This window comes from Empidonax traillii, unplaced genomic scaffold, assembly GCF_003031625.1.
Source record: "Empidonax traillii isolate 1590-97213 ecotype Southwest subspecies unplaced genomic scaffold, ASM303162v1 scaffold1097:size207311, whole genome shotgun sequence".
Lineage (NCBI taxonomy): Eukaryota > Metazoa > Chordata > Aves > Passeriformes > Tyrannidae > Empidonax > Empidonax traillii.
This window is the reverse complement of record NW_020956290.1, coordinates 1-70,251: the sequence shown is the minus strand read 5'-3', so window position 1 is coordinate 70,251 and position 70,251 is coordinate 1. Positions and strand designations below refer to the sequence as shown.

The following is a 70,251-nucleotide window of genomic DNA, read 5'->3' as shown; positions in this document are numbered from 1 at the left end:
TCCCTCCTCATGGGGGGCAAGGTGAGCAGCAGGACAGGCTCTCATGCATTTCGTGTGTCAGTTGTGGTGCAGGGCATGAACACTGAGCAGCAGGGCAGGCAGCTGGAGCTTCCCTCCCAAACTCTCTGCTTGTTGGGCCATCTTTATTTGGCATCCTCTGCTGGGTGCAGGAACTCACATCAGGGTTATGCACCCCCCTTACGAGTACCAGTTACCTTATCCACTGCTTTAATGAGGCAGAGACTGGGACTGAAGTATTTGGGCAGTAGTTCTATTACTTTTTCAGCTTTGAAACAAAGCTGCCCTGCTGGTAAATCCTTCACTGTCTTCTTCCATCCCCCAGTGTGTTCCCATCTCCCATGAGTTCTCAGTGTTAACTGCTGATGGTTCAGGGTCTGAGTCACCGGGTTGCTCTGCACCCTGAGGGGCAGTGACAAATCATCCTGCTCAGCAAGAGCTCTCCTGCCTGTTCCTTCCTTCTCCAAAGTGTCCTCCTGATTCCCATCACTAGCAGTGACAGCCAACAGGTGGATCCCAACAGTCACTTTCTCATCCAGATAATGGTCCCCCGTGCTGTCTGCTGGCAGGTTCCCTCTGTGAGGAACAGAGGAACAGCCTCTTCAAACTATTCCTATTTGGCTGATTTCCCAGCCATTGGGAACCAACCCTTGTTTTGGTTGCAAGTCCTACTGTACTTTGAATTTTCTAGTTCTCGGTCAACTCACTCGTAGTAGCTTCTTGTCATGACTTACCTTCTATTTTCTGTATTTTCCTTCCAGTTTTTGAAGAATTCATGTGGCCATGGTGATCCCATTCCATCTCCACAGTGGGATGGGTTGCCACGGTCATCTTCTTCTACCTCATTCTTTAAAGAACTGACAGTTCTCTTTAAAGTTCTTTTCTTTTTTCAAAACACCTCCTTGGAGACTTTACCTTGCAGGCCTTTGGTTTATTTTTATTTTTAAAAAGTCGTAGTGTTATTCCTGGCATGTTTCATACCCATCACTTGCATCCTGGGCTGTGTGTGCAGGAGTTCTGCCAGCCAGGAACGGGAAGGGATCCTTTGCAACACACATTTTTCTCTGATTTTGTCTTGGCACCCCTGGGATGTAACATGTACATGCTCAGGATACCTTCTCCCTTACCTGGCAGTGTGTCCTTCCTGAAAAGATTTGTACTTTTTCACATTGTTCTGCCATTCACGTGGAGTCACTCTTGCTGATTGAAGGATGACTTGACTCAGTCTCTGCTCTTGTTTATGTGCTTTTTTTCCTGGCACATTTGCTTCAGACAGCACATGCCTGTTCCTCCACTGACACTGAGAGTTTATGCCCTTTCAGCCCTTCCTTTCTGTGAATGGCAGGTGAGATGGGAGGTACCTGGGTGGGGATTGTCTTCATAGTTATTAAAGTTTGATTTTAGCTGCCATGGTGGGCTGAGGGCTGTTAAAGACAAAGGTCCAGAAGCATCTCCCCCCAGGTGGCCACAGATGCTCAGTAACTCAGGAGGTTTGAATGCTTAGCTCATAGTTTAGGCACAATTCACTTGGGCATGAGATATCAACAGTCTCTTGTGTTGTTTTTTTTCCCCATGCCTCTTTTCTCCTGGCCAGGTGATAGCAATTGTGATGGATCTGTTTACAGACATGGAAATCCTGTGTGACCTTCTGGAGGCCTCGAGCCGGCGGCACGTCCCTGTTTACCTGATCCTGGATGAGGAGTACTTGAAGCATTTCGTGGAGATGTGCAATAAAATGGCTCTGACTCAGGACAGCTTCCCAGTAAGTTTTCAGTTACACGCTGGGGATGATAACGAGGTCTTGGAACTGATAAAAACCACGTACCCTCTGTCCTGTCCCCTGTCCCTGCTCCCTGGAACCTCTCCCTTCTCTCACTGTCCCAGGCTAAGGGACCAGGGCTGTTTGGTCTTGGAGATCAAGATCTGTCTGGATGCACAGGGGAAGATGTGGAGGAGCCTCCTAGTCCTTTATCTTGATGTCCCCTGGTCCTCATTTCACTCTGACACGCAGGGAGTGGGAACCCGAGGCCAGTGAGATGCAGTGAGCTGGTGAACACTTTGCTGGGCTGGGGCAGAGGGAGACCAGGAAACTTAGTTCATGTGGACCTGGATCTCCTGGACAAGGGGCAAGGTGATACAACCCCTGCTGGAGGGCACAGAATTGCAAGACTTCAACTTCTCATAGTTCAGATCCCTGAGCTCAGCTGAGGTTCCAGAGCTGCTGCAGGGTGGGAGGGGAAGGGGAGCAGTGAGTCCCCTCAGATGTCCTGCTGCAAACCCCACCACTTCCTTCTGCTGCACCCACAGGTTAAAAAAATCTCATGTTAACATCTGCTTTTAGGCTTTGGGATTCAGGGCTGAGGCCAAGAGGGATTTGTGAAAAGCCCAATTCCTGCTCAGTGGGGAATCACCAAAGGCTTGGCTGATAAAACACTACAAATTAATGTGGCAGCGCCACAGGCTCTCTTGGGAACTTGCAGCCTCAGAGCCCAGTATCCTGCTGTTCCCTATTTCTGGCTACCACCTATCAATGGAAATTCAGTTGGAATTCCATATTCAGCTTCCACATCAAATGGAAAATCAGTGGAAACCGATTTTTTGTTGTCATTTGTTAGTCCTGCAAGACCAGCAGTGCTGGCTGTTCTCCTTCCCTGGGTGCACAGGATTCCCTGGAGCACTGATTCTCCTCCATCACTTTCATAGGTTTTCCCTATGAACAGGCCAGGGAAAATGCAAAAATAGCATTTTACAGCATTCAAAATAGATGCAGTTACAAATGTCTGAATTTTCCCTCCTTTTTAACCTGCCAAGACAAAGGTTAATTTTAAAGGTTGATTTAGAGAGGCTTCTTTAGAGAAACACTTTGTGCTCTGGTCTGGTTGGCAAGGGGCTGATTGGTCAAAGGATGGACTCAATGACCATGAATGTCTCCTCCAACCTCAATGATTTTGTGGTTCTGTGATTCTTCCCACGTGCTGGAGAAGCTCTGTCCTTTCTTGCTTCTCACAGCCCAGACTCATTTCATCCTGCCTCTTGAGATGGCAACTGGCAGGGGAAACTGCTTCATGCTGGAGCATGTTTGCTGTCAAAAATAGCCTTCTCACTGAAGTCACCTGGTGGATCCGGATGAATTCCATCTCTCTGAGATTTATTTTATTGCTTCTTATCCAAGATGTGGCCGTTGTTTTTAATTAAAATTGGAGTGAGTTTGTATCCGTGGAGACGCCTACATCTCTTTGTTGGGCCTGATGTCATGTCTTGTGCTTGGATGGGGGATGAACTCACCTCCCCCTTCTGTGACTCAGCACAGCTCTCCATCTGAAGTGCCTCTTACCCTGATGCACCTCAAGCATCCCATAACCAACCACACAGGCTGGATCCTCACCTCTGGGTGGAATGAGGGCACAGATTTTATTCCTGCCTCTGAGCTGTGACAGGATGTGGTGGCAAATCTCCATTTGGAATAATTTGGGGTTTGATGGGGAATTTGGGGTAATTGCCCCTCCAGCATCTTTACTTCTGAGAACAATATGTGAGCCTGCTGGTGGCAAATCCTGGTGCTGAGCAAATCCCATGTGGAATGTTGGCAGTGGCGACAGCAGGAGACTCAGCCTGGAGTTTTCAAATGCCCATCTGCTGATCCTGGAACTACTGTCGGGATGGAGACTGGTACCTGGCAGTCTGGCTTTCCTGCAAGACTGCAGGATTCTCATCTTGTTGGGATGATTCAGGGCCTGGATTGCCAAAAGGAAGGAGAGGATGGAAAAAATTAACCAGATGTCAGCAACTCACCCAGCTTTGGAAAGGACAAAGGGAGTGAAGAAATACTGTGGTGACAAATTCATGGGATATTCCTTACCTGAATTTCCCCAGAGGTGGCAAGAAGAAGCTCCTCCCAGTGAGAATTAGTGTTACTAAAACCTTGGCACTGGAAAAAAAAAAAAAAAATCGCTGTGTTGACTGGCCACCTCCCCAAGCATCCAGGGTATCTTGGTCTGTATCAGCAACTTGTGGTGTCATTTCGGAGGATCACAGGCTAATGCAAGCTGGCAGGAACCCTGGGATGTCATCAAGTCCAACCTGCCTCTCAGAGCAGCATCACCTGTGGGGTCAGGGCCTTACCTGGTCCAGTCCTGCAAATCTCCAGGCGTGGGGACTGCACGGCCCCTCTGGGTGACTTGTTCCAATGCCCAACTGTCCTGCCAGGGAGAAGGTTTCTCCCTTCTCACAGGGGACAGAGGAGGACTCCCTCTGGAACACAAGAAGGCAACAAGTGAGAACCACTGTACAAAGATTGTGAAGCCTCAGCTCTGTCCCTCCTAAAAGTTTCCATGAACTCGAGAGAAGGCTGGAAGTACTTGGTGGGCTTCCCACTGAGACAAACCACAAGAGGATCAGGATATCCCCTGAGCAGAAAAGAGGGGCAGCAGCAATATTAGGGGCAGCAGCATATATGATTGCCCTCTTCCTGCTCTTCCCAGCTGTCATTGCCCACCACCAGAGAGAGCCTGTGGGGTTGGATGGACCCTGGTGGGAGGAGATTTGCTGCTGTTGTGGAGCCCTGGAGGAAATGGTGCTCCTGGGTGGGCTGGGAGACTCCCCCTGCCACGTGAGGGTCACGCCTTTCCCACCCTGCTGTGATGGGCTCCCCGCAGGTGTTTCCAGGAAGGAATCCCACCCCTGCCTGCAGGGACTCCGATGGAACAGGGAAGCCATCAGGGATGGACTCACCTGCCTCAGGTGGCTGGGATCCATCAGGGGTGGACTCACCTGCCTCAGGTGGCTGGGATCCATCAGGGATGGACTCACCTGCCTCAGGTGGCTGGGATCCATCAGGAATCGAATCACCTGCCTCAGGTGGCTGGGATCCATCAGGAATGGAATCACCTGCCTCAGGTGGCTGGGATCCATCAGGGATGGACTCACCTGCCTCAGGTGGCTGGGATCCATCAGGAATCGAATCACCTGCCTCAGGTGGCTGGGATCCATCAGGGATGGACTCACCTGCTCCTCACCCCCAAGGCACGACTTCCGCGCCGCGAGGTCCTGGACTGGGTGAGCCGGTCCTGGCTCTCCCCTGGAGTCCCGGGAAGCTCACACAGGCTCAGCTGCCAGGAGGAGGAGGGGGTGGAGGGGGCACAGGGATGCCCAGGGGCAGCTCTGGAGGGGTGGCAGGGGTGTTGGGGCTGTGCCCTGCGGAGAATGTCTTCAGGTAAATCCCAGCTGGTGGTGCTTGTGTTTTCCTGCAGCACTGTTAGAGAGGGGGCTGTGCCTGGCCAGGAATCTGCTGGGGGGCAGAAGGGAGGCTGCCACCTCCCCCTGAGCACCCACCTGGGCAGTGCCCACCTCTGCCAGGGGCAGATCAGCCCTGGCATCGCGTGTGGCCCAAAGCTGTGGGGCTGGAGTGGGGCTGATGCTCGGCAGGGATGAGCTGCCAGACACAGCTGGGGACAGCTTGGGACAGCTCCTGCTGTGCCAGAGGGGCTGCAGCTGGCAGGGGAGCTGGCCTGGAGGGCAGGAAGGAATGACCTGGACAGCGTGAAGGAATGACCTGGAGGGCAGGAAGCCTCAAGCGCAGGAAGGGATGAGCTGGCAGCCCCGAGTAGGTGCAGCCTTAGGGATGTTTATTGTCATGCAAGATGTTTTGTTTGGCACTGTATCACACAGACCAGGCCAGTAACTGTTTCCAGCCACTGTTCTGCTCTTCTGCCTTCCCTACTTGAGGTGCAAATCATTTTTTTTATTTCTGTTTGGTTTTACAGGCCAAAGTTGTATCAGACGAGTTGTTGCAGTTTGAAAGCAGAGGAGGATCAGGTCTGCTTCACTTGAGTACAGCAGCTGAAAATGTTAATAAAATTTTTGAATAAATTGATAAAAAGGCAGTTCTTACAATGTAGACGTTTCTCTCTGTAAATCTTTTTTTACTGAGTGATGTTTTGGTTTTAAGAAGCCTGTCATTGCACAAAACCAGAACATTTGATTGACTAGAAACTGGCTGGCAGTTACAGGTACCAAAATTTAGTTCCAATGCAGAGCCATTAGCTCTGGCAAGTTGAATATTATTAATAATCTGGAAGAAATTGGATAGTTTTACATACTTCAGAATGGGTCTGTAGGCTCATAGGATTCTCCAGGTTTTTTTCAAGCTAGAATTTACACCCAAGTGCAACTTGTTAATACCTGCTGGTGTTTTTATCTTAGAGAAGCAGACAGCGTGACAAAACACTGGGTGTGCAGGAGCCAAGAAATACTTGATGCCTTGCTGGGCTCCACCTCTGAGAGCAGAGCACAGGCTTGTGGGAGTCCAGCAGTGATTCATGAGGAACATCTCGGTTCAGTTCAGCCCCTTCACCAACTCTGCTTGCTTTGGTTTCAGAACATGCGCATCAGATGCCTGAGTGGAGACACGTACTACAGCAAAGCAGGCAAGAAATTTGCAGGCCAGGTTCTGGAGAAGTTTGTCCTGGTTGATTGTGACCAAGTTCTTGCTGGTACATACAGGTAAGAAAACGTAGCAGCCGCTGTGACAAAGACTGGTGGCACTGAGGAAATATTTGTCACTGAATGCCCTGCATTCGCCCCAGTCAGTGCTTACACAGCTTTCCAAGCCTTCATCTCACCCACCCTCCCTGCCCTTTTCTTCTCTGTAGTGAAGAGCTGGGACTTTTCAGTCTCTCCTTGTGCAGTGGCTGCTGCATCCCTCAGCCTTTTTAATTCTGTTTCTCTGCACCCCCTCTGACCTTACCACGTCCTTCTTGAGAAGCAGAGACCAGAACTGCCTGTGGCCCCCCCAGCATTGCACCAAGCTGTTGGAGAGGGGCACAAGATGCCCAGACTCTGGTTTGTTGTGGTGGCCTTGGCTGGCAGGGTCCAACACTCCCTGCGTGTTTTAGCTGCTGTTGCAAACCAAGCTGATACGTCAGAGAGATGATGACGATGACTCTGAGCTCCTTCCTCAGCTGTTCTAGGTTCAGCATCGTACAGGCCTGATACAGATCATTTTTCTCTGTGGATACACCACATTTTCCTACACTGAAGTTCATCAGGCACATTTTTGGTTTTTGTCCACTTGCTCAGCTCTGTGAGGTCCTTCTGGATTTCCTCACCTTCACTGAGGTATCCAACCACCTGAAGAAACTGAGGATCCTCTGCAAACCTGGGAATTTCCCTGCAGCCCCTCGAGCCCTGAGGTCACCCACAAGATGCAAACCAGTCCCAGCACCAGTCTCAGGTCTTGCTGCTGGCTCTTATCCAGGCTGGAAAGTGAAAGCAAACCCTGCCCTTTCCATCCTGTGCTTTCACCAGCTCTTGGTCCACAACAAGACCTTTCCTCCACGACCAGGGCAACTTCATTTCCTAATAGACTTTGGTGTAAAACCTTGCCAAAGGCTGTTTGAAAACCCAGATCCATGTAGCTGACTGATCCCTTTATCCATGAGCTCACTGGCTCCCTCCCCAGACTCCAGCAGGTTGGTGAGGCAGGGCTTGCCTTTGCTGTTGTCCTTTCCCAAGAGGCTGTGCTTCTCCATGCCATCAGCAATCTTGTTCTTCACAGCACACTCTGTCATGCCCCAGGGTGGAGGGCAGATCCAGTGGCCTCAAGGTTATATCCAGACCCTTCTGTGCAGGTGGGATCATACTGGAAACCTCCCAGCCCTCAGCCAAGAGCCTTTCCAGTGGTGCTGGTGCACGGGAGTGGAACACGTCTCGGTGTCACCAGCACTAGCAAGGGATGCAGGAAGTTCACTGAGGTTCTCAGCTACGGCCTGGACATCAAGGAGTGCCCCTTTTGACCCACAGGTCTCAGGTGGGATCCCCAGTTCCTTGTCTGCCAGTACAGCATTTGTGAACAACTTACCAGCCATCGTCATCCAGGGGTTCCTCCTTTTCAGCTCTCTTTGACCGATTGCTGCATTTTTACAGTTTTGAAATTAAATCCCCCCATGCTGCATTTATTTACATTGCTCTCTGCCACTAGAGAGTTAAAACTGTGTTGTGATCGTTCTTACAAACGGGCTCTTCCACTTCTACCCCTGGCTCTGAGTCCTCTGCATCACTCCAGACCACATCCTGAATTGCATCTTTTCTTGTGGGTCAAACAATTTAGACTAGTTAATTTTGGCATGTAATCGTTTATTGCTTCCAAGAAGTTTTTCTCCGTGGTTCATCCCAGTGAAGCATCAACCTGTATGTGTATGAGTGGATGAAATCTCCACTGTTACTGTCTGTCCTAATTTTGCAGCCTCTGTGATCTCAGTTAACCCTGCTCACCATCACACTTCTGATCAGAGGGTCAGGACTACTGTTCTTGCACTATATTTTTATTACTAGACACTGAGTTTTCCACCTACAGATCTTTCCCACGGTATTTCCACACTGTTTCACATCATCTTATCCTTCACTAACAGTGCAGCTCCCCAGGACAGATTGCTCTGATGTTTCTGTGAGTTTGATGCCCTGGTAGTACTTTATCCTCTTCCCACCAGGTCTCCTTGAACAATGCTCTCCCTGTCCCTCTCCCTTTCTCTCTCTTTCCATCTCCCTGTGAGCACGTGCTGGACCCTCAGGCTGCCAGTGTCCTCCTCAGTGCTGTAGCTCCAATTGCACCTTCTGCTCTGGTGCTGACTGCACCACCTGCAAGAGTGGAGCTCTCACCTCATCAGACTCTGGCAAAATGGTTGAGAAATGGAGGTACCTGGTTTCTGTACATAAACAACAGGGAGAACAGTGTCTGGTGGCATTTTGACCATCCTCAGATGTCTGAGAGCGATGGAGTGAATCGCTGCCTGGAAACACAGGATCCCAGAATCGTGGAATTACTTCGGTTGGAAAAGCCCTCTGAGATCCTCGAGCCCAACTGTTCCCCCAGCACTGCCAAGCCCAGCACTAAACCATGTCCCCAAGTGCCACATCCACACAGCTTTTAAATCCCTCTATCCATCTCCAGTGGTTGCAGGGGCAGGGATTAGATAACTGAGCCCACTCCTTTTGGAGTAGCTGTGTGAGCTGGATTGAACTGCACAGCTGGAGGAGCATCTTATTTCCCTGTGGCCCAGGGTATTGCTTAAAACACCAGTTCATTCCCTGGGTCTGTTCCTCCCTGTGCTGTTCTGGAGCAGGGACTGGGAACTGCCATGAGCTCTCTTTCTGCAGATCTCTGCAGAGCTGAAACTTCTGGAATTCTGGAAGACAATATTTCAGTTGAATAGGGTCTTATATCTGATTCTCTGCTGTCCCAGTAAGCACAGGATGTTTTGGACTAAAATAAACTAAATAAATTGAGGAATTTGTTCAACAGTGGTCAGAAACACTTCCACAGGAGAAAATCAGGGACTCTATTCCTGGGAATACTGCAGCCTGTATAGGAGATATTTAGATCACTGCTCCTGGAGATGGGAAAGCTAATTTCAAAGGATGGGAATAGTTACTTAGTAAAGCCAAAGATCCAGGGTGGATCCAGGAAGGACCTGCTGCTAGATAATTCTCTTTGATGCCCCCAGATTCCTACAGTCTGTGCACAGGAAATCACTGTTTCCTCTTTGCTTTCTTGACTGCATCCAGGATTTTTTCCTCCTCCATTATAATGCCTCACGTGAACCATCCCTTCTCCAGCTGCTGTCCTTCATATCCTTGGTTGTTCAGTCATTTTGTGTGTCCAGAGTTTGAATTTTTGGGCATTTAGTTGTCCATCATTTTGTCACGTTCCCCCATGACTATAAGATCCTCTTGCAGCTTCTGATTATCCAGTTTTCTTTTGACCACCCACAATAATTTTGTCGTGAGCTCTGACAGGGGGACAGGTTTTTTTTCTGGGCTTTTCTGATTATGTTGGACAGCAGCAATCTCAGCACAAAACTTGAGGCTTTTCTGTGGGCAAATTAAAACTGTTGGTAGGATTTGCACCTTTAAGCAACTTCTCAAGAAGACTGTCCCGTGTACTTCCCCATCACTTAATTTTTCCAAACCCAAAAAGGATCTTTGCTGAATGACCGCGTCAAAATCTCTTTGAGAGTTCAAGTTTGGTACATCAAGCAGAGCACACCCATCCCTGTGCTTGCTGCCTCCTTTAAAGATCTGCAAGAGGCTTTTGAGGCATGGCCTCCATCCACGAGAACATGCTGAGTCTTCAGCAGTGTGATTATAGTTATTAATGCATCTCATCATTTCACTCCCTGTTTGCTTCTACCAGTTTGTTCAGTATGGAAATAGGGCTGGCTGGTTTGTAGTTTTCCAGGAGCTCTTTAAAAAGGTTGACATTTATTGCTTTCCATTCCTCTGCTGCTAAGTTCAGTTTTAAATGATAGGTTATTCCCTGGTTAATCATTGGAAAATCGCTGACTTTCCGTTTTTGAGGGCTGTTTGCTGTAATATTTTTGGTTAATGCACCTTTTAACTATGGTGAGTTTTTGGATGGTTTAAAATGTCTCTATTTTGATAGGTACATTTTCCCTGACACTCTAATATAGCATCTTTAAACAATCTTCATGCCGCCTCAAGCATTTAACCTTTCTGATTACTCTTTTAAATTTCTTTTAAATAGCATTCCTCACTTTCTCTTTGAAGTTAAGCATTCCTGTTATGGATTATTTTGGTCCTGCAGGAGTATTTGATATGGGTAGGTCATAGTTATTTTTTGCTGAGAGGCCTTACCAAAGAAACCCTGTGAACTGGCGATGCTGTTTCTTCTTTGGTTGGTTTTCTGATTTAGTTTGTCAAAAAAGTGGTCATTTACAGTGTCTAAAATGCAGATCTGGTAACTCTCCTCGTAGTGGCCCCCATTCAGCCTGGCAGAATCTCCCTTTATTCCTCTGCTTTCTGCCTTCTCAGTCTCTCAGCACCTCCTCAACGTGGCATTTTTTTTTTTTTTAAATGTATTGAGCCCTTGCCCAGCAACCTAACCTCCACTTGTCCTTTCTGTATAATTTCTACCTTTGTAGTTCTACTGTTCCTTGATTTTCTTTGGCCCAGTAAGTTCCTGAGATGCGTCCTGTGTCAGTCATCGTTTCAGCTCAGGTATTTCCCATCATCTCTCTGTTCCTTTATCTCATAAAATTCATGTGTGTGTCCATGCTTGGATCTGCTCTGGTTTTTCACCACCAGGCACTTTTCTAAACACAGATTAAATTGTTCAGATGTTCTTACACATTCTTATGTCTTACCCAAGTGTCTCTGATTTCCATCCTGTCCTTTTATCAAATACAGTTTTCTTGCTTTTATTCCTGAGGTGAAGTGGGTGATCCCAAACTGTGTGGCCCTCTACACATCCCAGCTTTGCTTCAGGTTCTAATTTCAAGCCCCAGCTTCTGCCCCATATTGTGCAGGAGCCAGGTTGCAGTTAGGTTAAGATGGGATCCAGCATTCTTCATAGTCACTATGTTCCTGCAGTTTTCCATTTCCTTATGATTCTAACACCCTTTCCCTAACATAATTTCCATACCCATATCCTGAAATGCTCTTTTGCTTCTCTGTCCCATTCTAAGCACGGGAGAGGGAGCGTTTTATAAGGCTGCCAATAAAATACTGGTTTTTTTTTTTTTTTTTTGAGCTTCCTACCTGGATGTTTTTATTTTTCCCATGAGACTCACCGTATCTTTTTTATTTTAATGGCACCTGAACAGACACTGACCCAGTGGCCTCTCTGCAGAGCTCCAGAACAGATCCAAATGTCTCTAATGTCCTTCATCCCAGTGAGCACTCTTGTTATTTAGGCTGCTCATGAAGCACAAGTTGGTAGATCCCTCTAGACCTCCAATATGTCCTTCTACACTGACAGTGCATCCATCCACATGTCCAGGCTCTCTGCATCCTCTCTTGCAGAGTGGTATTTTCCTACTCTATCCTTGGCTATTCAGGTACTCAGTAGTTGTCTATTAATTCATCAGCTGTAAGGAGAGTCCCTTTTCCCCTCCAATACATGCTCAAATCACACCTGAAATCCAGTTTTAGTCTCTAATTACATCTGTAGCCATCAGAGTCTCTCTTCTACAAGCCCTCTATGCAGTATTACACATGCTGCAGGAGTGGGAGATGTCATCCCCATTTGGAACCCCAGGTGTTGGTGCTGTTGTTCTCTGTACTGACATTTTCCTTGGTAGTTTTGTAAAAGCCCTTCTTCTTTTCCAAAATACTCTTGGCGAGATGAATGAAGGGCAGATGCTGATCTCTTCTCTCCAGTGACCACCAGAAGGACCTGAGGGAATGGCTGGAGCTGTGTCAGGGCAGGCTCAGGTTGGATCTCAGGGAAAGGTTCTTCCCCCAGAGGGTGGTTGGCACTGAACAGGCTCCCCAGGGCAGTGGGCACAGCCCCAAGGCTGCCAGAGCTGCAGGAGGGTTTGGACAATCCTCTGAGGGACAGGGTGGGATTGTTGGGGTATCCTGGGCAGGGCCAGAGTTGGACTGGATGATCCTGTGGGTCCCTTCCAGCTCAGGATAGGGTTTTCCAAATATGGGAACCAAGCTCATGGCTCTTACTAAACAGCTGCAGGCAAATTAGTTTAGCCCCCTCAGCTCTTACATATTTATTGATTAGATGTTTCCTTGTGTTTTCCATCTTCAACATTATATTTCCTCTAAATGAAGGAAAAACCCTAAATTGAGGTATTTGGGTAAAGCAATAATCTAAAATCCTAACTGTAGTTCTGTATCTAGCTATTTAGGGTTATTCTGGGCACCAGAAGCAATAGTGTGTTTCCTTGAGCACTGATTGAGTGGCAGAGTGAAGGATATGGAGACATTTACTGGTGCAGCAGGGGAGAGGAGTCCAAGGGCAAATAGGGGCTAGAGCTAAACAGGATCTTGAACAGGAAAAGTAGAGCAAACATTTGCCAGACTAAGGCTAGAAAAAAGAGCTGGTACTGTCAGCCTGAAAGGGCTGTTTGAGTTGCCTTGGAGGAGACTGGATTTCTCAGCTCACAGTGACTGATGGTGACGGTTTCAGTGTGTCCTGCCACGGGCACAGAGAGGAAGGAGCTCAGTGTTTGCCACAGTGAAAGACTCAAGAGTTTGGGGTTGAAGCCGACACAGCAGCTGAGACTGAAAAACGAGAGGTGACAGTTTCCAGGATTGCAAAAGCTCTGCACGTGACTGCAGATGAAACAAACTGAAGTACAGAAGTGTTTGGCAATGGGCAGGCACGGCTCCGTGGGTTTGGAGCTGGGGGGGGCTTGGAATTTCTATCAAAGCAAGGTGCTCATACTCGCAGGTATTCATGGCCCAGGCAGGAGGAAAGAGCTTGGAAGAGCGAGTTCCAGATCTAACCTGAGCAGTCCCCTCAAGAAAGAAATGATGCTGAAGCAGGAAGGGAGTGTGTAAGGAATGGGAAGCACGGCGTGTCAGCAAGGGAACCCAGTGCTGTGAGCACTGCCAGGAAATAAGGTACACACAGCCTTGCTGGGAACACCAAAACAAGTCCTCAGGTGTGTAAATAAAAAGTGAATCCAGCAGAAAGAGACGAGGCTTGCTGCTGGAAGGGGGAATAACAAAGAAGAGAGAGCTGAAATGGGTGTCCAAATTAGCTGAATGCATTGCGGTGGTTTGGATCAAAACAAAGATGAAAAGCAAGGAGTGGAAATGATTTCAAGCGTGCTGGAAGCAGCTGAAAGGCCTTGCTACAATAAAGGCAGGTTGTTGTCACCTTATCAAAGAAAATGTCACTTGAAATGAAAGGCCTAGTAACGAGTGTTATGTGGTACCTACTTTTAGCCACGAGCAAAAACAAAACACAGAAGTTTGCATTGGCACATGGAAAGAAAAGAGTGGCTTTGACAGCCCAAGTGACAGAAGAGCCGTAAAAATGGGTTTGAGAAGCTGCTGAAAGAAGTGAAAAACCTTTTGCTGAAAATTGGTATCCTGTATGTTGGGAAGAGCAGAGGCAGAGAGGCTGAGTGCGGAGATGTGGAGTCACCTGTACACAGAGCTGGGGAGAGGCCCCCGTGACCCAGAGCAGAGCAGGGAGAGCACGCAGGGAACTAATCCGGGTGCTGAAAACGCTGCTGAGATGGAGGATCCCGCGGCTGCTCCTGCCACTCCCGCTCGGCCCCTGCCAGAGCCCCGGGCAGGGGGTGCTGCGAGGACAGGCAGGTGCCCCCACCTCCCGAGGTGATGCTGCACCTCCATCTCCCGGCCAAGGGCTGAGCTGCACCGGCTCCTGGAGTGTCTGGAAGCGGGGCAGGGAAGGGATCCTGTCCTACAGTCACCCCGTCCCAGACTCCTTCGTGCCCCAGGGTGATCCAGAACTGGATCAGGGCTCTGTGGGCAGCAGTTTGTTATGGGCAGAAATGATGTCAGGAAAATCCTGACACTGTCAGAAGGTCACATGAACTTTCAGCATCCACAGTGGCACACAGGGAGGAGCTCCACGATCCACCTGAGCGTTGTGTAAGGAATTACAGAATCATAGAATCATAGAGTGGGTTGGGTTGGAAGGGACCTTACCCTCCACTAGACCAGGTTGCTCAAGGCCCCATCCAGCCTGGCCTTGGAAGTACCTCTTCTTGTCTACGTTGCATTTGTTTACTTCATCCAGTGCCTCATTTTTACACCAGAAGAAACCAAGAGTGCTCATTCCCTGGCTATTTCATGACCATTTCATGCCATCCGTGACCTTTATCAGTTTGTAGCGATGGGAATAGCTGTGATGGGCAAGGCACACATCCGACCATGGAAACCATGGCAAGGGGCAGGGCTGTGCCACCAGGGGACTTGGATGGATCCTTCCAGGTCCTATCCTGGCACAGGGTGGGATCAGCATGGGAAACTGGGACAAGGATTGCTTGGGCTGGGCAAAGAGCCATAAGAGGCATCAGTGGCAGGGACAGTCATAAGACCAGGGGAGGGCTCTGTCCTCACAGCAGGAAGGACAGCTCACAGGGATGAGGGGAGATGGATGGGTGCACTCGGACTGGGGGCAGTGCTTGGGTCAGAGGGGCTGGGAGAGGACAGGAGGTGGAAATCACTTTGTCCAGGGAGGCAAGGAGAACCCAAGCAGACCTGTTGTTTGCCCCTGGTGAGGCGAGGCCAGAGGCCTTGGTGGGCAGGGAGCTCATGGGATGTACCTGCTAGAACATGAGTCTGAGACCTCCTGGCCAGGACGAGGAGGGCAAACAGGACCCCTTGCCCAGCTGTTTCCAGGTGTGCTGGCAGCAGTGGTGCCAGGCTGGGCACACAGGGAGGATCCTCCCCCAGGATAAAGCAGGGTCCCCTCCCAGTTCAGGAGCCAGTGCTCACAGGGTGAGGGGTGCAAGGCAGACTCTCCTGTGCAGCAGGGGGAGAGCTGTGAGCAGCATGGCCACCAGCACCCCTGGGAGCCAGGCAGTGCCCTGGGACAGACGCCTTTGACAGTGTCAGTCCATGAAATCTCCCCTGTCTGGACTCCCGGATTTCTTCAAAGAACTCCCGAGGCTTTGTGAGAGATAACATTCCTCTGCCAAAGCTGCCTTTCCTACCGTCTCATATTTCCTATCTGGCCATTAATTGTATCCTTCAGAAGAGTCTCTACTAATCTGTGTACCTTTACAACTTCTATCTATCTAATTTGGGCTGTGCAGTTTGAGACTTAATGGTCTGGAACATTAGGAACATTGGATGACATTTAACAGCCTGCCACTCTCCTGATAACCAGGCCCCTTTCAAGTGGGAGACAGAACATCCTGCTTGGTACCTGAGCTGTTTCATCCCATGGCTGACATTCCCTGGTCCTGCCCAGTTGCTGCTCTCTGCTCTGTTGGTGTTTTCTAATTTCATCTACAGAGATCTCCACAGGAGACCGACCCTCCTTTATGCTCTGTATAAAGGGGGGCTCAGGGCAGGGATCATCCCGAGCTCCAGTAAGATAAACAGGCATGCAGAGGAATTCTCCGGGTCCTGTCACCCACAGACCCCCAGAGAGCTGAATGTTGTTTCTTTCCCCCTTTGCAATGTGTGATCCAACCTTTTTTAAAGAGGGTCTTTCTGGACTTAAGAGCTTCTCCTCTGTCATTTAGTCATCCCCGTTTCTGGTTCGGTTTTTTTTCTCTCATATCTTCGTGGAGGTGGATGCATTTGCTTTGAGCCTCCAGTATGGTATTTGTGAGTGCTCTCCCTCCCTGCTCCTTCATTCTTAACTAATTTACCTGGTTTGCTCTTTGGGGTGTGTCTGCTGAGTGTAAACACACCAAACACCAGTATGACCCAGAACAATTGCACAGTGCTCAGGGACAGGCCCCAGCTGCATTTTACTAGAAGTTTCCCAAAGAGCTGTCTTGTGAACTAAACATTGATGAGGTCCCAAAACACGGTGCCAGTATCTTGTCCTGAAATGACATTTATTTGAGAATAATTATAATCCCTCATTACAACTGCTCTCCTGGAGTTTCTCTCATTTCATCCTGCTCTTTAGAGTCAGTGTTTCACTTCAGCAGCTGATAACACAGCCCTAAGCTCGTATTGCCATCTCTGAAGGTTCTGGTTTATTTAACATATTAAACATGCTGATCTGGTTTGACTATAGCAAGAATAAAAATAAAAAAGAAGCAGCTGGTGCCTGGGATGACCAGGAGCCTGGGGAGCCTACTCTGTAAGAGGAGCTTCCCTGTTTAATCCGGGAAAATGAAGATTAGGAGGAGAATTGTGGTTATGATCTGTAGCCATATGGAGGAAGAACTAATTAGGTTACAGTTTTGGCATAAACAACAGGTAGGGTTTAACAGACAAGGAAAATATGAAGAGTGGCAGTTAATGGAGTTTTTCCCCAGCTGGGGCAAAAACTGATTGGTTTTAAGGTGGAACAGGACAAGCTCCCAGAAAAGATTCCAAAACACTGTACTGTGAGGGCAGGGACTGCACCTGCTGAGCAAATTTCTAAGACCATGCATCTGGGAATCTTACAGATTTCTGGAAAACATCATCAGCCTTCCTGTCCTGAGCTATTCCTGTGGGCTCTGGGGACCTCCAGTCCTCAAGGCAGTGCCCAGGGTCTCCACCCCTCACCTCCTGTCTGTCTAAACAGCTCCTTCAAGTCCATCACGTGTTGCAGGTGTCAGGACATGAGAATCCCCCTCCTGCCAAGGCCAGGAGGGGACCCCCAAGCTGAAATGAAATGACCATTTTGGGGTTGCCCTTTTGTCATCACGAGATGGGCACACTCACGCCCACGAGCCATCTCAGCCCTGCACACCCAGAGAAAGTTCTAACGGCACAAACCGGGGAGCAATCCACCCCTGGAACGTTAAAATCCACGCTGGCTGTCTTGGCGCTCCGTGAACTGAATGTTCCCTGTGTTTTGTTCCTTTTCCTGCAGTTTCACCTGGCTCTGCAGCCAGGTCCACACCGGGCTGGTGACCCACTTCCGTGGCCAAATCGTTGCCGAGTTTGACAAGGAATTCCGGTACCTGTATGCGGAGTCCAGGGCAGTGACCAGCTTCTGTGTGCCGGATCCTGGGACGTGCCTCTCCTCTCGGAGCACCTCCAAAGTTGACAACTGCCTTTTAAAACCCCCGCAGGGGAACGATGCTGAGACCCTGAGCCCCTCCAGCAGCCTTTCCAACGTGAGCATCAGGAGCATAAAAGTGTCTCCCTTTATGAAAAACTCCAGCTGCAGTGCACACCAGGAAAAGCAAGACTCCAGCTCTGAGTCTGGCAATAAGAAGGGGAAGGAAGACACATCCCTGAAGCCCGCTAGGCAGCAAGAAGAACCACCAGACTCAGCGACTGGTCTGCCAAATAAACCCACCTTGTATCCCAAACCAAACCTCGTGTCGGCAAGGACATTCCTGCAACCAGAGCCCTCCCCTGCCCTGAGCTCCAATAAACCTGGTTATCAGGGGGACTCCAAGGCCAACAGCAGCCACTGCTCCCCTCCGAGGCCGGAGCAGCCGCTGCAATCCCTGTCGGAGGGCACTGGGAGCAACGGGACCAGCCTGAAGCAGAGGGGGCCCGTGGGCACCCCCAGGGAGCTGCCAGCTGACAATGACAACGTGTTCTATGGGGTGGAAAAGAGACAGAGCCCCGGGCACGGGAAATTTGACCTGTTCTCCCCAAACAACCAGCTCTGGCGGGACAAAAAGCCCGCGGTGCTGTGCTGCGACAAGTTCCTGGAGGACGTGCTGATGGAGAAGAACAGCGCGTACGGGGCGGAGAAGAGAATGACTCTGGGGCACAGCAAGCTGGACCTCATCACCAAGTACAACAAGCTAAAATCCAAACACATACACAGCCGCTTCGAGCTCTGACCCGGGGCCTCCAGGGGGCCTCGGCTCTGATTTTCCAGGGGTTGCTTTTCCTTGGGGCTTGGAATCAAAATATGGGTGGCAAATTAGTCTCGTTGCTGTGAAAAGGCGCCTGTTTAATCGTTTAATCTGTGCAGATGACTGATTCAGGTGAGATTAGCGACTCCAGTTCAAATTTCCAGTGGCATAATTGTGGCAGGAGAGGGAAAAGCACATAAACACAATCCACGCTCTCTTAACCCATTTGGGAAAGAACTGTTTCCTTCCAAACTTGGAGCAAAACCGTTGTACGGCTGGAAACTGTTGGGCCATGGAGGTGTGCGGGGTTAGCCTGGGTTCACTCCGTGCTGAGCAACTCTCCTCCCTGTCCCTGGTGCCAGTTAGATGCCCAGAGTGAGGGGGATGTTAAAATAAAGGAGCTGTTCTGTTGGAAAGAGCCGTGTTGGGTCCTGGTGGGGGGCAGAGCACTGAGCTGTGCAGGGAGGGGACAGGGACATGTCTGGGCACACGGTTGGCATCTGCCCCTGGCTGACACTGGCATGGAAAAATGTCAGCGCTCAGGTGGGTTCTGCTCGTGGATCAACCTGAACACCAGTGGCAGCTGACACAGGGGGCCCTGTGCACGGGAGAGGCACCGGGTCACGGGTGTGCACTCAGGTGACACGTCTGCTGTCACACACCCAAAGTGTCAGCACTGGGGTGTGCCCGGGCACGGCTCCCGCTGGGACAGGGACACTGTGCCAGCTCCTGGGCTGGGGCTGCACGGGGGGGTGGCCATGGTAGTGGGGACAGGGACAGTGATGGCACACCCGGCACAGGGACAGCATGGCTCACCTGGCACAGGGACAGTGATGGCACACCTGACACAGGGACAGCATGGCACACCTGGCACAGGGACAGTGATGGCACACCTGACACAGGGACAGCATGGCACACCTGACACTGGGACAGCGATGGCACACCTGGCACAGGGACAGTGATGGCACACCTGACACAGGGACAGCGATGACGGGCTCGACCCGAGGTGGGATCAGGACACACAGGGACGGGTCCTGTCCCTCAGGGCTGGCGTGGGGTGCCTGGGGCGGTGCTGCCGCCACGGGACGGTCCCTCCCGGGTGGGTGTTTGTCCCTCCCGGGGTCGCTGTTTGTCCCTCCCAAGTGAGGGTTTGCCCCTCCCAGGTGGGTGTTTGTCCTCCCAGGTGGGTGTTTGTCCCCCCCGGGTGGGTGTTTGTCCCCCCCGGGTGGGTGTTTGTTCCTCCCGGGTGGGTGTTTGTCCTCCCGGGTGGGTGTTTGTCCCTCTCAGGATGTCCCGGGTCGGTCCCTCCCTTGCCTGTGGCGGTCGCCCCTCCCGGCCGGTGGGGGGCGCTGTGAGGGCCGGGCTCCGCTCTGTGAGGGCCGGGCTCCGCTCTGCTCCTCTCCCGCCGGAAGCGGAAGCGGCCGCACCTCGTGGTTCTGAGGCGGCGGCGGCGCCGGGAGTGGCTGCGGACTTTGCCCCTTCCCGGTCCCTTCCCGTTCCCATTCCCGGCCCCGGACCAGGGCCCAGCCCCATTTCCGTTCCCGGCCCGGCACCCGCCCCATTCTCACTGACGGTTGCGGTCCCGGCCCCATTCCCGGTCCCATTCCCGGTCCCACGCCCTTTCCCGCCATGGCGGTCCGCGCCAGCTTCGAGAACAACAACGAGCTGGGCTGTTTCGCCAAGCTCACCAACGCCTACTGCCTGGTGGCCATCGGCGGCTCAGAGAACTTCTACAGGTGAGGGGGCCCTGCCCGGCCCCGCCCGGCCCTGCGTGGCCCCGCGGGACCCTGACGGCGCTTTGTCCTTGCAGCGTGTTCGAGGGGGAGCTTTTCGGGACCATCCCGGTGGTGCACGCGTCCATCGCCGGCTGCCGCATCATCGGCAGGATGTGTGTGGGTACGTGAGGGGAGTGCCCTGGGGGAGGCGGGGAGAGTCCCGGGGGGATTCGGGGAAGGGTCCCGTGTCCGGCCGCGCCCCTCGACCCCGGGGGCTGTTCTAATTCCTCGGGTGTTTTTTTGTTCCTTTAACCCCATGGTGCTGCCACAGTCACACGAACAGCGGCACCAGGACCTGTCGTGGAGCTCTTGGCATCTTCCCGGGGAGTTCCTTGTCAGAGGGTCTCACTGAGAGCCTCGAGCTTCCTTTGGTCTTGCTGAAAAAGAGAAGGGATTTGTGACAGTGGTTTTCCCTTTCCCGCGGTGCTGGTTTTTTTTACATGGTAACAACTCTCTGGGCTGCATCCTGGGAGCAGCACACGCAGCCGGGGCAGGGCGTGAACAGCAGGGACGTGCTGGGAAACCCCTGGGGGCATTCTCCCTATTCCATTCCGCTCTTTTTGTTGCCGTTTTAGGGAACAGGCACGGGCTGCTGGTGCCGAGCAGCACGACAGACCAGGAGCTGCAGCACATCCGGAACAGCCTCCCGGACTCGGTGCGGATCCAGCGGGTGGAGGAGCGGCTCTCGGCCCTGGGCAACGTCATCGCCTGCAACGACTATGTGGCCCTGGTGCACCCGGACCTGGACAGGGTAGGGGGCCCTGGGCACTGCCACGGGCACGGGGGGGGTGGGAAACACTGCCCAGGCTGCACCTGTGGCCCCGGGGAAGGGAAGGGGGAGCAGAGGGGTGGGTGTTTGTCACTGGACAGGACACAGAGAATGGCTTCCCACTGCCAGAGGGCAGGGTTGGATGGGATATTGGGAAGAAAATCTTCCCTGTGAGGGTGGGCAGGCCCTGGCACAGGTTTGCCCAAGGAAGCTGTGGCTGCCCCACCCCTGTGAGTGCCCAAGGCCAGGTTGGAGCAACCTGGGCTAGTGGAAGGTGCCCCTCCAAACCGAAGCATCCTGTGATTCCATGACCGTTGGGTGCAGTTTGCTTTGGGTGGTAAAACTGAGTGAATGACAGCGTAATAAAGAGCACCCAGAGCAGGGCACTGAGGATCACAGCAGGAGTTGGAAGCTGCAGCTGAGCTACCCAGAATTTGTGACGGCTGAAAGAGGCCATGGTTGTCGGTGATTACAGAGGGCTGAGAGAAAAACAGAAGTTTCTTGTTTGAAAGTTTAAAATAAGGGCAGAGAAGACAAAGATGCTGCTACTGTGTGTCTGAGAACTGATACCTTAATAGCATTGAGTGGGTGTGGCTGCAGGTCCTGAGTGTTTGCTTTCAGCTGGTGCTAAAACTGAAGAAGAGATGGGACTTGGTGTTAGAAGTGCAAATGGAAAAGAAAAATAAGGGTAATGGGCTTTGCAGCATAATATGTTTTAAATAAGTGCAAGAAGTAAGGTAAGATGGGTAGAGAGAAACCAAAATAGTTCAGAGTGAAAGCTGGAGGGGAAGGAAGTTCTTAAAGCGTTCTGTAGAAGGATAAGATGACTTTGTTCATGGTGTTTTGGGGGGGACTGGTTCACTGGGAGTGCCCAGAGAACAGGCACTGACACAGCTGAGGTACTGCCAGCAGAAAGAGGGGGGATTTGGGCATTTCCCAGCAATAGCACAGGGTTGGGTTCGTGGTGACACTGGGAACATGTGGAATGTGGAGGCTGGGGTTGTGTTTCACCTTGGCTGGGTTGCAATGGGCTGTGCAGAGTGGGAGGCTCTCAGAGGGCTGTGCAGGAACGGCTTGACTTCCACAGTGCCATTTTACTGAAGGCTTTGTTCTCTTCCTGTTGGCAGGAGACAGAGGAGATCTTGGCAGATGTGCTGAAGGTGGAGGTTTTCAGGCAAACGGTGGCAGATCAGGTGCTGGTGGGAAGTTACTGTGTTTTTAGTAACCAGGGAGGAATCGTGCACCCCAAAACTTCAATAGATGACCAGGATGAACTGTCCTCACTGCTCCAGGTCCCACTCGTGGTAAGGCTTTTGTGGGTTTGTGTTTGCCCTTCCCACTCCCTCCCAGCCCAGTTCTAGGGTGGTTCCATCTCAGGGGCTCCCGGCTGCTGTTTCTCTGCAGAGCGATTCCAAGTGGGAGATGAGGGAAAACCTGAACAAGCCAAGTCTCCCGAGACAGTTCTCTGTCTTCCCTGAGTTTGAATAAACTGCTCAGTGCTTTTACTTTGCTCCTGAAACGTTGCATCTGCTGGGATTGTGTGTGGTGTAGACACTGAATGTGAGCTTGTCTGTGCTTTGGCTGATGCCAGTGTGCCAACAAAGTAACAAGGCCCCGTGCCTGCCCAGTGGGATGCACTCAGCCACGGTTGCTGTGCCATTCTCCTTCCCCCTGCCTGGATCCCGCTCCTCTGGATGCCACACCACCTTCTCACCACACGCTGCAGGCTGTTCATTGACCGTTTCATCTGATCTTTGCTGATGGGCAGGAGCTTTCAGCTCTTCAGGGCTGTGACGGGGGGGTGTGAGGGGATGTGCTGCTGTGGCTGACGCTGTGCCCTTACAGGCAGGGACGGTGAACCGCGGCAGCGAGGTGATCGCGGCGGGCATGGTGGTGAACGACTGGTGCGCCTTCTGCGGGCTGGACACCACCAGCACCGAGCTCTCCGTCATCGAGAGCATCTTCAAGCTCAACGAGGCCCAGCCCAGCACCATCGCCACCAACATGAGGGACTCCCTGATTGACAGGTGAGCTCTGGCACAGCCAGGGGCAAAACCGCCAGGACTTGGTTATAAGCTCTTATTTTATCAGAAAGTAGCTGATTTCGCAGTTGATTTATCTTTTTTTTTAGTTGCCATTTTCTTACTGCCTCCTTCCTTTCGTTGGTTACTGGCAGCAGTTGGGTGATGGAATGTGTGAGAGTGAGAATCCTTTTTGTGGGAAGTAACATCCATTCCAGCTGTCAGGTTTGCTCCCCTACCTGTTCAGTGCTTAGCTATGACATGAATGGGCTTTTTTAAACAAACCTTGTTTTAAAAGTTAAAATGCTAGTGATTTTGCTTGACATCTCAGCTTTTGGTTGTTGTAACCCTTATAAAGTTATTTCAGATGCTTGCTACAACCATTTCTGGAGCCAGAAAGACTTTGGAGCTTGTCAGCTGCTGCCTTAAATCTTTTTAATTTATGACTGCCAACTTGATTTTTTTTAAAACCTTTTTGTCAAAGGCTTTGTCCAAGTTATCTTTTAATGCAAGGCAGGTTTTCTGCCTGGAGTGATAATGATACAGGACGTTCCCCTTTTTTTAATGTAGGAAAATGTTTTCATAAGGTTTAGGATGCACATAGCTCAGTGTCCTCTGCAGACTGTATTTGGGCTTTCATCTGGTTACAGCTCTGAGGGCCATTGCTGTGGGGCTAAAAGGGTGTTCCTGAGCTACCTGAGCATTGTGACTCAGTGACTGAGTTCTCAGGTATCATAAGAATTTATGGGAATGGTTTATAGCATAACAAATTCCTTTACTTAGGAACCCTTTGAAAGAGTTCTTTGCCTGTTTACAGTTCTGGTGCAAAGCCTGGATGTCTCTGAGCGTATCAGAGCCGTAATTAAACTTGCTCTGAGCTGTTCATCACTCCCTGGGCCAGGCTGTGTGTGCATTTTACCTTTGCCAGCTTGACAGGTCTGTTGCTGTAGCTGCCTGTCAGCAGCCACAACATCTGCTTCCCTCTTTCCTTAGGCCCTTCTCTTCTAGGGAGGGGAATTTCTCCCAGGCCTGTGTAACTGGAGGGTGAGCACTGACTGTGCTGGTGTTCTGAAATGCCCTGGCACTCCCTGGCCCTGCCAAACCTCCCTTCTGTTTTGTCTTTCAGCCTGACATGAGCAGCGGTGGCTCCGACTTCCCAGAAGGCTCCTAAGGAGTGAAGTGTTGAGCTGCACTTTGGATCGTGGACATCCAGACCTTCTGATGATAGTTCTGCAGGTCTGACCCAAGGAAGAGGCTGCAAAATCAACTTTTTGTAGTGTTTTGTAAACTTAAGTATTGACAAATAACATGCATAAGATATGAATAAGGAATGCTCTCTGTCCCTTTGCTGCTGATCTCAAGTTCTTCGGCTCTGCTTTCTGATGTTGTGGTGCTGACTGAGCCCCTCAGATTACCCCCAGTATTTACTCTTGTGGCTCTTGGATGTTGATCACTAGAGATTGTTTTGCCTTAAGTCTTGCACCAGTGTCCTGCAGCACAGCAGTTTGTTTTGGCACTACATTCACTGCCCTCTCTTTCCACACAGCTGCTTTGAGTGGTGTTCTGCTGTAGGTAGACATAAGAACCCCTTGGATGTCCAGTACCAACAGTAGAGGAGTTTACTTGCCACAAAATAATCCAAAAGGCATCACCTGCTCTTTTGCCCTGAACTGTTCCCGTGGGAATGGTGATTCTGAAGTGACCAGCATGGATAAAACCTGGAGTTTGTCAATCCAAGGGCTTTTAACAGCAACAGTGTGGGAGTGCCTGGAGCAGAGTTTGATCTGGGGTCACCTGTACTGCTCCTGAGGCACCTGCAGGAGAGAGCCCTAAGGGTACACTATGGCCAGTGGGCCTTACTTGTCCTGCAGGAGTTCACCTCCTGCACTGGGAAACTCTTGGAAGTCACCAAATCCCAGTTTTGCATTTGAACCACCTCATCTGGAGTCCAAGGTTCAGTAACACGGTTCTGAGCAGTCACTGGAGTCAGAGGGTACAGATTTGGGAGCTTCCCCCTGAAGAGCTCTGCCCGTGCCCAGGAGTGAGGATGGAAGGGAACTGTGGGTGCTGCTTTTGGGTGGAAGCAGTAATTGCCTTCCAAACAGCTCTCACTGATCTCTCGTTTCAGTTGCTGTTCTGCTTGCCCATCCAGGATGCACTGAGGGCACAGAAGTGCCTCCATTTCCCTTGCTGAGGGTAAGAGGACGCTCTCCCTTGTTCCCTCACAGCTGGATTGCTCTCAGCTGGGTTCCCCTGAGGAGTGCTGGCCTGAGGGCTGTGTGGGCTGAGCTCTTTTCGGCCCTGGCGCTTTGGGCTTTGCAAAAAATTAGGGAAACTTCCGTTTCTGTTCTACTGTCTGGATGTTTAGGGAACGCTTTGTACGTTTTAGTTGATTAAAGGCTGCTCCTTAATCTGTTAAATAAAGATTGCCATGGCCTCTTATCACAGCAGCCCTGCCCTTTGATACTGAGCACCACCTTTCTAGCACTGACTCCAGGTCTCCTCCTCTCAGCCTGTGTCAGTGTTCAGAGTGAGGAGCTGCTTCCCTTTGGTCCCCTCACAGTGCTCAGCTCCTGGGTGGACCTGGCAGGATTCTGCCTGTTCCCATCGATGCTGGCCTGTGTTCATCTCCCGGGAAACGAGGGAGGCTGGAATTTTCCCTTGCAACTCCTGTCGCTGCTCTTCCCTCATTCCTGTTTCCAGGCAGGAATCCTGGCTTGCACTGGTGACCTTGATCTGTGTTAGGTCTTAAAGACTGTTTGGAGGTAAAGGAGAAAAATAATCCACTCCCTGTGTAATCCAAATCCTTAAGTGGGAAAGATGGTGCAGTGCTGGGGGTTGTGATATGCCCAGGGGTCAGGGCAGGGCATTGATAACCTGGGGTGACACCTCTGGGAGCTTGGGAAGTAGAGGGTGGCAAACATGGTACCTGTTCTAAACGTGGGCTTGTGGGAATTCTGATCTGCTGAGATGGACCTGTGTACTAGAAAAATGAACTGTAATAAAGAATGGATTTAGAAACATGGATCATGAGAGAGGATAAATGTGGTGTTTGAATGGCAAGTCGTGTCTCAAAAGATGTGTGCAATTCTTTAAAGAAAGTCCACAGGGATATGGAGAAGGTCTGTTGGACTGCACTGGCAGGTTTTTGTGCCAAAGGTTTTTAGGACCATGGGTGTGAGTGAGTCATGGAACGAGATTACTAATTATAAGTTAGGAATAACTAATCTATTTTAGTGGAGGACCAATTTTTCTGACTGTAGTTATCCCGTATACCAGCAAATTTCCAGCTTACCTGGGAAAATAAGCCTTAATGGTGATGAAATTATTCGAAGTAGTCAAAAACTGGAGGAAAACCAAATAGGGTGTTGAGTGCAGTGCAGTGAGTGTGTGCAGGTGGCTGCTTTCAGGTCCCACTGTGCCAGGATCCCTGGGCTGGACAAATGGCCCTGGGGCTGGACAAATACAGGCTGGGATCACAGGAACACACCTACAACAGCCTCTTGCTCCTGAGACTTGAATTAGCTCTGCTGTTCCCTGCTCCCCTGTGGGGACAACGTGTCCTGGTGCTGCAGCTCGGGACAGGAGCTGGATCAGGGAGGGACTTGGCCAAGGTGATGGGCAGCAGTGAGTCCACCCTCCACTGATCAGCTGCTGCAGCAGAACAGGGGATCCCAGCACAGAGCTCAGCTGTGGCAACACTGAGGAACTGTCCCTTACACAAATACGGATGTTTGTGCCCTGATCCAGGTCACCCCAGGACTGCCCAGGGACTGATCCTGGCAAAACAGAGATGACAGTGGTGTGAGTGGGGTTGTACTGTGGGAAGAGGGTCAGCTGCTCACCCCCTTGCCCCAGGTGCCACCACCTGTACCTGCAGGGGGCTGTTCCCACCCCCAAACACCTCCAGGAATACCCCAGGCCCTGGAAACTCAGGGCTGTGCCCCAGGAGGCAGGTACAGAGCAGGCAGCAAAGCCTTGGTGTTTCTGTGGCTCTGAGCAGCAGCAGCTCCAGCCAGGCTGGGTTTTGGCAGCACAGCTTGCCTTGCTGAGCGGGGCCTGGCACCCTGAGGCACACACAGCTGTCTCAGGACACGGCTCAGCTTGTGCCCACCCGGGCACTTTGCTGCCTGAACAGCCTGTTCCTTGGACAGGCCAAAAATCTGCCTTCGGGCAGGAGGCGAAGAACATAAACAAACCCACGCAACGCTCTCGCTTGTAAATTCTTTTTGTTTGTTTGTTTGTTTGATTTTTTTTTTTTTTTTTTTTTAATGATGGCTGTTGGAAGTTGCTCAAAGGTTTGGGCTGTGCCAGCCCCAGAGAGATGGCAGCGTACAGATGAGACCGAGGTGGCTGTGGAGTCCGTGGTGTGCGTCCTACCACACCTCTAGTACACAGAGCAACACGGAGTAGCGTGGGGGTGTCTGATTAGAGCTCCGATTTCCTTTGGTCCTTTGCACTCCTTCACCCATCATGAGACGTTAGCACAGGTTTCACTACAACTCGAAGTTTCTCATCTACTTGCTTCTCACTTATTTTGTAATATGTTGGTAATATTTTATGTTTAAACACAATAAACAGCTTGGCTATGGAAATCAGTTATGGAGGACAAAATACAGTTTGAGACCACGCGTTATGCAGTCCTAGTGGGCTTCACCAGACGTATCTACGTGTCTATCCTGCTTCACCAGAGCAATATTCGAGCACTAATTAGCAATCCAGAACGCTAACAATCTCTCTGCTGCTTCATTCCTCACTGTAGTTAGGAATAGTTTTAGCATGTTTGCCGTCCCGTGGGGTTTGTTTCAGAGCTGACATTATAAAGCTGTACTTATTCTATACTAACTGGACATTCTGTGCATTGCACTTCATTTGCACTGAATAAAATTCAGTTATAGGCAGAGGGCTTAGGCTAACCCCGTGATTGTCATGGAATCATGGAATCACGGTGAGCGTGCAAAGCAGTTCCTGTGCTGACACGGATGGCACTTCTGTGCAGGGCTGGCCTTTGCCACGACACTGCACAGCAAGAGGCTCTTCCACTCTTACTCAACATGGTAGAAACATCAGCATTGACAGGAAAATCAAAAGTTTGTGGTTAGGACAGAACATCCTGAACCGCTCATGACTTTAAGAGGGACAAGCAGAAGCGACTGTTGTAGGAAGAGACTCGTGGAAACTCACTAGCTGGAAGTTAAGGTATTTTTCTAGCCTTTACCTGATTTTTATGGCTCTGTCAAACGTGGCTAGTGATGAACTCATTCTACTGTGTGGCATGCTCCCTTTGGTCCTTGCCAAATATTTGCCTGTGAAGAAGTGAGCAAAACAAAAAAAAACCCCAAATTTCGAAGGCATACAATGTTTGTAACAGCTACAGGGCTTGGATTTAGTTTTATAAACAGGCCTAATTCTTACTGTACCTTGACTATTTCAGCAAAATATAATGACAACCTCACTCCAAACAAACATTTCCATTCTCCTGAAACCCAACGTACAAATTCCACAATCTAGTTACACATGCCACAGAACAACAACTCATCTTTTCCCGGTGTCTTAACAGGGGCAGAGTGCAGTCTAAGTCTACACATATTCCTGGTATTTCAGTACCCGTTGGTTCATTGGTTCTTGCTGCCGGGAGCTTAAACCAACTTATATGACATTTAAATATTTCTTTCATGAGTGGCTCCCAAAACAAAAACATGTATTCCTATGATTGGTTTGTGGTTTGTTTTTTTGTTTTGTTTTTTTTTTTTAACCCAATTACTTTTGTCTTCAGATTGTCCCAGTCTAGGGTTTGATGTTGCCAAGTGTCTGGTTTGGTGCTTCTTGAGCTTCTGCTCCGCACTCCGGTACCTCTTTGAGTGCTCGGTGGTTCCTTGTGCACTGTGCTGAGTGGCAGCGTTGATTAGTTATGAATGTACAAAACATCTGACCAGCAGGTATTGGAAAATCGTTATCCAGGTAGATCCCTGGATTTTGTAATAAACTAAGAAGATCTTTTAGAATGGTTCAGCATCAGAATGTCTTCCGCTTATGACACTGAATTGTTCCCGTTCATAGATTTCATGATCTTAATTCATTTATGAGACAGCTATTAAAAAAATGGTTCTGTTCAGAGGTGGTTTAGCTACACTGGAGAATGCTGGGTTTAACAGGGGGCACTGGTGCAGGGAACTGAATGAAGTTTCCCAGATCAGTTGAAACCTGTCTCGAAGACTCTGGTGCTGGCAGAGCGAGCCTGTGGATGCACCGCGACCGCCAGGCGACCGAGGCAGCACGAAGGAAAGAGGCTCCACGCTGCGAGGCTGCCTGCCCGTATCGTTTTCCAGTTTTCCTGCTTATTTCGGTCCCAGGCTGTCCAAAACTTGTAGGTCACTGAAGTAGTTTTGTTTGGTAGGCTTTTCAATGCATTTTTTTCCCTTTTTTTTTTGCGTGTCCACAGTCCCCATCAGCTCCACGAGGCGCAGTGTGCAGCGGGCTGTGTCATACCCACTCCTGCACAGGTCTTTTGTAGTACACAACGTTTTGCTGCACCTCTTTGTTTTTGAACTGGAAGATTGTGTAGACCAGGACGAGGATGCAGAGGGACAGGATGCAGGGGATCACCACAGCGATGGCGTTGACGGTGCTGGGCACGTCGTTGATGGTCACCATGATGTCCACGTCGTCGTGCGGGAGCCGCCGGTCTTTGCTCCGTTCAACATCCTTCTGGTTGCAGCCCATCCAGTCCTTCAGGATGGACCTGGGGTAGCCTGGCTCCACGCTCAGCCTCTGGTTATCGAACTTCCAGTACTCCTTCCCTTTGTAAAAGTAGGTGTAAACTAGGAGACAAAACAGAGAGTATTTTCCATCGTTTCCAGGTTGGGTTGTGCTTGTGTGAGGATGAACAGCGGGAGGTGGGCACTGCCTGGGTCAATAAAATACATTTATCCAGGGCATTCCCAAACCATTGGAAAGTGAAGGGGGGTTTGGAGCTGAGATTTAAAGGAGAAGCCGTAACCATGGCTTGTGTGTTCAACATTTCCCATGGAACACCATTCCCCTGACCAAGACAACCAGGGAATTAAAAAAAAACAAACCCTACTAACTTTAAAGAAGTGTGCTGCAGTGAGTTACTTTTTACTAAAGCATCTGTAAATGTGTGCTTGTCATTACCAAGTAAATAACAACATCTCAGAGTGCCAGTGTGTGCCTGGGTGTGTTTGGAAGAACATTTCAGGTTTCTATTCCCCCAGCCTCAGGGAGCAGATGCTGAGTAAGACGACTCCTTCTGGCCACAAAATCCAGAATATTTGGCCAGTGTTGAGGACCAGTCCTGTCCTGCTGCTAATAAAAGGGTGATGCTTTATGCTATGTGTTGTCTGAATTGCCCCCTCTCCCCAGACTCCTTTTCTAGTGACTCTCAAATGATTAGAAAAAAAATAAAGAAAACAGGAGAAGGGAGCTGTGGCGAAAGTGTTGGGGCTCCTGCACTGTCCCCCAGCTCGGCTGGCTCTCACTGCCATCCTCCAGCCTGGCCCAGCCTTACAGCCCTGCTCTCACACCACAGCCCCAAATTTAAACAGCCTCAATGGCACAAGCCCCCTCTGTTAGCTCTTCCCCTAACTGGAAGAAGAGGAAGAAATCTTCAAATTAGAGAAAGAAATGTGTTGGAAGGAGCCTCTGGAGGTCCAAGCCCCTACTGGGAGCATAACTTTGATGCTCACTGCCAACATCAGGCAGGCTGGAGCCTGTCACAGAGAGCACGAGCCAGGTGCAGGTGAGAAATCAGGAGGGAATGCAGGTTACACCACCCTCACAACCAGGGCCCAGGAAAACCTGGGTAGGGGCTGTTGTGGCAGAAAAAGTCCCATTCCTCCATGGCAATGTGATAATGTGGTTTAACAGCCAAGGATGTGCACGGGTTGGGATGAGGGTCAGGAAACACCTCGGAGTGCTGCTGCTCACAGGGCCCAGGGGACCCCAGGGCTTCTGAGACTCGTGTGCTGTATCAGGAAATACTTGAAACAGCCCACACTCAACACCCCAGCTGCCAGCACAAGCTGCTACTGATCTAACAGGTAATGATGCAGATACATACAGCCTTCCTTGCTGATGAAAGCTCCCTGAGGAGCCTGAGGGATTCCTCTCCACACGGTGATGGGCTTTGGGTATCCTGGGTCCGTGGCTCTCTTGTCCTCGTTGTACCTCCAGTACCTGTCTCCTTTGAAGAAGTAGGTTTTGCCCACGGGCTCCCAGCGCAGGGCCGTGTCGATGCCCTCCCGGGGCAGGCAGTTCCCCAGCTCCACCAGGCTGTGGGGGTAGCCTGGCTCTGCTGTCACTTCCTTAAAAACCCAGTACTTATCTCCTAGAGATCAGGGGGGGACACAAGCAACAGACAGATTTGCCCGGTTAGGAGTTGAATCGATACAAACATTAAACAGCCACAGAACCACAGCATGCTGAGGGCTTCCAGGCTGAACTGTAATCTGTGAAAAAGCTGCTCCTCCACTTCCTTTTGAACCTGAAACCTGATTTCATTCGCTGCTCCTCAACTCTTGTTTCAGAAGAAATGCTGAACAACCCTTTTCCATTTACCTTCTCATGCCAGTCATGATTTCAAAGACTGCTCTCATCCCCTGTCTGCCATCCCCTCACTCAGGCTGAGGTGTTCCTTCCAGGTCAGCCCAAACTTTTCAATCATTTCTGTTGCCTTTCCCTGAGCCTTCTCAAGTTTTAATACAGTTTAGTGAGCTGAGGTGCCGAAACTGCAGACACGAACTGAGAAGCCCAGGTACTGTGGTTTCCTACCAGCAGTGCTGATGTTTTCCAGCCACTGTTCCTTGCTCACAACTTGCTCTCGAGTTACAGGATCCTGTTCAGACCCTGTCACAGTGCTGGGGCTAAAGAAGGGCCCCAGCACAAGGTGGTCATTTTGTCTGTTTAGGAGACAACTGTCCAGAAATGTGATTTGGGAGCACCCTGTACCTGGAGAGGCCCCAGTGCTCTGCTGAAATGTGTTCAAGGAGACAGGCAGGAGACTGACACTCCCTGGGAAACAGGATCTGTTTCTTGCCATCACATGAAAGCCAACTTCCCTTAATTGATATTAGCTCTACACAGAGATTGTCCTGGCACGGCCAGCCCACACTAAACTATATTTTAAGGATTAGTGGCTGCTTGAAGTGCCCCCTTGGAAAAGGCCAAGGGTGCGGTGTCCCTGTTTTCACCATCTTCAAGCCACCGAAGCAGCGTGTGGGGCGAGGCAGGAGGGGTTGGCTGGTCCTGAGCTCTACTGTACCTTTGAAGAAAACAAATTTGCCATCAGAGCGCTCGTAGGCCGCGTCGATCTTGGCGGGGAGGCCCTTCCAGAACTGCTCGATCTGCATGGGGTACCCCTCCTGCACGCGGTTGTTGCGCAGCCGCCAGAACCAGCGATCCTGGGGAAACCAGAAGCCTCTTCAGAAGGAGCATTTTCATCTTGCTGGGCATCCAGCACCCCTAATCCCTGCCCAGGCCCCATTACAGACAGACTTCCTGCGGCAGCTCCAACCCAGCCCTGTCTCCAGAGAGCGAAGTGCCCCGTGGGGGGGATGGCAGCCCAAAAAGCCAGGAGTTGGTTGCTGGTGCTGTGAGAAGAGGGTGGAAAAAAGAGGGAAAAGGAGCAGGGGGAAGTGACTCCAAAGTTATAAGCATTGTGACCCTTGCATGTCCTGTCACCGAGGTGTCACACTTGTCCTGGTGCAGGTGGTGCTCAGCTCTCTGAGCCCAGGGCAGCCTGAACAGTACCTGGTGAGTGTGTGAAACACAGAAGGTCTAAAGGCACAAAGCAGTTACTAAATATCCCTTCAGATATGAGATCATTACTTAAAGCTGCAGTGGATGCTTTAACAAGCAGGACAGAACCTGTGAGACTTCTCCCAGGTACTATCCCAGCCTTCAGCTAATTTCAGTTCAGGAATTTTCTGCAACTGATGCGGTTTGTCCATTTAATGACCTTCAATATATCCCTCTCCACATTCATACCCACTGGACACAGTGAAAGCTACTGGTATTTTGGGAATGGGACCATGGATGTCCACATTCAGGGCACTCTAACAGGTTCATGAGCAAAGCCTCTCCTTCCTCCCCAGCTGTAGTTTACAAGTAAAGCTGACCCAAACTGCCCAGGAGCTTGAGGCAGGCTGAGCACTCCCTGGACAAAGCTCATCCCCACAGCAAGGCCTGGATCCATGCAGGGCACCTGGATCCATGCAGGGCACCTTCAAGACAACGAGGCTTGCTGCCCAGAGAAGCTGTGGCTGTCCCACCCCTGGAAGTGTTCCAGGACAGCTGGGATGGGGCTTGGAGCAACCTGATCCGTTTGAAGGTGTCCCTGCCCGTAGCAGAAGGTGGAATGAGATGGTCTGTAAGGCCCCTCCCAGCCCAAACCGCTCCAAGGTTCTGTGATTAACTGTGGGTAGGTACTGGTGTTGCTTTATGGCTTTACAGGTGGCTCCTCTCAGGCTGGATGGTGCCTGAATTCTCTACCAATGCACCCAGTTCACATTTTGAACAGCTGGTGGTTTAAGGGTGGATTGAGCTGGTCTTGAGGTGGATTTTTAAAGTGGTCTGTGAGTGCACTGAGATGGGTCTGAGGTGGATCGAGCTGGTTTTTCAGATGGATTGAGCTGGTTTGAGGTGGATTTTTGAGGTGGTCTGTGGATGGATTGAGCTGGTTTGGAGGTGGTCTGCAGGTGGATTGAGGGTGGGCACAGGAGGTGCTGGCGGCTTTCCCTGGGCAATTTCCACAATTCCACAGCGTCACTTGAGCGAGGCTGCCCAGGCATTTTGTGAATCCCATCAGGCACAGATTCCCAATATTACAGAGCCAAACTGCCTACATTTGCTTCTAATATTGCTCATTCATCAGCCTCAGAGGAACAGAGCCATTTTCACAGACATTTCAAATCTCCCTACCAAACACTCCTATTAACCTTTTCCAGCGATAAAATTAAAGGATGACTCACGGGTAAGTTTACAGTTACCTTGAAAACAAACATTTCTCCTCTAAAGAGAGCCACAGTGTTGAAGTTGCCATCGCAGATGTTCGGTTTGGAGCCAGGGAGAGCTGGCCTGTCACCCAGAGGAGGGCTGGGGGGTCGTGGCTGTCTCTCGTGTTTCCTTTCCGAAGTCGAGTGAATTCTGCGAACAGGAAGAGTTGGTAAAGGCCTGGTTGGCTCCAGGGGCTCAATGGGAGGACCTAGAAGTGAAAAGGAAAATATTCAGCCAAGTGGACCAGCTGGGCTTTTCTGTGCTTCCCTTGTAAGCTTTAAAAAGGCACCAGGGTGGCTGGATAGCACTGCCAGGGATTTGCACACTCCTGATGCAGAGCTCGTTCCCTAGAAATGGGGAGCAGAACGAGATGCATCCACACGGGAAAGATGTCCCAAAACAGATGACAAAACAGGACAAGAACTGAAGAAGAGACAGAATGATTTTGTAGGTCTTCCCAAGGAGGCTGGAGCTAAAAGGAAGGAGGAGCCACACCAAGTCATGTTCCCAGCTGAAATAAAAGGTGATAAGCCTTGAAAGGAAATGTTTAGTAAACCATAAAAAAGGTACCAAGAACCCCCCCCCCAAACCCAATGCAAAACCAGAAAACCAATGCTACACTGAAGGGGAACCACAGGGAGTTCAGAAATTAGAGAGCAATTACTTTATCACAGTTCAGTCACCAATCGGTGCTTTCAGAGCTCCCTGACACACAGCTGTGACAAGGACCTTGCTCTCACTGAAGTGATGCCCTCCCAGCACAGATCTCCCTTTCAATCCTTCCCCAGCTGAGCTCTGGATTTTAAAGGCTGCAGGAATGGACAGAGCTATAAAAATACAAGTGGGTTAGACTGGAGCAGAGCTCTGCTCTTAAACTGCCTCTGCCAGAGGACAATTTCATTAACAGTGGTAAAGTCAGGGCCAAATCTCATTCAGAGAGTCACCGATTTCTTGCTGCTTCTCAGAGAAGGCCACAAGTTAATATGGCAGTAAACAGAAGCCAGGGTGAGTTTTGGTGAGTTTTATATCTGAGGATTGTTTATTTGCAGGGATTGTGGTTTCAACCTCATTCCGACCCTGCAGGACAAACCCCCAGCTGCGGGTGGAACTGGGGCTGGCTGGCACAGCTGCTGTTTCAGAGCCAGTCTGGGGGTTCAGCACAGCCCAGCTGGGATCACTGCACACCTGCCCTGGACAAAGCTCATCCCCACAGCAAGGCTTACCCCAAGGCAGGTGATTGCTCATAGCCAGGGAAGGGATTTATGAGGAAGGACTGAGATACCCATGGAGGCCACACACCCGTGGGGTTAGAGGAGGACTTCTGTACATGAACATTTTTAACTGTGCAGCCCCAAAGGATGGTCAGGTGCCCAAGTCCTCATGGTAACTTAGTTCTTAAACATCCCATTCTCAAAGGGTTCCTGGAACGAATGAGTTGCTTAACACGTCCTGGAAGGTGACTGGGTTAGTGAAAATCCTCACAGCCAGTGACAAAGAACTCATCAGAGAAAGCCATTCTATAAATTGCTAATAAGGATGTAACAGTAAGAATCTTGTGTGTGGGTTTCACGGATTTAATGTTCAGAGAGTACCCCTTGGATGATACAGTCCCACTTTCTGCAGTGCCAGGCCAGGAACCTTCACCTGTGATTCCTGCAACGAGCCCATCTGCATTCGTGCATCTCCATTCCTGCATCTTGTTTCTGAGCACAGATACAGCACATTTTCCAAATTTCAAGTGCAGAAAATCCTTTATAATGCACAGCAAACTGTGCTAATGATTAACCCCTGTCATTGCTAAAGTCTGTGCCTTACCCTTTGCCTCAGTTTGTGCAGCTTTAGCTTCAGTGTTTTCTTTCTTATCTCTAGTGGCTCAACATTTAATCATTTATAGACCTTCATGGGGATGCTTTTAACATTCTCCTTAATGAGAATTGCTATTTATAGAGCAGTTCCTTTGGTCTGTTGCTGCAATGGCTTTTGGTTCTAAGATCTTGAGACAGACCTCTTTTCTAAAGCTTTTCTAATGGACCTTTAGATTTCTTCAAGGTAACTTGTCCTCATAGTGTGGTATTTTGTGCCATGTGCAATTTTGATTAGCAACTGTTTTCATTTACTTTATTCCAGAGCTTTAATAAAAGACATCAAATATTGCTTTAGATGAGGATTCTCAGTTAATAATTACCCTTGGGAAGATGTCTACATGAAATGAATAAAAATGTTATACTGTGTATTGTTCATCCTTTCCATTCTTAGCTGACCAGTGCCCATTCCGTAACTTGGAAGACCATAAAATTCCCAAACTCTGATATTGCTACTGCTAATGATCCGGGCATTTTCCCCAAGTGGGGGTGCACCAGAGGAGGTGCTTTTGGAGAAATGCCCTGTCCTTACATTCTTTCTCTCCTCTACACATTATCTCAGAATTTATCTCCAGTATTTTCCCAAACTGTCTCCATTACTGATTACCTAAGTTCACCTCAATATTTTCATTCTCTCTGCTACAGATTTAACTCCAAAATTTTCCCTACCTGTCCACTACAGGTTGCCTCTGTTTACCTTAAAATATTCATTCTCTCCCCTAGAGGTCATCTCAGATTTTAGCTCCAATGTTTTCCCACCATGTCCACTGATGTTTGACTCATTTTTACCTCAGAATGTCTCTCCAGAGACATTTGTATACATTTATCTCTAGATGTGCTCATACTATTCTTGTTTGCTCCCACAGCTGGATGCCTGGTGCATCTGCAAAGCTCCTGGATGCAGGACTGAGCTGGTACAGTGGGCCAAGCTGCAGAGGAAAGGCTGGGAATGGGGAAGGAGGTCCCAGACAGACCTTGCACAAAGCCAGCCAGGGTTCTGGGTTGTTCAGATGGGAGGAGGGACCAGCATTCAGCTCCTGCTTTGGGGCACCAAAGGAGCAGGAAGTCAGCAACCTGTTCTGGCTGCCAAATATTGGTGCCAGTGACAGTAACTGAGTAAATGAAGTCTGAAAGCCAACAATTTACAGGCTTGGTGAAGACAGGAAACTCTTGCATTTTGTTCCCTCCCCTTTGCAAAAGACCAACGCTGCTGTGCACTGACCAAACCTGAGATGCATTTCTGTTGCCACAGGTGGCTGAGAAAAGCCTGTGTGGTGGTCAGTTTAACTGATACAGAGGAACAATTTCATCAGGCAGCTATTTGTTAGCTTGCAGAACACTGCCACCAGCTCCAGCACTGATCCCTGTGTGGTGGGAGGCAGCAGGTTCACAGCAGGGTTTGTAAGGAGGACTCCAAGGGCCCTGCTGCCCTAGAGCAGGGAAAGCTGTGCACTCTGCAGCGCTGAGAGGCACCTCTCTGTCCAAGGAACTGTCTGGGAGGGATCCAAGAAGTCACTGTACTCAAACTGCTCGCTGGAGAGGCACAGAGTTCCAAAGGGAGGGAAGCTGGGGTGGTTCTGCTTCTCAGGCACAGCAAACAGATGGAGATGCTCGAATCAGTGGCAGTTCTGGACTTCCAAAAATAACAAGCCAAAAAACTCCCCAATTTGAGAGGAGAAGAGAGCAAGAATAGAGTTTTACAGAGATGACCATGAGCAGTAAGATGGAGACATGGCATTAATCCTTTCTCCCTCTATTGTAAAGAAAAAGGGTTGAGACAGGAGTGGCAGCTAAAGAAAATTGATGAAGTGAGGCCCACTCGTGTTCCCAGTCACAGCCTGCCCTGCCCTGCTGCAGGACAGCAGTGCTGCACAGCTCTCACATTCATCTTCAGTGCCCAAAGCCCATCAGAGCCTCCTGTAGAAAAGGGGAAGGTTCAAAGATCACCTGCCATCCAGGGGACCAGTGTAAAGGTTTTAATTAGCTCCAAGACGCCACTGACACAGCACACAGAGAGCTGCCAAGCAGCAGCAGTGGTCAGGATGGTGCCCAGCAGCAGGGATTCCCAGGAACCAGGGCTGTGCATTGATGGAAACATTTGACAGAGCAGTGGGGAGATCCCACGTCAGGCCCAGCAAGGGACACACTGTACGTACTCACTGCTGGCCATGCCCGGACCAGCCCTGGCAAACCTGCTCTGAAGGAGGGGCCTGGCCCTGGCACAGCTTCCCACACACACTGCAGGTGCTCTGCCACGTGCCTGGATGCAGACTTTGTCATTTCACTCCAAGTATTTAATTTCCTGCTCTGCACTGGGGCGGCCTCACCTTGAATCCTGGGGCAGTTTGGGGGGACACAGGATAAGGAAGATGTTCAGCCATCAGGGAGTGTCCAAAGGAGGCAACGGAGATGGGGAAGGGCCTGGATTTGAAGCCGTGAGAGGACACTGAGGGCACTTGGTGTGTTCAGCTGGAGAAGAGGAGACTGAGGGACAGCCCCCAGGGAATGGCTGGAGCTGTGTCAGGGCAGGCTCAGGGTGGATCTCAGGGAAAGGTTCTTCCCCCAGAGGGTGGTTGGCACTGAACAGGCTCCCCAGGGCAGTGGGCCCGGCCCCAAGGCTGCCAGAGCTGCAGGAGGGTTTGGATGATCCTCTGGGGCACAGGGGGTGACCCTTGGGGATGGTCCTGTGCAGGGCCAGGGGTTGGACTGGATGGTCCTTGTGGGTCCCTTCCAACTCAGCATATTTTGTGATTCTGTAAAATATTCCTCTTACTATATGTCCCTGCCAGCCATGGATGTTTCCTGGCTATACTTTGCTTCTTTTCTTGTTTTTATGTGTTCTGGGCCCCTAATTTACTCTGATTAAAGGCTTGTCTCCTCTCGTGCTTACACATGAGAGGATTAAATGCTTATACATTTTTAGTTGCTCCCTTCACTTTGTCACTGAGTGTGGCTAAAGGCAGGAGATGACCCTACAGCTGTGCACATGCAAAGAGCAGAGGAGCACACAGGCAACATGGGAATCCTCAGGGCCAAGCCCTGTGCAGGCAGAATTTGGTGTACAGTTGAGGGGGGGGAAAGCAGAAGCAGAGCTTGTCCCATGGTGGAGAAAGATGCTCCCTCCTAAGACCAAAGGCAGTGCAGAGCACAACCTGGCATGAAAGCAGAAGGAACAGACCCTATCCATTAGGGTCCATTAGTTCACCAGTCATTCCCATCTCCAGAATCTCATCCCAGCAACCTGCCTCCAAAGCAGCTCAAGGCAGGATGTCACAGGTTTATTATTAACAGCAGAGATGAACATGCGACCAAAGAGTCACTTCAGAGATGCTGGCATTGTGGTGATTACTACAGGGCCTGGTCACACCCCCCTCTGACATAACTGACCAGCAGCACACGAATCACAGCCTCTGCCACTACACTTCCAAGCAACTCCAGAGAAACAGTCACAGGAAAAAAAAAATCTCATTGAGAAAAAAACTAAGTGAGAGAGGTTATTGCACAGGTCTGCGATGCGGCCTGAACCCAGTCAGTCACCTCATTACCACGAGTGACCCCAGCACTAGAGACAAACCCACCCCTGGGACTGGACCTGCAGCCACTTCCACACGGGAAGCAGGTGAGAAACCTCCTGGAGCTGGAAACTCTACATTCCAGAGGGAAGCAACTTTCTGGGACTACAGACACTGCGTGGAGAAGAAGACTTTCTTCCTCTCTATCAGAGCTAAGGCAAAGAATGTCAGAAAGCTTTTGGGTCACAGCAGATCACCTTCAGAGTGTGACTCCCGCCACTGGCACTTTGCCTCCTCCCTTCATGCTTCCTCTGTCGCAGACCATCTGAATACCAAGGTGACCTGTGAAGATAACACAGAGAGAGGAGGCATTTAGGAGCCACTGTGTCGATAGTTGAGGACGAAACATAATTGTACTGTCCTCCTGGCTATTGACAGAGTGTTCCCTCAACTGCACAGCACCTGCCCGGAGGTTCAGCACCTCGTGAGGCTCGGTGTGTCACAGCCAGCGGCTCCCCGAGCCTGCCAGCCACAGGAGCCTTGGGGCCAGCTCGAGGGAGAGACCCATCCACCAGCACACACATTTGTCTTCTTAGTATTCGCTCCAAGAACAAAACTATCGTCCAGGCTACAGTCATGCTTTGAGTAACACACAGGAGGTTTCTGGCAGTAAAAAGCTGAGCTGCCTGAGTGTTTCTGAGGGGCTGAACCGCTCCAGGCACACAGGCAAAGCTCTTCAGTCTCAAATCATGACAGATGATCCAAATGAGCCAAGGAGAGTGAGAGAAACCCACCTAGCTGCTCTACAGACACCAGGGCAGTGCAGAGAGATCCCTGTTCATATTACATGAGAGAGCTGCCAACAAGCTACCTCAGGGACGAGAGACTGTCCACAATACTCCAAGCCCAGGAAGGACTCATTTCCCTCGCTCACTTGACAAACTCATCAGCACTTTGCCCAGTTCCCCTCTTGAAAAACTTTCAGAAGCCTGACATCTGCTCCACTGCAAACCAGAGCATTTTCCTGTGCTCAGAAAGATCTGTAGGATGGGACAAATGCTTCCTGCTCAGCCATGACACACAGCAGTCTTCTCCACCAGCTGAGAAACCTGCCAAGAGAGATGGGTCCCCTCTCAGCCTCTCCTCTGGCAGAGTCCTCCAGAGCCCAAGAGCAGCACAGGCAGTTACTGCCTCCCTGCTTTTCAGAGGAATAGGAATGAAGACCTGGCACAGGGCAGGTGAGGCTCTGTGGATGCCCCAGAGGTGGAGTCTGGTGTTTCTTGCTGGGTCCAACAGAGCCTCCAGACAGCAGGAAAGGTGCAAATGGAGTGATGCAATACAGAGAGGGGGCCTTGTATCTCTGCAACGTGCCAGAGATGTGGCACCAGGGCACATCTCTCCAGCTCCAATACCAAGCATTTTCCTCCCCTTCTCCTCCTGGAGCACAGCAACACGGGGCACAGATCCAGAAGTCCCAGATCTTGCAACTTCTGTAGATGAGGTCTTGGATGTTACTCTATTCCCTCTCCATGTCCAAGAGGACACTGTCAGAGATCACTCCTACACTTCATGTTTCCAGGTCCTGCACCACAGCAAAGCTTGCTCTGGTGGTCCCACTCAATGCAGCGTCACCACACAGAGATTCCCCACCGGTCTCTCTGCCGTTCCCTCACAAGCCATCCCACACACACAGGGAGGTTACAGGGATCCCTCTGGGCTGCCACTGGGAAAAGGGAGGGAGGTTATGAAGGTTCTGTTTGCTCACAGACACTGTGTCCTGCTAGTCGCAGGCTGTCAGAGCTGGTGTTGTCCAGTTCCTCAGCCAGGGGCTGGTGTGGTTTCACGACTGCCTTGCACCTCAGCCCACGTGGGATGCACCGTGCACACTGACTGGGAGCTCTCCTGTTGAGCTGCACAAAAGATGTGTGAGGCTGACACATCCTCAGTGAGATCTGGGATGACCCAGATCCTTGAGGCTGTCTCCAGGCTAAATCATCTGGCCTGTCTTTGAGTGATCAGGAGACCTTCCCTCAGGCTTTGAAAGGGCCTTGAAGGTGATGGCCCAGTTAACCAGACACGTGGACATGAGTTTCCTCAGGAACAGTGTCAGGGGAGTCACTCCCAGATGAGAGGCTGTTCACCACCCACTGCAAACCAGCACTTCGAGCAGGACGTGAAGGATCATGGAATCACAGAATCATTATTGTTGGAAAAGACCTTTGAGACCATGGAGTCCAACCATTATCCCAGCACTGTGTTCACCACTAAACTGTGTCCTCAAGTGCCACATTCACATGATTTTTGAACATTTCCAGGGATGGTGACTCCACCAGTTCCAGTGGCTCACCACCCTTTTTGTGTAGAAATTTCCCCCAGTATCCAATCTAAACCTCCTCTGGCACAAGGTGAGGCTGTGTCCTCTCATCCTGTCACTTGTTACCTGGGAGAAGAGACTGACCCCCACCTGGCTGCACCCTCCTGTCAGGACAGGAGAACAGTCCTGATATGTCCTTATTTTGTCAAGGAACATGCCACAGGAAGCACCTAGCAGGGGATGGGAATGTTGCTGACTTGTCTTACAACCTGTTCTGACACACACAAGGAGCTTCTGGCCTTGCCCTCAGGAGCTCAAAAGTGGAAATAACATTTTAAATACTGACCTTATACTAATCAGCTTAAAGCACAAACAAGAGTTCACATCCCCTACTGTCTCTTTAGGTGATTATTTAAATAAATTCAGCAGAAAATAACTTAAAAATCCAACAAATCTTTACAAGACCGATCCAGACATATTTCTTTTCTAATGGATAATTACAGATACAACATAAAGTACATCTGAAATGCGCCATTGTGAAAAGAAGGAGACAAAATGTCAAAGCAGCAAGGTAAGGATTTTTGGAGAGGTGCTCTGGCAGATGGGCTTTTGGCATTCCCAAGGCGCAACAAAGCAGAGTGGCACTGTGGAAATAAAATATATTAGCTGAATGCTCCTGCTAAAGCTACAAGAAGGATATTCCAGCACACCCTTCTCAGCTGTAGGAAGATCAGATGAAGGGTTATGCTCTCCCATCTCCAGTTCCAGGGTGAAACATCCCCTGCATTTCGCACAATTTCTTTGTGATCCATAAGAGTAAAACCTAATTTTAAACTCAGTTTTATTTTTTGGACTGTAACTCTGTACTGAGGGTCGAAATCTCTACCAGGGGAAGGAAAGCTCAGGCTGCAGAAGCTGCTCCTTCTGCCCACAGGACAAGTTATCCCTACAACCCCCAACGCCATCCCCAGCCCACTCCAGCTCCAAGGCCTCAGGGAAGAGCCTGGTGTGATTCCACAGCGGCCAACAAACAAATTCTTAATCACTATCAGCTTCTTTTCAAGCTGAGTTAAATTTTTAAGCACATTATATTGCACACAGAGAATCCTAACACAGTCTGTGGCTAAAGCTGGATGTCACTACATGGTGACAAGCAAGAGGAAGTGTCGTGGTGGTGCCACTACCAATATACATTTTAATGGCCCTGACCAGCCTTATCTGGCACCTCCACCCCCACCCCTGGTCCCAGCAGCCCCATTTCGGGGAGTGCTGGTCCCAGCTTAGCTGATCTTGGTTTGAACACCAAAAGTGAAGCAGCCTGGCTGTCAGTTCTTTATCTGCTCCCTTTCCAAAAATGTATCTGAAACCAGAGAAATCAGTAATTTTTTCTTGATTGCACTTTCACTGTCAGCGAAAAAATATGGGGTTTTCTTTCTGATTAGTCAAAGTTCACAGGAACTAAATGAACATTTCAAAATAGAAACAGCACAATGACATTTTAGCAGCTTTCAAAAATTAACACTTGTGTATATTATTTACTGAAAGTTTAACATTTGCCTCAGCATTTTATTTCATAACCCTCCAGACTCTCTGTTATCCTGAGTATCTGAATATATACCATGTTAGAGTACTCATAATTAAATGACACCATAGGACAACTGCCAAGCAACTCCATCCTGGTAATGAGCAATGAGGAGAAATCTTCAGCTGCACCCATGGGAAGAGCTATTTCCCCTGGGTGTCTTTCAAACCACGTTATTTTACATGTTGGACCTTGGTATCTGCCTCACACTGAGGTTCCACTGCACTCAACAAATGCCTGGGTTTCCCCACTGCCCAGCCAAGAGCCAGAGAAACCAGCCCAGAAAGAGACTTCCCTTCTCTAGACATCTACACTTGAACAAATGAATCTCAATCCAGTCACATAAAATAAACACCAAATCCGACTCAGACAACTCAGATACAGTTTAGACCTCCAAAGTCTTACAAGTCTTGGCACAGATTCTATTGGAAGTAATCTCAAATTCACTCGCAGATCACTGATACAAATGTAGACTTGTGTCAGGCCTGCCACTGACCCAACATCAACCCCTTAAAAACACCAGCCTTCCCACTGACAACCACCTTAGAAGTATTTTTTTCATGTCTAATTCATATAATATCTGCTCCACTGCTTCTGGGAGCTACTGTTTGACTCCAGCTGTCCAGCAACTGCAAATGTTGCACAGCTGCTGCATCCTACATTTATTAAGCAACCTCTCTGTCAAAGTGGTACTTCCCCAAAGAATGTTTGACAAAATCTGTCTTTCATGGGCTGTTACAGATTGTAGCCATTAATCTCAGTCTGCCCTTGACTGTGGCTCCTAAAAGCTGGATTTCCCTCTGCTCCCAGAGTCTCCCTCCACCAGTAATTCTCTGCAAGTCCCTGTCCTCACGTATCCACGATCCCACCACATGGCACTACATCATCTCCAGCCCCTTGGTTGTCTTCCAGAATCTCTTTGTTTCCTCTGCTCTCTTTTCCTTGATCTTTGTGGCATGTGCTGTACGTGTTCAGCTGGAGATTAAAAGAAGCAAAGTGATCCCTAAGCAGGTCCAAACTTTTTATCCCTACTTTCTATATAATGGGAAAAAAAAAATGAGTGCATAAATACTTTTTACCTTTCCTTGATGTTCCACGCTCTCTGCATTCCTTCCTTTTTTTGCACTGGTTGTTCCCAATGGACAGTCCTTGGGTTCAGTAATAGCCTGTTTTTCCCTTTCTGGTGCTCCTCGATGTGGGGACACCGGGAGGGATGGAGCAGCAGTGGGATCACAGATTTGGTTATCCTGACTTGTGCAAGGATACCACCACCACCACTGGGACAGTCATCTGGTATTTAGTCCTGGATCGAGAGCTTTAAACAGTTCCCCCCTCAGCTGAGGCAGGAAATCCAGCCCATCCAGCTGCAGAAATTTTGGGGACTAATTGTAAAACGCTCCCTAGACTCGAGGTTGGTGTAAAGAGAGGAGTGGATAGGGTTGCTCACCATAGATTTTCTGAATTCCTTGGAGGTCGTCCTGGGGCAGTTTGAAGTTGTGTGTCTCCATGTACTGGTAGAAAGGAGCCATGATAGCGCTGGGATCGTTGGAGTGCTCCAGCCCCAGCGCGTGCCCCAGCTCGTGCACCGCCACCAGGAAGAGATCGTTGCCTGTGGAGGGAAGGACAGCCAGGTCAGAGCACTGCCACAGCCTGAGCCAAGCCCAGCACCCTCTCACCCATAAAGCAAGAAGCAAATGCTTTGCCCTCCGACTGCACAAGCAGGTCACAGTGCCAGGGTCAGCTCCTGGAGATGGTTTCAGTCCCAAAAGTCTGCACTGATCAGTCACTGTCACGGAACGGGCCCTTGAGCACCCATGACCGGGTAAAACAGGCAGGCCTGGAGTGAAGATACAGACTGTAGACTCTTTGGTATAGAGTTTACAGAAAATGGCCAACAAAATCATCACTGATACCACTGGCTCCTCATCTGGGTGCTGCCAGGAGAGGTGAGAGCACAGCCAGTCCAATAATCAACAGGGGTTGATAATCAACACGTGCTTTGTGCCCCTTCTGGGTTCTCTGGTGCTGTGCTCTGATCTGACCTGGACCAACAAATCCCAGGGGAGATCTGTAAGGCACCTGGCAAGAGGGAGGGCACAGAAGATCAGGATAAACACCCACTGTCCCACCTGTAGTGGGACCTGGGGCAGCCCCATCTCCTCCAGCACAGGCCCCTCAAAGTGCTTTTACTCTGCTGGACCCCTGGCACTGCCGGGGCTGCAGGAGGAGCTGAGCACAGGAACCCCATCCTGCAGGAGGCAGAGCCACACAGGGAAAGGTTGGGTTGGATCCCAGCGGAGGGGACAGAAGGAGGAAAGAAGGGACACGGTTCTGACAGGAAGAGGAGCCCTCTCTGGTGCAGAAGCTGGAAGGAGTGCAGCGGAGTAGGGGTACCTTCAGCTCTACAGGCACACATTCCTCTTCAGTCCATGGATCTGGCACCCCATCTCCTTGATCTACTGTGGTCCCTGGATGTCCTACTCCGTGAGGGCACCTTGACATGGGAGGTGACACAGGCAATGCCGTGTGAGGGATGAAGACACAGCCAGTAAGGACTGATATAAGAGTCTCCTGATGCCAATGAAAAGCCTGAGCCCACAATTCTGCCTGAATTCAGGCTCCTCTGGTTTTGTTTCTTTTGGCAAGGCACAAACCAAAAACACTCGCAATCGGACACAGGGGATGACATCTGTCAGTGGGCAGCTCAGTGGCTCCTCTGCAGAATCTCCAAAAACACTCCTCCATTCCCCACATCTCCAAACTGAACCTGTCCTAGAGGTACCAAAGCTCAGTTCTGTGCACAGGGCTGAGCTCTCCCTGGGACAGGAGTTGCATGGAGAACCATCTCCACTTTTTAAATAGTTATTGCTCCACTTTTATCCATAAAAATGTGACAACAGAGGTTGAGGGGTCTGTGAGTCTTCACAGCAGGGAGCTTTGGCAGCATCTCAAGATGCCTGAAGGCAGTACCACACAGTGCTCCCCCAGCCACACATACCACACCAATCACTGGACTTGGAGGGTGAAAGATTCTGAACATGCAAGACATGTTAAAATATACAAATGCACTTCAAATAAATTTGTTCAAGTGAAAATACCCAAACCCATAGGCAGGCTAAAATTTAGCCATATATGGATGTAAAATTCCAGAACTTATGTATTCAGGAAATCCAAATGGGGACTTAGTAATTTTTCTCATCTGTTGCTGAAAAATCTGATGTGTGCAGAAGAAGTCAATAAAATGTCCAACAGTGTAGTATAAAATGCATTAAGTGGTTTCATGGTAAAATTTAGAGGACTGACCACTCTTCGTGGGTTTTCAAAAACACTCAAGCTTAGAAGACACACCCAGTTTCCAAATGGGATTCAGAGACTCAAAGTCCTGTTACAAATTGAATGAGCTTTCTCTCCTGTATCACTTCAATACCCATGAAAGCATCATTTTCACTGCTCCCACAACTACTCACACGTGGAAGTCAGTAATGGTAAAGGTCACTCAGTACAGAGCTGACTATCATGACACTCTTCTCATCGTTTACCCACAGGCTGTGCCTGTGCCACTGCCAGTGCCAGGGACATTTTCCCTCACCAGTTTGGTGGTATTTTCCTCCTTGCTGAAGTGTCTGCAGTGTTTGCACTGACAGCATGTCTGGAACTCATCTTTGTGTAAATCTACATATAAATCCATGTAAGTCACTCGCCTCTATGTGCTAAACCTTTATCAGGAGCATAACATCAGACACTACCTTAAGTTAAATTAGTTTTAAACAGCTTTCAATCACTTGTTTCAGCCCAAAACAAACATCAGTCCACTTTACAGTTGGAAAATGAATCCCACTGACTCACAGGATGGTTGAGGCTGGAAGGCACCTCTGGAGATTGTCCAGTCCAACCCCCCAGCTCAAGCAGGGTCAGGTAAAGCAGGTTGTCCTGTCAGGTTTTAAATATCAAGTTTCTTGTACTGGGAAGCCTCACACTCCAGATGTGCTGAGTAAAACGGAAGGATCATCTTGACGTGCTGTCAGTGCTCTTCCCAAGGCAGCCCTGGGTGCTGTTGGCCTTTTGTGCTGCAGGGACACATTGCTGACTATGTTCACCTTGGTGTCAACCAGGACCCCCCAGGCCTTTCTCTGCAAAGCTCTTCCCAGTCTGTGGGCCACCAACAAAGCCCAGGTGCAGGGCTGTGCGTTTTAATTTGCTTGCCTTCAGCCTGGGGGCTCCTCCAGCCTCCCGAGGTCTCTCTGAACGACAGCATCGCTGGGCAGTCCATCAACCACTCCTTCACGTTTCCCATCATCTTCAAACCTGCTAAATGTGCACTCTGCCGCATCACTGACGTCATTTCATGAAGATATTAAACAGTACTGGCCTCGTATCAACCCCTCTGGCACACATCCTGAACTCCTCCATCTAACGGTTACTGCAGCCAAGGATGCTTCTCATCTTCACAATACCCATCAGTCCTTCAAGCATCGGGTCCAGCACATCATCTGTCTTTGTTGGCTCCTTGATCATCAGTGAGACAACCAGGAAGAGTTCAGACATGATCAGCAAGCCCAGAAAGATGAAGGCTCATTCCTGAGGGATTACCTCAGCATCCATGCTGGTCATTCCAACCAGCTCTTCCATAGAAATACCCCTTTTCCCAGCTATCCTTATGAAATACCTGTACCTGGAAATACAGACAGATGTGGAAAACAGCTGCTTCTGTCCAGTTTTAAATCACCATTTTGACCGGCAGTAGCGTGTGAAGATGACACAGAGCATGGAAGATGTTGACTGGGGAACTTCCTTGCATCCAGAGGTAAGAACTTCCTAGGAAATGAACCTTCCCAGTTCCAGCCCAGCCCCAGAGGGCAGGTCAGCACTGGAGTGGAAAAGCTATCCTTCTCCATGGCCAGGAGGCCACCCAAACTGGAGCAGTGATGTGCTGGGGGCAGTGGCTGGAGCAGATCAAGCTCAAGAGAACTTCTAGGAAATGAACTGACCTCCACAAAAAGCAGGACAAGAAACTCCTCTTGGCTCTCCACAAATGCCCTGGTTCTCAGTGCTGGGGTTGCTTCTCACCTGCCTTTGCTGAAAGGCAGTAGAATGGCAGTGGCAGACACAGCTCCTGCTCCTTCTGCTCCTGCTCCCTGCCCTGGCCAAAGCATTCTCACCACTGTTTCATCCCCTCACCCTTCTGCTCTCAGAAGTCCCAAGCACTTCCCACATCAAACCCAGCTCTCTGGTAAAGGACTCTCAAATTGTTTGTAATATTCTACCTTTCCCTGCAGAGTTAAGAAACACACGGCTTTACTGCAGCAACACAGAGAACACTGGAGTCACAGATAAACTGAGTGATGTATGATCTTCCTTCTACTCACATACTCCATCCCTCGGGATCTTCATTCAGAAAAAATGGCTGTTCAGTTGGGTAACAGACACTTTGACACAGGTTACTCTTTGTGAAGCCTTTTTTACAGTTTCAGTCACTGTATTAGGAAGATCCATATCAAAATGTTTTATATATTTGGCTAAGCCACTCACAGAAAGGCCCGCCAGTTCACAGGAACAGGTCACAGTTATTATGGCAGTGCTGTGGTATCACTTCTGACCATCAGCATTTATCCCTGAGCACCACAGCTGAACGTGGAGCTGTAAGGAGTGAGGGTAGGCTCTGGGATTGCACCTGGCACAGGGGAGTGTGAATCCAGGACACAGCTTCTAAGACAAAAGAAGTACAAATAATATTGAGTATGCAATTAATAAGAGAAAAGCACCTGTGAAATCTCTGCTCCTTGTCATGTAAATTTTACACTTTATGAACTGTATCACTGTGCCAACACAGCTACGTATTGCAGTTTACTCAAACATAATTAAGAAGACATATAAAGGTTATATTTTGAAATTTTATTGAAGTAAGAATGATGATACTGAAGAGGTCAGATGGTTGTGTGTGACAATAGCATGCCTTGGTAATTACAGGAAAGATGGTGTGAACTAAACATGCTTTAAATACACTAAAATGACTCCTTCCACTCCAACAGCCACGTAGAGACAACTGCTTTCCAAGCACAACTTAAAGAAGCTTTAGGGCTACTCTAAGCTATGCCTTGGTTTTGGCATCTTCAGACCTGGTGGGTCTGACCTGTCCAACAGAAGAACATGTGGTTTGTGTGTGCTCCTCCATTCACCTCCACAGCACGCTCTGCTCCAGGAAAGCTTTTCGATGCTCTGCAGACCTTGAAGAAGGGCTGATACTGCTCTGTGGAACTCTGGAGTTCAGTGGAAAACAGCTTCTTAACCTAGAAAGGAAGAAAATATATGTTAGAAAGAAACACAGGTGTCCTTTTGTTCACAAGCAATTATTGTTGTAAGTGTGGCAACGAACATGATGCATGCTAAGGAATTAATGAGAACTCTGAAGAGTGACTGAACAGTTTCACTGGAGAGAAAAAGGAGTGATAATCTGCACTCTTAACAGCAATTGTACCACAGCCACATTAAACTGTCTCCACGAGACCAAGTGACTGCAGAAGGTCAAAGAACTGCATTATGTTACCAACCATCACGAAAGATAATTTGCTTTATTGCCCTCAGAAGGCCACGTGGAAAGCAGGGTGGTAGGTGTGCTATACACCTTACTGATGGTGCAAGCTGTGCTTTCTCTGACGTGCACCAATGGCACCCTGAGGACAATCTCCTGTAGAAATTCAGAGCAAAAATACAAACTAATTGTCTGGAATGGTGAGGCCAAAACTGGCAGAGTGGGCAGTCAGGGAGAGGGGCAGTCGTGACACTTCAGCTGCCTGACATTCAGTGGAACATGACTGTTCTGCTGAAAAATTCAACCCTTATCTTGCAACAAGTGTAGGCTGCAATTCCATAAGTGATTCCATATCAAAGAACTACTAATCTCAGAATGAAAATTTCTATTTGCCTATGCTAGTATAGAATTTGGTAGAACAGCTGGTAAAGCAGCAAAGAAAAGAAAAAACTTCATAAAAACCTGGAAAAACATAAATATGACTTTCATTCCATCAGTCTAGAAAAGAAGCTATTGTTTCTGTTTTAGTAGTATTTAGATACAGCAGGGTCTAAAGACAGAATTCAGTTTTAACCCAGCTGTGGAACAGCTGGAAGGTAACTAAAAAAACCTCAGGTCCTGGCACAGGCAGGGTGGATACAAACCAGTCTGTGCTACTTGGGATTCTTTCCTACCAGTCAGTTTGAAATGATATTTAACTCCTGGTTCTGGTAACAGAGAAAGTGCTGCTCTGGAAGCTGTGAGAGCAGCTCTGTGCCACAAAGAGGGTGCTCTCTACCTAGGACAGGAGGCTTTCTGTCTTTGCCCTCCCCTGACATGGAAGGCTCCTGATGGGGCTGCAAAGACTGAGTAGGACTGAGACATGAGAACGCTGGGATGTAGGAGACCTCCCCCTCAAAGGGGTATTCTGGGTGGATGTGGGCAGAGAAAATCCTGAGCTCTTCTTCAGAAACAGGAGAGAAAAGAAAAGGTAATTTAAACAACTCCCAAGTTTGCTGCTTGGATGTGTAAAAATCCAGAGTACTGGGTGTGGCTTCCCTGCTGATGTTACGATCCACCTCTGCCTGCAACGCCCAGCAAACTCTTTCCAATGATTCATCTCTTTTTCTTTTGTCTTTTCCTCCTGAGGTCCTGTTATTTTACTCCTCCCTTCAGCAAGTGGAATGCAGCAAGTTTACTAAAGGCACTGCTGCATTTTGGCTCGTTTCACGTCATGTGTTTCTGCTTTATAAGGAAAAGTGGCAAAAAGAGACTTTTTGGCTCACCTTGATTCTCGTGACCTGTTTTCTTCACAGTTAGTTGTTGGGTTTTTTTCTTCCTTTTTAAGGGAATGACACATCATTTTGATCCTTTCTGACTCCTTCCTATGAATCCCAGAGTATCTCGTTCTGTGTGGAAAGAAGTGAAGTACTTTACTTTGATTGTACACAAATCAATAGGATTCCAAATACCTACATGAATATTGTGTATTGAACAACTACTGACATGAAATGGGTTATATTTTTCTTTATAAAAGATTGTGATTATCAGGTGTATTTACAAGTACATTGCTTTGAAAGTGGAATTTGCAGATGACTCTCTTCAGCTGTAATCAATAACTAGCACTGTAACACTGCCCAGCTGTAAGATCCAGCCTGCACCAGCACAGCACGACTGTAAAGCCATTTCTATGTTTATAAAATGACAGCAAACACACCAAAAGAAAGGTCTACTTACAGAGATGCTGTCCAGGGGTGAAGAGGAGGAACCTGAGGTCAGAAATCTTCGCCATGTGCTGATGGGCTTCCTCTCCTCACGTTTGGATTGACGTGACAGGGCTATAATCTCAAACTTGCTGATTTAAGCTGCCTGATTTGCTTTCTTTTTGCTGTGGCTGCCTCTCTTGAAACCATGTGTCTGTGTGTTTGCTCAAACTGGGCTCAGCAAATGGTTTGAGAGAACTCTGGCTCATGGGATCAAGTCTCTCCAAGCAGCCACAGGATGGAACCAGTGATAAGCAGGTGTGACCTGGAGACTGAACCCTGAGCTGGTCTCACTGAACAGAGTACTGAGCGACAGCATGACATGGTGGTGTATTATAAAAAGGCCTGGGAGAATAAACTGAAATGTTAATACAATTTATGCCCCACTTGACTTCCAACATCTCAGTGATTAAGTCTTTCAGATAACACGTCTTCTGCATTTTAAAGGACACGCGAGTAACTTCGAGGCAGTTCTGGTTTTCACTCTGAGAAATGCTGATGCTCGTTTTCAACAACAGCGTCAGAAGCCTGAAAAACAATGATGGATTCAAAATGCCATTTGTTAGAACAAAACTCTTTAGAGGTGGAGATGTTCTGTACCTGAGAAATCAGAGAAAGAAAATTAAAAATGTATTTAACAGCCAAACAGCACAAAGATTATATGGTTTGTGAGTTACCCATTACATTGATAATATTGATATTGGTATTATTTTAAAGGTTGTCTTTGCTGGCCTCAGTATTTCCACAGAAAATGAATATGAGAAAAAGTGGTTAAATGAGAAAGAAATGAGGCAGAGAGCGAGGCAAAAAGCAGAGGAAACAGGAATTAATCCAGGAGAAAAGGTTACCAAGTTCTGGCAACATGCTGGGTGAAGGTACAGGGGTTAAGGGAAGTTGCACTTCATCCCAGCAAGCAGGCACTGCACCTGGACAGGTCAGGTAAAGGGAGTGCAAGCAGATAATGGAGAATCAACCAGGAAAAGTGGATACCAACACTAATCTCAATGAAAAAAAGAAAGCAACAGCTGGATACTTTGCATTCCTCTTAGCTCCCTCCCTCCAAGTAAAACAATACAACTGTAATTAAACAAATCAAACAGCAGAAAGAATGTTCAGCTAGCAACGTTTCCAAAGTAACACCTGGAAACAACTGGAATTCTTTGATAATAAAGGACTATTTGACCAGGTTAAAAAAAAATCCCAACAAACAAAAACAACTTACTTACACATCCCTCTTAATACTAGAGAATCTGTTAGATATCTAACATATGTTCCATGTTTATAGGACTCATCTAGTGAGTGCTCACAGGAAACCTTGTATATTTAGGACTTTAAAAAAAAAAAAAAGGAACAAGCAGAGGGGGTTCTTCAAAAGAATCAAACACCTGGCAAAAAATATTGCCAGCTATCTTTTTATGCACCTATGAGCATTACCAGTCCTCCCTCATAAAGGATCCCAATATTAAAAGATTCCTGGTTTTAGAAGGGAACTTGGTGATAGAAAAAGAGAATTTTATGAGCTGAATACCTCAGAGCTGCCACGAGAAGTAATTGCAATTTGGTCCTAAGTTCTAGGATGGAAAATTCTGTCTGCCTGGCAATGCTAAAGAATTAGGGAAAACCGTAGATTGAAAGGCATGGCTGGAAGCCACCAAGTTTAACTCTCTGCTTCATCCCCCCATGATCCAGGAATCTGAACAGGGAAAGCCATACACCTATTCCCTGGGACAGTCTGTAGTAGAACAGCCTCTTCTAGCTAGATAAATCCATAAAATATAATGGTGTTGCTCAGTAACTGCACTGGTACAGAAGAAACCTTCCGTGTTGTATCTCTAATGTCTTCTGGGGTATTCAAGATGGGTGAGGAGAGGCACACACTCGGAAGTGACAGTAAAGGCAACAAGTGTCAGAAGCACAGGACATCCTCCCTAAGGCACCCAAGAGCAAGTGGACAAAGGCCCAGGTCAGAGATCTAATGGGACATGCCACAAGCACAGGAGCTGCTGTGGCAGAAAATCTGCAGGTGCCTGGGCAATTTTAAGAACTTTGTACTCGTGGCAAGAACAAAAAGAGTACCAGGACATCCAGGTTCAAGCTCCAATTAATCTGGTGCATCTGATTTGTAACAAGAACAGCCCAAGCCGTGACAGGAGAGCGGCTCTCCCAAAGCTTGGCTAAATGCCTGAGCTTGTGCAACTGAACTCCTCTGTGAATGCAGAGGTGAGAGAGAGGATCCCACCTCTAGGAACAGGGATACAAATGTCCCAAGAATCAAAAAGGTTTGTGATATTAATAGTGCCAGGGCAGAAAACAGTAGATAGATCTCCAGTGAAGACACTGCTTTGAACACTGACCATCAGATTAAACGTCAGCTCTAAGCTATACATGCCCCCCTTGACAGGCTGTCAGTGAGCTCCAAAATTAGCTACCCTAATGAAAATTTTCTCATTGAGATCCTTGCTGAGCATTCCCATCAGTAAGCTCAGGCAGTATTTGGCTGTTCTGAAAACCCTGCTCAGGTTCCTGAACATATGCCATGGCCAGATGGTGGATTCGGGAGGGCTCGCTCTGTTGCTCAGGTAGATGTCCACTGAAACAATGCTAGTGATGGAATCACAGAGAAAAAGCTTCCAGTTCCTCCCCTCAGTGGCTGACAGAATCTATCCAGAAGGTGGTTCAGGCCCTTTCCCTCCAGAAGTTCAGCAGTGATTCAGCACTGACCGTGACCCAGGAGGTCTCATCTCCCGCACCGGCGCAGGCAGCGCCTCGTACACAGGGCACATTTCCTGGCTGGTTTCCCTTCAGAAATCCTGAACAGGAAGCTTTCCAAAGAAGCCTCTGCAGGAACCCACTGGGATCTATGGGGGACACATTTGTTTTACGATTGTAAGATTCGTTTCCTTGCTGCAAGCAGAGCTCAGCACTTCTCGCAAACATCTAAAATGTCGCCCCAGTGGTCATCTTACACTCGGAGAGAACCTGGAACAGGTGTGGAGCTGTGCAGTGGCAGAGAGGTACTGAAAGGTGAGCCCTGTGATCTGCAAAATGATCACACGATGTGAAGCTGAGTTGCACAACAGTTGCCACAGAAATAACTTGTCAGCTGGGGTCATTCCCTGAAGAAGCTGCCCTTGGGCACACTCCCACCTACAATGCCACACAAGCAGATCACAGAGAGGGTCTCAGGGACTCTGGGCATGCTGAAAGAAATAAACTCTGGTGATCCCTGGCAGGGTATGGATATCTCAGTTCTTAACTTGCTTTAGTATTAAAAGATTTCTTTAATATACCTGTAGGGGGTTGCAAACACCACAGATTTAGTGGTATGGTGTAGACCACATGTGTAACAGCAATGGTTTTTTGCTTTTAAAATACCATGAAGAAGATTTGCCCGGGATTATTATTGATACTATTTATAATATTAAACTGGAGATTAAACCTTACTTCCTGTAATTAACCTGGATTAAACTAATGTTCAAGTTGCCAAAGGAGTGTAAGAGCTGCCATGTATAATGTGGATAGTTAAACTTTCTGTCACTCTGGATTCCTTTTCAGCTTGTTTCTGGAGATACATAGATATTTAACTATTATTTTCATACAAAGGCTAGGAAATACTTGATTTGGCCAGTTAATGGATTTCATGCATCACTTCCATGCTTTAGCCAGGTTAGATAAGACACTGAGGTGCCAGGGGAGAGAGATCCCCCGTGTGATCCACTGTGTGGCTGTGTAGATGATTTACCTCTAAAGGTAAAACCACCCTTCTCCTCTTTTTCAGTTGCATCTTGTTTGCCATATCACTTCTCTAATTTGCCTTTATCCCTTCAAATTCCCATTTTCTGCTTCCTGCTTCCAGCTGCTCCCATCGACATTACCACCTGAAAACAAAGGAATTCTGTATCCCATGAGCCCAGTCAATAAGGGCTGGTCCAGGAGTTCAACTCCCCCCCTGGTTTTGCCCATCCTCATCACAAGATTATCTAAATTAAGATCATACCAGTGTCGCTGCACGTGCCCTTGTTACCATGGGCTCCAAAAGACAACCAACAGCATCAGAGCTAACATAATTACAATCATAATTCCAAGGGACATGGTAATGGCCATGCTGTCCACAAGGGCAAAATCAGTATAATAATGACCACGCAAAATGATAATCAGTATATAAATCCCAACTAATGATCCACTAGGTGGGTTGATAAAACTGCCAGTGAACCCCAGTGGATTACCAGGAGGCATCTTCACAAGACAGAAGCTTTCATCAACAGGATATACCACGTTCTCCACATACAAATCCTCTGATTTGCTTGCACAGAAAGCAAATAGTTCAAACCATTCTTGTTTTTCCTGACTGGATGAGATTTCATGTGAAATGTTTCACTTCTATCTATCTAATTTGCGCTGTCAGTGAAGACTCCAAAGCAGCTCTTCCGTGGAGTGACAGCTTCATCCAAGCACGACTGGACAAACACTGCAGGTGCCACAACACACTGTAACAAACGCAGACCAACAAAGGCAAAGCTTCTGTTTAAAGTGGTTTGTAACAAAACTATATGGATAAAGAGATCAGCTAAATATTGGGAGGACCTAGAGCACCACTTTCAGCATCCTGCTCTGCTAACAGGAGATTTACCCTCACAATTGTGAGGCCAAGAGACCTCCAAGGCAGGTTGCTGAAATTATCCCCTCATCTAATACACACTCTTGCCAGGAACAGAAGCTTTTACACAGTGATATTTTGTGGGTTGGTATAAAGATACTCTTGTTACTTCAGTCTTACTTTAAGATTTCTATAACCATTGAGCAGTTACTGGATGGTCAAAACAGTTCCTCTTTAGCAAGTGAATAAATGAGATCCACCAGTCATCTACTGGTAGGGGTTTTTCATTCTTTCACCGAGACTTCTTCAGTTCCAGACTGATCAACCCCACTGCCCCAAAATACATATCATAAGGACAAGTAAAGCCATGTTTGAAGAAATACTTTCTATTAAACAGATAATATTGTCCCCACTAATACCTTATTTTCAATGAAAAGAAGCAGCGAACTGAGCAGGAAACCTCTGACCAAGAGGAAACATTTTAAGCCCTGCTATTCAAATAAAAACATCAGAGGTGGGAAACTGAAGCTACCTACAGCTCCAGTGACAAGGGATAGTGAAGCAGAAGGAAACTCCTCCCTCCAGAGGCCTGGATCACCCAGTGAGGAGACAGGACAGTTTCACATTTGCACACTAAGGCTAAGAATGCAGGCGATTTCCTCACCAATTCCTCACACAGCACATCTATAATGCTCCAACTACAGCCTTGCCCCTGTCCTCCTCAACACATCAAATTGCCCTTCTTGCAATCAGCACTTCCCCCAGGTGGAGGGGACAAATATGACACCCCACCACTCTCAAAATCCTCACTGGTGACTTTCCAGAAGAGTCCCTGCAGCCCAGTCTACACAGCACAGTTATCTGGAAACAAATACACAAATGGCATCCTCTGGAATGGAAATCTCACACTCAAAGAGTGCACACCAGCCCCCTCAAACACCAATTCATGCATTTTGAGGACACCACTCATGACAGTCACTCAGCACGGCAGAGAAATAAATGGTGTTTTTGAAAGAGCTGAGTGGATAAGAATAGCAAAAGAAATGGCTTTCATAAAAAGACAGACTCTCGTATGCATTGCTCTCAAACACCCTGCTAAAAACTACACTCAAAAAAAAAATCCTCAAAGAAGTGATCATGTAACCTAGTGATGTTAGCACATCCTACCCAGCTGTTAAAAACTTCCCCAGGAACATCCCTCCCAGTCTTTAAGCTGCCTCTCAACCTTGCTAAGTTTCTCCCAGAAGGAAGCCTTTTGTGCAGCCAATGAGAATAGAAAAAACAACCACACCTTGTCAAAGCCTTCCCTTCCCCCCTTCTGTAAGGACCTTCTCTCCCAGACACCAGCACTCCCAGGTCTCGTACTTGGGCTTACCTGGGAAGTCACATCCAGTGCAAGAGCCTCACCCCCACACCCCATAGCTGACCTCAAATAACCACAGACTGAACAGGCACACGCCACTGACACGGCACAAACACACCTTGCTGCTGCAAAAGCAGCTCTCACAAGGTCTCTGTTGCTCCTGATCCTGGAGGGTCACCTACGAACTTCCCTCCAGCCCCAAACCTAGGAATAAAAATTCCTAACGTTTCAGGACAGCGAGGCTGCTGCTCTGTCACACTATAACCTCCCACGCTCTCCACATTCTCCCCCCTCCACATCCCACAGGCTATAACTCTCTCTTTCTCAGCCTACATCTCATCTAGTCATTTAAACATGCCAGGAGACGTTACTTCTCCTTAATTTCTGCTTTCCTCCCAATTAGCATTCCCACACTGAACCTGACAGCTCCACTTCCTGTCAAAGACGAGCTGAGGGATTTTCTCCATTTGCAATCCATTCTTAAAAGCAAGCTGCCACTTTTAGGGCAGGCCTGAAGGTTTCCTGTGTGCCTGAAAGCTTTTCAAACTGCCCTGTTCGGCCTAATGCAAGACATCACCTCTGCACATGTCCTCAGACATCAGGGGCACAACAACACTGCTACGTTTTTGTACAGTTTAAAAATCAACTCATATTTACAGTCCAAGTAAACTTCTAGTCCTTACCACATCCTTAAACATGAATCCCTAAAGGCTGAAAGACACGTTGTTCTCTCCAAACAGCTATGACTGTGGAAACTGGAGAGAAATTTTCTGAGGCCACTGTGAAATTCTGGTTTCAAACTTAAACTCTCTACAAGTCATCACTATCCTCAGTCAAAGGTTTGAAAATAGAACAGAAAGTGCTCATTGCCGTTAGAGAGCAAGATAATGTTAGCAAGAAGCAGGAACTCTTCATGCTTAATGAGATAAAAACTGTTGCCCCAATCATCAGTCTTCCTTACCTAATCAGCCAGCCCCAACCTCTGACAGGAGAAGGAATCCCAGACGGAGAAAACAAGTATGGATCAAAACAACTTGACATTCAAATGTCTTCACTCTCAATTTTCTATCCACCATTACAACTAACTCTAATTGCCCTTGGTAAGTATTCCATGAGATACCATTTCAACACTCTTTTGTTCACCTTCTCCCTCTCAGAGTTGTTTTTGTAGCAACTAAGGCCCAAATCCTCAAACTCCTCAAATTCAGACCCATCACAGTCACAAACAAAGCAACAACATTATTTTCCCATTTAAGACAGAAAACATGTTTTAGAAAACACCTGAACCATTGCACGGGAGGCAAAAGCTCCGCTAAGCAGATACTTTCTAGTTGAAAGCTCGTCAGTGTGTCTGCATCCAACCCATCCTTGCTGTGAAAGATGACCTGCACTCTTACCATCGTGATTAGAATTTCCCAGGGTCCACGGCTCATCTGAGTCGAAGTGAGTGTCTCCTCCAATCCCTGGGCCAGGAAAGTAAGCGTGAGCCAGGAATCCACCTTCTCCATCAAACGGAGAACTGTCGCCATGGAAACCAGAAGCAAAAAATATCATAATATCTGCCTCCTTTCTGTCATTTTTAATTTCATGGTAAGGAACCTCTTCAAAGGTAAGTGGTGTCACTCTCTGCCAAACATCAAAGGCCTGTCTGATGGCTCTCCGTGTGTCGATCTCGCCAACCTTGGGGGTGTAGTTGTGCACACTGGGAAATTAAAAAAAAAGGGACACTTAAATTCGGAGACTTATTATCAGTATACAGGTCTCCCTTTCCAAAGGGTCTTTATTTTTTCCAGGCAGTAGTTTGTGCATGCAAAGTTTTGCTGTTACAAAGAAAGTTACCAACAAAACCAGGGTCCCAATTTGAAGCCTACACTTATTCATAAAAATCTTCCTAATGCCTTGGTTGATTTTGTATTACTTCCTAAAAACCTGACAACCTTTCCAATCTGGGTGTAGGCAGCTGAGCAACCTAGTTTAAAAATGCAAATTACTTCAGATTTTGTCTGAAATTATCATGCTAGAATGGAATCCAGTACACGAAAAAAAGTGACCACTAAAATTCTTTCTGAGAAACAAACCTTTAAATTATGCTTACATGAGCTGCTTCGTTCTCAGGACTACTCAAAATATTTTAGAGCTCACAGGAGTGATGGACCTGCCAGATTTGTGCAGCTCAGTCCATGACAGGTGGTGATACAGAGTTCGGGGAGGGTAAGGGGCATTTAAGTGCATATAAATTTCCCATAATTATAAACTTTAGTTCAAAAACCGCTGTTCATGGGGGGTTTTGTGTGTGTGCATGTAACAGACTCATGATCTATTAAACTTGGCTTGGGGAATATGAAATATCTGTGTCATGGAAGCAATTTTCAGTCTTTGATTGAGCTGGGTGTCCCTTTACAATTTGAGTTAAATTAGTGATTATTGGTGGAAGCTTTGAAGTAGTCCCCAGAACCAGTCCCTCCTCCTGGTCTCTGCAGTTCCTCACTGTTACTTGAAGAATCCTCCTCCTCCTCCTCCTTTCTCAGAATTCTTGGCAGAAGCACCAGAGAGCACCAGTCCCTAATTCCTTCCCTTTACACCATCATATCTCTTCCTACTCATTCTGGCACCTTCCCCATGCTGGTCACTCACATTTCTACCTCTCCATCACAGACTTTCTTTCTGTCTTAGTCTTGCTCACCTATATCACAGGATATTCTGAGCTGGAAGGGACCCACAAGGATCATCACATCCTCTCCTTAATGATTACCTTCCTAACTTTCACTCCTTTGCAAACTCCTTTCCCCGTCCAAAACATTTAAATGGCTGTAATTTCAACTAGAATGGGGGGAGGGGGTTAATTTTGACTTGAAGTGACATTCTTATTGTCAGAAACTTCCATTTGCATCATTCAGCAATGATTGCCTTTCAAAAGCTCCCAGCCTGGCTGACTCAGAGCACTTCTCTGGGAAACAGCTATCCCCACAGAGCCCTCATTTGACACCTGCAGCTCACCCCAGCGTATCTCCTCAGCAGGCCTAAGCCTGGACAAAAGCAAGAGCTCTATTTCAGCAGCAGAAGTAAAACCTCTGCAAAAATACATATTCAGTAAAAAGTTGCAAATCAGCAGAGAAGGAAGCACCTCGACTTCAGACAATGATGTTCTTTCTGCTTTAATGGTTTGTTAGAGATCACACATGATCTAAAGGCTAGAGCCTTGGATTTCAAATGGAACAGAAAGAGGTTGACTAAGATTTTCCTGCTAAAATCACACAATTGGTGGCTGGGATTTAAGTGCCTTCACTGATTAGTTATTTTCTAATTGATAAGAGACTCTTCAGTTACTCCAGTGCCCTGACAGTATTCCCCTGCACCACGTTCTGAGAATGAAAGCCTTAACCAGGCATCACAGGCAGGATCCTGTTTTAATTTAAAAGTATTTACAAAATTTGCATCCCAAACAAGTCCAGACCATTTTTCCCCATAAGACAAGGGGCAGGGAGGGGGCTGTACCTGTAGGTTATATGCTTCTGCCTCCACTTCTGGCCGGTGAGCGCATAGCGCTTTTTCCTCCGGCTGCGGCGTAGGTGGGGATGGTCTGGAACTCCACATCGAGGCTTCTTCATCCACCTGGAAGGGGAAAAAAGGCAAGCTAATAAAGAATCCAAAAAAGAGATTCCAAAGAACTCAGGGGGTGACTGGAAGACCTCTGAGGGTTGGCCAGCGCAGACCCCAAGAAGGGTTCAGTCCTCCCTCTCTCGGGTTTACCCTCTTTGCACAGAGCTGTGCACCCCATCTCTGCTGGCAATCCACACCTCAGCAGAGCAAAAAGACTTCATTTTTCCTTTTGGAATCACAGATACCAGATCATGTAACCTCTATGCTTGACAAGAGCTTAATGATGATAATGCCACAAGAGACAAAATCACAGGTGTGTGTGCACTGGGATCGAACTCACCCATCACCTACTTGATCCACTCTCCATTTGCTGAAGTGCTCCCATGCCAAGGAAAATAAATCCAGTCCCTAACTCACTAGATAAAACTGAACAAGTGCAAACACAACCCTCACAGACAGTGACTGAGGTTTTAACAACCAGAACAGATCACTCCAGTCTCTGGGTCACACACACCAAATTCCACGAGGTCCTTCCCGTGACCCCTGACTCCTGATGTCACTCATGATGTAGGAAACTCTTGCCTCTATGGCCAAGTGAGCTGGAAGAGCAAAGGATGTTGTCCCAAGCACTGCCATCAGAGAAGCCCAGCCTCCCTCTCTAACTCCTTTACCTCCAGCCTGCACAGATCTTTTGTTTATTTCTTGCCCCAGCTTGGAGGTGGTCAAACACTGTCACAGGTTGCCCAGGGAAGTGGCAGAGTCTCCATCCTTGGAGATATTCAAAACCCAACTGGACATGGTCCTGGGCAACCTGTTCTAGCTGTCCCGGTATGAGCAAGGGTTTGGAGTAGGTGGTCTCAAGAAGTTCCTTCCAACAGAAATGATTCTCAGAAAAGGAGAAACAGACTGTTCCTCAAAATCCTGACCCGCTTGCTGGTGTGGGCACGCTCCAGAGAAGTCAGAAGTGGCACAGAGAGGAACAGATCTGCCCATCACTGCATATGGCTGCTGGGGAAAAAGGAGACAAGGACAGAAAGAGAGGAACTACAGGTACTGGTCTCCAAAGGTCCCCAGCCACATTCTTCAGGATTTCACAGCCCAGCACAGCAGAGCAGAGCCCAGGAATAATACAAGCACATGGCCACAGCCTCCCAGCAGACTGGCACTGCCCTCAGCCACTGGAACTCTTCAGGCATTTGATCCACTTACTCTGACGGCAAAGACAAGTGCCCACTGTGACACAAAGCCCTTAAGAACACACTGCAGGACGTGCCACTGCCTCGTCACACGTGAGAAGAGCACCGCAGCCAACTCCGGCCCATTTCTCAACCTGGACACCAAATTCTCTCCCTCCTCCTCAGTAAGGCTTCTCTCACATCCCTGGCCACCTGGGGGACAACTTTTGGCCTCCAAATGCAGACACTCCTCCACCAACTACAGCCAGCACACGGCAAGTAATCCATGTGTGCCCACATGCTTGTGCCCAAACAAAGCACAGCTTATCCATCGGAAAATATTAACCCCACACCTTCAGGGAAGGGAGCATCTCCCATCACCAGTAGAAGGTTTATCAGACTTCTTTCCAGGACACCCTTTAAATTAAAACCAAGCAGACAGACACTCGTACAGCCCCGCCAGAACATTCTTCCACAGCACACACACACAGAGCCCAGTCCAGGCAGCCCCACAGCTGCCCCTTCCCGATTCCACTTCCTCTATGTAACAACTCCGGGGGTTCTCAATTTCAGTGCAGTCATCTGTCATCTTCTCCCCACCAAGAACAGAGCAAATGAGAGTTGTTATACATATTGCACTGTACCTGACAAGAACCCAAGCTGTGCATATAATGCTGGCACAGATCTTCCCCACTTACATCACCTTACATTTATCAGCAATGTACGTCTTTCAGAAATCCAAGCAACCTGTGGAAATCAGAGCTGTCTTGCCCACACAACTGCTGCCACCTTCAAAGAAAAGCAGTACATCTAAGATTTGCTTTTAGAAAAGCCATATCAATTCAACCTCAACACGCTGTATTTTTCCAAGTGTCCTTTATTTGTGTTGTTTTGCATTGCTTCCAGCACTTTGCTGGAGAGATCTCAGGCTTAGTGTCACCTGTGTTCTCCTAGATATTTCCTGAATTTTCCTGCTTTTTTTTTGTTTAAACTCCAGTCATATGATATGGCACCACATTTTTTGCATAACCTTACACAAGCCACAGTGCGAACTCAGTTTTCACCTCTTGAGCTTCATGAGAACGCCAGCACTCTGAACATCAGCATCAGCAGGCCCTGATTACAGTCAGAAAATTACCTTCTGTTTTACCTTCACTAGTATCATCCAGAAGACAAAAAATTACCAGAAGAGAGCTACCAAACAGACATGGATGTGTAGGGAACTCACAGGGGCAGTGCTGGCTATGCTGACACACCAGCAGTGCCTCACACCTGAGCACGCTTCCTGGAGGATCATCAGCTGCCCCTTCCCAACACCTGAAAGAAAGTTAATTCCTTCCAAAACAGCAAATTCCCTGCCCCTGTGCCAGCTCCAGGTACAGGCACAGGGCAGGGGCTGTTGCAGAGGAATCCAACACCACCACCCAGGGCTTTGAGGGCCTCTTGAGCCAACACTCCCAAAGCAGAGCTGCCCAAAGACTCCCGATGTCCCCACTGCCCAACTCCTCTTTCAACCTCGTTCTACTTAGGCCTCTCTGAACCCCCATATTCTACCACAGTTTGTTCCAGAGCTGATACAGCCTTGATGAAAAGCAAGTAACAAAGCCCAGGTAACCTGATCAGAGCTCAGCACTACCCAAGCTGTCAACTGCCTGAGCTAATGTCAAGCTGAGAATGTTTATCTGGATCAGTTCCCTGACTCAGCTTACCTCCCCAGACATATGGGCCCTGGTCTAATCACATGGGCCAGGGCACAAATGCAGCCATCCCTGCTCTTCTCAGCAGGGCAGGCCTCTGGCAAAATAATCACAAAGCTGTAGCTTGCTGCTGTTGATCATCTGTAGCTGAGCTTTATGACAGTCATTCCCTACTGAGCAGTTTGGATAACCCTTTCTGTGTTCCAGGGGAAATCATCGCATCACAAACAACAACAAAAGGCAATTACTTGAAGCAAGATTCAGATACTTATGGCTGCTTCCCCCTCCTTGCTTTTTGAAATGGGAACACCAGTAACACTGGATCATCAAAATTTATACTTGGCACTGTTTAGGCATAGACTACTGCATTCCTCCAGCTGCTTGGCATCAGAAAATAGGCAATTTCCAAAAGCACTGACAGCCAGTTCTTGTCCTGATACAGCTGCTTGCCCCAGTTCAGGCTCCAAGCCATCCACAAGACTCTCCTAAACAGAGGAAGCTGTCACTCTCAATTCCCTGCTCTTGAGCTGATGGAATTGCTATCCTTAAACAGCTGTGGTGCACCTCGAGGTGAGGGACCTACACACCGGGCTCAGGACAAAGCACAAGGCACTCCCAACACATGTAACACTATTCCTTGGTTCCCTTCAGAGCCGTGGGACTGACCATGACAAACACAGTAGTCACCACTTTTGGTTGGCACTCTATTGTGCCTTCTCTCCACGTGCTCCCAGGGCTTTATCCTTGCCCAGCTGCTCTGCAAATCTACAGTTCCCCTCCCCAGCTGCAGGCAGACAATGTTTGCTGAAGAGCTGGTTTCTGTATTCTCTCCTGCTTTCCTTACAGGAAGCTACATATCCTCAACATGCTACCTTCAAGATAGATCCTCTGCTGAGTGGACCCCCCACCCAACCTTCCTTCTGGGTGCCAAAAAGCATCACCAACGCTGGTGTTCCTTCCCATCTCCCACTGGCAGCACCTGCAAGGTGGCTTTCACACACTTGGGCACCAATCTTGGAGGAAAAAACCAGCTCAGGATTTGGGGGCATGTGGAGATGAAAAACTTTGGGTTTCTGTAGTAAGTGTCAACAGAATATGCAGAATTTGTTGCCTAACAAAGAAACCACAGAAAATAATAACTCTGCACTCTGATTCTTAAAGTCACTTTAAAGGGACAGAACTTATGACACTGATGGAAGTGACAGAAAAATTCACAACTGCAATCTTAAAACTTGTAACAAAGACTGAAATAACAGCTTAGCAAACGCCTGAGTAATTCCAAGCCCTGGAGGCAGCTGCCTTGTCAGCTCTTTTCCTTCTGCTCAGCTTCCACAACCAGGTCTGAGGAAGTGACAGCCCAACACAGCCCAGCCAGATGCCCCCCCCCAGTTCAACAGGCTCAGTGCTCACAGCAATCAATCAGGACCTCTTTTTCTGTTCACGCAGTTTCTAGGCAGGTACTCCCGCTCCACCCTGCCATACAACAGATGGACCTACTGACTCAAGGCAGATGGAGGCAGAGCAACCCAACATGCCTGCAAAGCACACCAGTGTTTGGCTGCAGCTGAGGTCTCAAGCCTTTGGAGACTCAAGTTTCAGAAGAGGGAACCATCTAGGTTTTTCACTCATCAGCCTTTGGGTGTTCATGCACCAATCAACCCCCTGTCCACGGATATAACCTCTAAAATGTGGGCAACACCTTCCTTTCCTCCAGAAAAACTTTCATTAACTAAAGCAGGGACTTCCACGTGCACCCCCATCACCCACAAGGCGGCAGAAGCAGCTCCCCTAACTTTCCAAACTAGCACCCCAATACTGCAGCCCCGTCTTCCCCCATCCCCTTCCAACTCATGACCATCCCAGCTGCAAACTTCTACACACCAACTGCACACACACAGCCTTGCTCGATGGCTTCAGCATTCACCTACAAACTTGCTAATGGCACAGAGATCTCGGGTGGAAAATCCCCACCTTTAAAAAGCATTTCATTTCCAGCTCATTGGAAAAGCAAACAGGATTTTCTCTAACCCTCAATGGAGAACAAGGGGCTTTTCCTGTGAGCTAAAGGAGGGAATGTTACGTTCACTGGAGAGGCACTCCCAGCCCAGGATGATCTCCTCCTGCCCAATTCACTCATTTCTTCTGGTTCTCCTCTTCTTGCAGCTTGGAAGGCATACAACCAAACCCCTTTGTACTTCACGCTATTTGGTTACTTTGTGCCCCTTTCTTTTGTGCTACCACGTCCCTTTTGCCAGCACAGTGCCCCAACAGGAGAGATGAAGAGCCAGGTAGAGTATGCTCTGAAAAAAAGGGTCTGCTAATGCAATAAGGTCAAGGGGACAGTGGGTAAGGCCTAAGCAAGTTCCATTGTTTGGGCTTTCTCCTTTTGCTCAACACTAGATTTTTTTTTCCCCAGAAAGCATCTGTAAGACCTTCTCTGCAATCTGCTTTAGTCAACAGATGCTGCCTTAATCCAGACCAACAGCAGACAGATCCAGGCGCTACAGACAAGGCAATCAGACAACGAGCCACTTCCACACCACCCTCTGCAGCACACACCGAAGAGCAGACTAAGGAACACAGTCCCTCCAGCCTGGGTGATTTACACTGACACTTCTGAGCTATCAAACCACCACCACATGGTCAACACACAGCAAGGAACACCCAGAATCCAACAAATGGCAGCTCTGGACAGCCAAGTAGCTCTGACCACCACCATCAGACTACAACAGCTCACTTCAGCTCAGACTGTGGATCTCCATAAATAGCATCTGTGGAGATACACAAATCCAATTAATTAAGAAACACGTTAGAAGACATTTCTGAAGCCAGAATTTTAACCTAAATCCAGACAGAGACGGAAATATACGAAACCCTTGATGTTCTCTACTTTGAGAAGCTCTCGGGGTTCATACTTTGCTTGTGCACCAGTGAATCTTTGTTCAAAGAACAACGTTAATTAGAGCTTCTCCTCACACAAACAGTACTGCTGGCAAAAAGACGAATTGCCCACGTTTTTGTTAGAGACACCTTTTCATAATCAAGACTTCTCTGGCTCAGTCAGTCAAATCTACCCCTTTGGAGGACTTCTCGCTCCTGGAACAACCACCCAGGTAATAGGACAATGCATTAAGAAAGGGAAAGACAAAAGCAGCCCATGTTAATCTTACTCAATAGTTGTCTCGTCCAAAACTCCTGTCACTGGGATTCCATAAAACTGTTGCATAGTGGCAACTGCAGACTGCACAGCTTTTCCCGACTGCAAGGCAGACATTTGGCTGTCAGATGGAAGTAAGTAGCCATACGTTTTTAGCCAACCCTGAAAAAGAAAGAAACAGATGGTAAGATGCCACAGTAAGTTTTCAACTTAACAGTTCAGAACATTTCCTCAAAAGAAAAAAAAGCGACAAACTAGCCAAAAAAAAATTCAGCCATTTCTCTTTTTTTGGTTAGGTTTGGTAATATCATCTGATCCCTACAAAGGGCTGAAGACCCAGTTTAATATCACCTGTCCTGGCAGGGCAAGGCAGACCTGCCAGTTAAAAATGGTCATCATCCCTACTGAGTAACTGGGGCAAACTTTGAGGCACCAGTAATGCCCAAGAAGGTCTGTTCTTGTTCCAGGGACTTCCTGTGCACCCTGACCCCTTGCCAGCATAAGAGTTCTCAGTCCCCACAGCAGCAAGATCCCACTGCCCACAATCCACTGCTATTTGTGGACCATCCTAAATAGCAGCTTAAAAAATTCCTAAAAAACAGCTTAACAGCCCTGAGTAGTCCCTGAAAACAGAAGTTCAACTTGCAATGAGCACAGGAATTATTCTTAAAAAAAACCCTCCAACAAACAACAACAACAAAAAAAACCCCCAAACCAAAACACCACACAGAGAAAACCCAACAACAAAACAACCAACACTCACAAAGATTGCAGAGACTCTGGTTTGATGGATGTTTCCTCTACCAACAGGTGTTACCAGCAAATTGTCAGAACAGGAAAACAGCCACCTCTCCTCAAGGAGTTTTGTCCCTTTTCCCTGCCTCCCCCCTAAAACGCAGCCTTAGATAAAACCACGAGTCAAACTTGTCAAAATGCTAAGCACAGTATTTTCAAAAACACACATTAATTTGGGATTTTTTTCCCTCCCCTTTCTTCCTCTCCCTCACTTGGATAGCAGTAGAAAACGGACTATTAGTTCACCACTAAGTGCAAACGCCAATCCAACTCGAACAAAAACTTGTTCTCATAAACTTTTCACCATAACTTTTCAAGCACATCCCCCAGTGCTTTTGTCTTCCAGCCAATACCCCAGCCCTTCGATTCAATACTTAGACCAGGATTATTATGAGACCAACACAGATCCCCTAAGCTATTTCCAGCCACGAGGACAATCCATCTGACCCACAGGACAGTCCTCACCACACGAGTGCTGATGAATCACCTGCATGCACTGCTCTCCCGCTGGCAGCCTGATCAGTCAGAACAGGGGGAAGAGGAGAGGTTTGTCTTCCCTCAACACAGCAGTAGGAGGGGGCTCAGGTCAGGAAGAGCAAAAGTTGGAGAACAAAACGGCCTTGCTTCCAAAGCAGGAGAAAACCATAGAATGGGTTGGAAGGGATCTTAAAGCCCATCCAGTGCCACCCCCTGGCATAGGCAGGGACATCTTTCACTAGCCCAGGTTGCTCCAAGGCCCGTCCAAGCTGGCCTTGGACACTTCCAGGGATGGGGCAGCCACAGCTTCTCTGGGCAACCTGTGCCAGGGCCTGCCCACCCTCACAGGGAAGAATTTCTTCCTAATACCCAATCTAAACCTACTCTATTTTCAGCTTAAAGCCATTCCCCCTTGTCCTGTACCTCCACCCCTTGTCCCAAGTCCCTCTCCAGCTCTCCTGGAGCCCCTTTAGGCACTGGAAGGGGCTCTCAGGTCTCCCTGGAGCCTTCTCTTCTCCAAGTGATCACCCCCAGCTCTCCCAGTCTGTCTCCAGAGCAGAGGGGCTCCAGCCTTGGAGCATCTCCGTGGTCCCCTCTGGACTCGCTCCAGCAGGTGCCCACCTTTCTCGTGCTGGGGGCTCCAGAGCTGGATGCAGTGCCCCAGGAGGGGAGGGGAAGGGAAGTGGGGCCACAGCCCCTGGGCTGGGCATGGCGAAGTTCACCGAGTAAATGGACAAACAGCGCTATTCAACACGGACACTACCGAGGGCTCAAGACAAAGCCAAGGGGCAAAATTGCTCCTACACCGGACATTTGCTACCCCTGCCTCGGCCTCTGACAAACACAACAAACAACACGCTGCAACACTTCGGTCCGACCCAAATCAGCTGCCCTTGGGACAGCGAGGGCAGAGCCCAGCGACCAAAACAGCTCCGAGGGGGCTCCGCTCTGACATCCCCCTTCCCTGCCCGCCGCACTCGGAGGGGAACGGGGCACCCCCCACACGGTGCCCTCTCGGACACCCCGAGGAGCTCCCGGCGGACCCCGAGGCTCAGGCTCACCCAGGAGGGGCACGGCCGCTGGTCCGGCCGCTTCCCGAAGGAGCCGCGCCCGCACCCCCGAGCGCAGCCCAGCCCAGCCCAGCCCAGCCCTGCCCAGCCCAGCCCAGCCCGGCCCGGCCCGGCGGGAGATGTTGGAAGGCTCCCGGCGAGCTCCAGCGCCCCGGCACGGAGCCGCTGCCCGCCCGGCTTCCCTGCGCACCCCCCGGACACCCCCGCCCGGCCCGGCCCGGCCCGGCCCCGCTGCCGCACCTACCCGGCCGGTGCTGGTGTCGGCGGCGGCGCGGAGCAGCGCGCACAGCAGCGGGAGCAGCGAGCCCGCCGCGCCCAGCGCCCGCCGCGGGCTGCGCGCCATGGCCCCGCCGGGCCCCACAGCCACCCCGGCGGGCCCCACAGCCACCCCGGCGGGCCCCACAGCCACCCCGGCGGGGCTGGAACCCGCGGCGGCCCCGGCGGCGCTCGGCCGGGCTCGGCAGCGCTCCGGCCCCCGGCGCCGCGGCTGCGGCTGCGCGGCTGCCCGGAAGGGGAAGGGGAATGGGAATGGGAAGGAGAAGGGGAAAGGGAAAGGGAAAGGGAAGGGGAAAGGGAAGAAGGCGGGCGGTCGGATCCGCCGCTTCCTCCGCCGCCCGGGCCGGGGCTGCCCCGAGGCGTCGCCGTGCCCGGCCAGCGTGTGGGAGAACGGGGAAGAGATTAAAATGTTCTTAAGGAAGGCTTTTCTTTGGTGTTTGACCTTTGTGAGCGGAGAGAAAGGAATGCCAGCTGCTGGGAGCCTGCAGCAGGGCGGCTGGAGGGACACTCAGCCCTGGGGCACGGGGAAGGAGGGACATATGCAGGAATTTATTGGCTCCAACCTCTGGAAGGTCTTTCCACCTGAACCGTGTGGATCAGAGGCAGTGGGCAGCAGATCAGGCTAAGCCTCGATCTCACCCACTCTCTCTCTCCAAACCTGTTTTCCCAGGACATTTCCAGCCCTT

General features: G+C 49.0%; 3 protein-coding genes across 3 annotated transcripts in view; 2 read left to right on the top strand and 1 right to left on the bottom strand.

Moving 5' to 3' along the window:
- Positions 1-18,638, top strand: part of FAM83C (family with sequence similarity 83 member C) — a 24,517-nt gene extending 5,879 nt beyond the window's left edge. The window contains exons 2-4 of the mRNA XM_027904834.1: positions 1,613-1,780; positions 6,395-6,519; positions 17,294-18,638. Of these exons, the coding sequence (XP_027760635.1) occupies positions 1,613-1,780; positions 6,395-6,519; positions 17,294-18,224 (1,224 nt within the window). The 3' untranslated portion in view covers positions 18,225-18,638. The remainder of the gene's footprint in view (positions 1-1,612; positions 1,781-6,394; positions 6,520-17,293) is intronic.
- Positions 18,639-19,736: 1,098 nt separating this feature from the next.
- On the top strand, positions 19,737-25,831 carry EIF6 (eukaryotic translation initiation factor 6). Its single transcript, XM_027904836.1, has 7 exons — positions 19,737-19,751; positions 19,817-19,975; positions 20,050-20,135; positions 20,590-20,765; positions 21,911-22,087; positions 22,629-22,810; positions 23,931-25,831. The coding sequence occupies exons 2-7, from the start codon at positions 19,869-19,871 to the stop codon at positions 23,938-23,940; spliced, it is 738 nt and encodes a 245-aa protein (XP_027760637.1). The 5' UTR covers positions 19,737-19,751; positions 19,817-19,868; the 3' UTR covers positions 23,941-25,831.
- Positions 25,832-28,461: 2,630 nt separating this feature from the next.
- On the bottom strand, positions 28,462-69,613 carry MMP24 (matrix metallopeptidase 24). Its single transcript, XM_027904833.1, has 9 exons — positions 69,534-69,613; positions 66,961-67,109; positions 60,814-60,930; positions 58,716-59,020; positions 44,535-44,696; positions 33,811-34,025; positions 32,085-32,223; positions 30,885-31,151; positions 28,462-29,625 (listed from the first exon to the last, which is right to left on the bottom strand). Exons 2-9 carry the CDS (start codon positions 67,062-67,064, stop codon positions 29,288-29,290), a joined length of 1,647 nt encoding a protein of 548 aa, XP_027760634.1. The 5' UTR covers positions 67,065-67,109; positions 69,534-69,613; the 3' UTR covers positions 28,462-29,287.
- Positions 69,614-70,251: the final 638 nt, after the last annotated feature.

Bases quoted from the DNA above. Each gene is read 5' to 3' on its own strand.
- MMP24 (XM_027904833.1), bottom strand. From the start codon at position 67,064: ATGTCTGCCTTGCAGTCGGGAAAAGCTGTGCAGTCTGCAGTTGCCACT. The intron at 34,026-44,534 runs GTGAGCAACCCT...TTTCACTTCTAG, and splicing joins AGGAATTCAGAAAATCTATG to GTCCTCCCATTGAGCCCCTG. The intron at 32,224-33,810 runs GTAACTGTAAAC...TGGTTTCCCCAG, and splicing joins GAGAAATGTTTGTTTTCAAG to GATCGCTGGTTCTGGCGGCT.
- EIF6 (XM_027904836.1), top strand. From the start codon at position 19,869: ATGGCGGTCCGCGCCAGCTTCGAGAACAACAACGAGCTGGGCTGTTTC. The intron at 19,976-20,049 runs GTGAGGGGGCCC...TTGTCCTTGCAG, and splicing joins GGCTCAGAGAACTTCTACAG to CGTGTTCGAGGGGGAGCTTT. The intron at 20,136-20,589 runs GTACGTGAGGGG...TTGCCGTTTTAG, and splicing joins CATCGGCAGGATGTGTGTGG to GGAACAGGCACGGGCTGCTG.